This window comes from Anastrepha ludens, chromosome 3 (assembly GCF_028408465.1).
Source record: "Anastrepha ludens isolate Willacy chromosome 3, idAnaLude1.1, whole genome shotgun sequence".
Classification (NCBI taxonomy): domain Eukaryota; kingdom Metazoa; phylum Arthropoda; class Insecta; order Diptera; family Tephritidae; genus Anastrepha; species Anastrepha ludens.
In genome coordinates, this window is record NC_071499.1 from 106883736 (window position 1) to 106955824 (window position 72089).

The 72089-nt window shown below is 35.8% G+C and overlaps 3 protein-coding genes across 3 annotated transcripts; all 3 read left to right on the plus strand.

The window, feature by feature from the left end:
• The first annotated feature begins 11190 nt into the window (after positions 1-11190).
• On the plus strand, positions 11191-13711 carry LOC128858716 (glucose dehydrogenase [FAD, quinone]). The gene has a single exon (XM_054095194.1). The coding sequence runs from the start codon at positions 11326-11328 to the stop codon at positions 13216-13218; it is 1893 nt and encodes a 630-aa protein (XP_053951169.1). The 5' UTR covers positions 11191-11325; the 3' UTR covers positions 13219-13711.
• A 33205-nt stretch (positions 13712-46916) lies between these two features.
• Positions 46917-49028, plus strand: LOC128858718 (glucose dehydrogenase [FAD, quinone]-like). Its single transcript, XM_054095197.1, has one exon. The coding sequence runs from the start codon at positions 47175-47177 to the stop codon at positions 49026-49028; it is 1854 nt and encodes a 617-aa protein (XP_053951172.1). The 5' UTR covers positions 46917-47174.
• A 37-nt stretch (positions 49029-49065) lies between these two features.
• LOC128858717 (glucose dehydrogenase [FAD, quinone]) lies at positions 49066-53187 on the plus strand. Its single transcript, XM_054095196.1, has one exon. The coding sequence runs from the start codon at positions 50381-50383 to the stop codon at positions 52241-52243; it is 1863 nt and encodes a 620-aa protein (XP_053951171.1). The 5' UTR covers positions 49066-50380; the 3' UTR covers positions 52244-53187.
• Positions 53188-72089: the final 18902 nt, after the last annotated feature.

A 72089-nucleotide genomic window follows, 5' to 3' on the forward strand; every position in this document is an offset into this window, starting at 1 on the left:
TAGCAAGAGGGTAGTGGAACAAAGAACTTTTGTTTTTGAGATGAAAATGTCATTGCCCTCAGTCACCGCCTACAATCAACCTTGCAACTTGTCTTGCAATGGGCAAAAAGGTAATACAATTTTTCGAAATATTTTTACCACGACTCCACCCAACGTGTCTTCTTAAGTCATAATTATTCTAAATGTGAACCAAATCGCAACGTAAATGCAAATCTGCAAGGGCACGCGCAAAACAGCGCATCAAAATTTCAATATAAACCAACACACGCTTATTGCTTTGCATGTTAAAATATATCCGATTTATTTTTTATTGAATTATAAAATAACCAGCGAACATTTTAAAGTCTCAAGTTTGTTTTTTTTTATCGTTTTTCGTTAGTAAACGAAGAAGTGCGAAGGCGCGTAGATTGTTGATTTTCTGTTGACTCGTTACACGAATCGTTCGAGTTGCATGTCAAATGTCTAACAAAAATAGTTTTTCGATATTTATAAGCGCATAATTAAGTTTATTAACCTCACGGGATCATCGCATGCGTAACTAAGTAAAATATTATTGAATTTGCATATAAGCAGCGGCAATTGCTAATATACGAGTGCGAGCAATGGGTTTGTTGCTTAAGTCTTTCGTGTTTTTACGCGTGATTCGCTGTTTCATTTCCTATAGTTATTGACCCAGTTTCTAGAGCAGCAAAACTTGCGACAATAGCAAAGAAAAACAAACAAAAAAGAATAAAAAAGCGAGAAAAAAAAATTAAAAAAAAAACAAAAATAAAAAAAATAAAAAAATAAAACAAAATAAAAAAAAAACAAAAAAAAAAAATAAAAAAAAAAATAAACAAATAGAAATCATGAAGCGAGGGAGACTAGAAACAGTGAAGTTATGAAAATTCAGTAGAAAAAAAAGTACTATGTAGATTTATGCTGATCTTGCCGCCTACCCAACGCATACTATGAATGCACGAATTACTAACTTTTTTTCATTATTTGTTTTTCTTTTTGGTGTTATTTGTCAATTACCTAGCACTTTGGTGCCACCAACAAATATGTTTACTGCTAGTGTTTACTTAGTGGGTTACAAAAATTTGCAAAGTGCATGTAATCTCGACATCACTGCAACTCTTATAAATTATTTTCATTTTGAACGGATCTCACATTAATTTCTCTATCATCCCCTTCAACTTTTAGTAGTCATGCTTTAAGCATTTAATTGAATTTGGTTTTTTTTTTGCACGCGCAACACATCACGTAGTCGCGATTTTACGGCTATTCATAATCATTTATTTAAAAACACAAAGCACAAAAAAAATTGTATTTGATTTTTTGTCTCGCTTTGTACGGCTTCGCTTTGTTATTTGAATTTGTCCATTCGAAAAAGTTAATAGCAATGGCCAAGAGAATCCGCTTCAATAACTGTATGAAACTACCTGAGCAATGTTTGTATACTTTTTACTATCGTCGCAGAAATATCTAGAAATCAGTTTTTGGCCAATTAAAAAAGATTAGCCATTGGTTTTGGGCAATAGGCAGTGCAGTATTTAAAAAAAAAAAATGCGTGAATAGTAATGGAGGTTTCAGACACCGCAAATTTTGGGATTAGCTTGTATTCAACTCGAGATCCCAAAAATTTTTTTTAATATTGATTAGTGAAAATAGAATATTGTTTATTAAAAAATTTGATTATTTTCGCTATGTTGTCCACTTTTGTCGATAATTGCTCTTTTGTATTTTGCCTCTGCATTTTCGTTGGTTTGATTACTTCTTTGGTTTTGTTTGTTACTTTGCCTTCTAATTTCATTGTTGTTCATTTACTTCACAACTTCTTTTTGTGTTTTGTTCTACTGGCAACCCCGCCATCTCTACTGCGTACGCCGGTTGCAAAGCTTTTGCAATTTTTCTATTGTGCATTCTTTTCTTGTGTATTTATGTAATTTTTGTCATAGCTTTAGACTTGTTTTTCATATTTCTAATTGTTAGTGCATTTGTCAATTAGGCTTTTTCATGCAAAACAATCAAATGTGACATCATTTTGCTAAATTTGCGGAGCCTGAATGAATTGCACACGCATCTGATATTTTTAGAGTTTTGTAATGCATCAACATCAATACTTTTCTATGCAGGTAAGAAAAATACAAAACAGTGATTAGTTGGCTCATGACAGACTGTACGCGGAACATCAGCTTGACGCAGAAATTCTATTAAGATCTTTTATTTTATAGGAATGAAACACACAAACTAGAATAAAATATTTTTTGAGAGGGAAAAAAATAATTAAGCTCTACAAAATTGTTCGCATGTTTTAACATATAAAAAAATTTGCTTGGAAATTTGTAGAACGCCACACAGTGGGCATCATACATTTTTTGGCAAAAGTTAGAGGAATGAATGTATGATAGTAAAGAAAAATTATAACCAGCATGTAAAGAGAATGGGAGACATTAGGTTGGCAAAGATGGTAATGAAAGGGCAACGTAAAAAAAACGACCTCCATGAAGACCTCCAAAGCGTTGCAAAGCAAACGAGTGCTGGACGTCTAAAGTCCGATTCGAATGATGCAATAATTATATTTTTATTGATTGAAATAGATCAGCCTCTTTAAATTCCTAAAGAGGTTGACGCCTCATTCTACTTATGAATTAATCGGGCGATGCAAGCAGCAAATTCAAAACATCTTTTGATGAAAATCAAGTGTGTGATAAAGTGTTTAATATCACGTTCAATAAAAAGGTTTAAGCTTCTAATATGCAACATATTTTAAAAATTTGCATTAAAATTTGAAAATGTAATCTGAAAAAATGTGAGCCGTCATGGGACGCCTGGCAGATGTGAAACATCGTGTGTGTACAAGTAATATGCATAAAAGAAAATATTATTACAGGAATTAAATATAGCCTAATGAAAAAATGAAGTATTACTAATTTCTTATAGAAAATGGTAACTTTATTTAATAAACATTTATTTACATGTTCAAAATTCGAGTGCTGACATTTTTTGAATTTTCAGGTGGCGCAAAATTAATCATCCAGTTTTGTATTTGAAAATTATTAAATAAAATTTAAAAACATTAAATAAAAAATGACTTTGAGTGATGAAATTTTTTGAATTTTCAGGTGGCGCAAAATTAATCATCCAGTTTTGTATTTGAAAATTATTAAATAAAATTAAAAAAAAATAAATAAAAAATGACTTTGAGTGATGAAATTTTTTGAATTTTCATGTTGCGCAAAATTAATCATCCAGTTTTGTATTTGAAAATTATTAAATAAAATTAAAAAATATTAAATAAAAAAATGATTTTGAGTGATGGAGATTTTGAATTTTCATGTGGCGCAAAATTAATCATCCAGTTTTGTATTTGAAAATTATTAAATAAAATTAAAAAATATTAAATAAAAAAATGATTTTGAGTGATGGAGATTTTGATTTTTCAGGTGGCGCAAAATTAATCATCCAGTTTTGTATTTGAAAATTATTAAATAAAATTAAAAAAAATTAAATAAAAAAATAACTTTGAGTGATGAAATTTTTTGAATTTTCAGGTGGCGCAAAATTAATCATCCAGTTTTGTATTTGAAAATTATTAAATAAAATTTAAAAAAAATTAAATAAAAAAATGGCTTTCAAAGTGGGATTTGGAATCTTTTCCAATTCCCCTCACATCAATCTATCATTTAGATTACCCGACTACTGTAGCGTATTCCAAGCGGAAGTATGCGCTATCTGGTATGCTGCGAAAACTCTCTTAGAAAATAGAATATCACTAGAGGATATCCGCTTTTTCACCGACAGTCAAGCGGCCGTTCGAGCACTCAGCTCCTCTTATACCCACTCAGATGTGGTTCGATCCTGTCTCTTATCTCTTAACGAGATAAGTGTTCAGAATTCTGTCCAAGTTATCTGGATACCGGGTCACAGTGGATTCGAAGGTAACTGCAAAGCTGATGAGCTCGCAAGAGCCGGAGCTGCGCAATCAAATGTTAGTAACTTACCCACAATCCACATTCCGCTCTCAACATGTAAATTGCTCATTGATCGAGAATTTCACATCATTGCTGATCGGAGGTGGAGAGTGGAAACTACTTGCGTTACGACCAGACAAATCTGGCCATCCTACAATCTGAAACAGACGAAAACCCTTATAAGTCTTTCGAAACACGAACTAAGGCATATAATATCTCTTATCACCGGCCACTGCCTGTTGGGCACTCACGCACGTCGGCTCGGGGTTCCTCAGAACGACCTGTGCAGATACTGCGAGGACGAAGATGAAGAAGTATCGAGTAGACATTTGCTGTGCAGTTGTCCCGGTCTAGCCAGAAGTCGCCTCGCTCTTCTTGGCTCTCCAACAATTGACAATCTTTCAGTACTCTCGAGCCTGAAAATCGAATCTCTCATCAAATTCTCGAAACGAATTAATATCTTTGACCAAAATCCACAATAAAAATCTCGGTTAGGTGGGGAAATCATGTAACATAATGAGCTCTAGGGCAACACAACGGACCCAACTTGCGGTCTATGTGGCACTCCGATGCGGGGTCACCCTTAAACCAACCAACCAACCAAATAAAATTAAAAAAAAAATAAATAAAAAATGACTTTGAGTGATGAAATTTTTTGAATTTTCATGTTGCGCAAAATTAATCATCCAGTTTTGTATTTGAAAATTATTAAATAAAATTAAAAAATATTAAATAAAAAAATGATTTTGAGTGATGGAGATTTTGAATTTTCAGGTGGCGCAAAATTAATCATCCAGTTTTGTATTTGAAAATTATTAAATAAAATTTAAAAAAAATTAAATAAAAAAATGGCTTTGAGTGCTGAAATTGTTTGAATTTTCAGGTGGCGCAAAATTAATCATCCAGTTTTGTATTTGAAAATTAATAAATAAAATTTAAAAAAAAATTAAATAAAACAATGACTTTGAGTGATGAAATTGTTTTAATTTTCAGGTGGCGCAAAATTAATCATCCAGTTTTGTATTTGAAATTTATTAAATAAAATTAAAAAAAATTAAATAAAAAAATAACTTTGAGTGATGAAATTTTTTGAATTTTCAGGTGGCGCAAAATTAATCATCCAGTTTTGTATTTGAAAATTATTAAATAAAATTTAAAAAAATTAAATAAAAAAATGACTTTGAGTGATGAAATTTTTTGAATTTTCAGGTAGCGCAAAATTAATCATCCAGTTTTGTATTTGAAAATTATTAAATAAAATTTAAAAAAAAATTAAATAAAAAAATGAGTTCGAGTGATGAAATTTTTTGAATTTTCAGGTGGCGCAAAATTAATCATGCAGTTTTGTATTTGAAAATTATTAAATAAAATTAAAAAAAAATTAAATAAAAAAATGACTTTGAGTGATGAAATTTTTTGAATTTTCAGGTAGCGCAAAATTAATCATCCAGTTTTGTATTTGAAAATTATTTAATAAAATTTAAAAAAAAAATTAAATAAAAAAATGAGTTCGAGTGATGAAATTTTTTGAATTTTCAGGTGGCGCAAAATTAATCATCCAGTTTTGTATTTGAAAATTACTAAATAAAATTTAAAAAATATTACATAAAAAATGATTTGAGTGATGGAATTTTTGAATTTTCAGGTGGCGCAAAATTAATCATCCAGTTTTGTATTTGAAAATTATTAAATAAAATTGAATAAAAAAATTAAATAAAAAAATGACTTTGAGTGATGAAATTTTTTGACGTTTCTGGTGGCGCAAAATTAATTATCCAGTTTTGTATTTGAAAATTATTAAATAAAATATTAAATAAAAAAATGCTTTTTAAGTGATGGAATTTTTGAATTTTCAGGTGGCGCAAAATTAATCATCCAAATTTGTATTTGAAAATTATTAAATAAAATTAAAAAAATATTAAATAAAAAAATGATTTTGAGTGATGGGATTTTTGAATTTGAGGTGGCACAAAATTAATCATCCAGTTTCGTATTTGAAAATTATTAAATAAAAAAAAAAAAAAATTAAATTTAAAAATGGCTTTGAGTGATGAAATTTTTTGGATTTTCCGGTGGCGCAAAATTAATCATCCAGTTTTGTATTTGAAAATTATTAAATAAAATAAAAAAAATTAAAAAAAAAAATGGCTCTGAGTGATCCAATTTTTTTGAATTTTCGGGTGGCGCAAAATTAATCATCCAGATTTGTATTTGAAAATGTCTAAATAAAATTAAAAAAATAATAAATAAAGAAATTATATTGAGTGATGACTTTTGACCTTTACGTCAATATTTTTCAACTCAAACACTGACGTTCGTCATTTCTTCGCACAGAGAGCGCGCCTCAAAGGTGCTCACTCTAGCCAGCCTTCCAGCCTTTCCCATGAATTCTCTGTAATCGAATTCCTATTATCTACATAGCAAATTACCGAACACATTCAAAAACACATAACGCACCAACATTTATTAAGCAGTCACGAGCATCCAACTTGCCGCTCTTTAGCAACTCTACATTTGTCTCTCTAACATGGCACACATACTAACACACTTTAACCCAGATCATTTGTGAGTTGTTCCTTTGAAATTGGATAAAATATATATATGTATACCTTAGTATAGCGTGGCGACCCGTCGCCCCGGCAAGCGTCGCCACGCCAACGATTCGGTTTACAAGTGAGCCTATAGATGTTTCACATCAAAATTACATTCTGAAATAAAGTCTAAAAAAGTATCAGTTTATTTAACGATCGGTGGCAGACGGTAAGAAAATTTTTAAGAAAGAAAAGCACACGTGGATGGATTTACAACGAATGACTTAAACTTTATTTCCAGGTTTTGACAAGTACATGAAAGGTTTCCAGATTTGATAATTACATCAATAGTTTTAATACAAATATTTAGTACTGGATGATGTTAGAATTTACATTTTGATATACATTCTCAACAAAAATGTTCTTAAGTAATTAAAAAAAATATATTTGAAAATTTAACCAACTTATGTTTTTCGACGAAAAATTTTAACCGCTAACGTAAAAAAAATACTTTTGTCTTAAAATTTTTAAGAAACGACTATATTTTAATGAAAATACAATTACAATTTTAGCAAAATGTCTCAAATGTATATATACCCACAAAATTAACGCTTAGGGATCTTCAGTTCTATGCAGCCACCACCAACCAATTTTCTCTGCACAATCGTTTGGTAACTTCATCCAATTTTTTCTCAGATAAAACATCAACTTTTAGGAGACAAAAAATTTAGGTTTTACTTGGTAAAACATTTGTCTTTAAAACTGCATAATTAGATTTTCGGAAATCAATAATCGAAAATATAGTTTTTTGGCACCAAATTACCACTGTGCGCGGTATCACTTGAGTTTAGCAATGGTGTGAAAGATGCAACTCACAATTTTTGTCTGAAACAATCGAATCTGATTTTAATTGCTATGATTTTGACTGCTGAATGAACTAAAAAGCAATAAAAAAACTCAATAATTCAACAGTTTTGCGGTTTCAAATGACAAAGTTCAAATCGCAAAGAAAGAGAGCAAGCTATGATGTTTGTTTTTTGATTACTCATAGATTTTTTGATGCCATAAACAATTAAAGTCAAAAAAACTATTTTTAAAATATTTGGAAAGCACCGTAACTATTTAACGCTCGACTGCTTCTGGTTTTGTATCCGCAAATCGTTGAGAATTGAACTGAGTAACTTTATGTGTATATTCTCAAATATATTAGAAATCGATCAAAAAAAAAAAGGGCAAATACTAAAACTTATACCGGAAGTTGTGCTCAGAGAAATACTCTAAATCTATAAAGGAGGATTCAATCCTTCGATTGAACGAACAAAAATGTTTTTCGACTTCCGAGGGCAGGCTCCCCCATAAGTAGTTTTGTTTTTTACGCTAAATCAAATTAATGCTTACGTAAATTTTGGTATCGCTAGAACTTATGTAAGCACTTCCAAGTCTTCTTTTAGTAATTTTTACATCGACAGTCCAACAAAATTACATTTATTTATTTATGATCAACGAATGCACTGTTACTGACTACACAACTAACTAATTGCTCCTCCAGAATATGATATGTTAATGTCAATAATTCGATTAATTCTTAATCCGGATCTTTCCGATAACTTAGAAACAACTGCTGTGGGAACGTTGATTAAGTTCTCCAAGAGCTCGCCTGATAGGTGCATTGCAATAAGTAGAAAAAAAACAGTTTGACGAAAGGTCCGAGAAGACAGATTGGGAGGTATCTTAATTAGGACAATTCATAGCTCCAATGAAGTCTTTTACAGTATTTGAAAAGGCAGGATTCTTTTCTTCTAATCTTATGTGAATCCCAACTTAATTATAAGTATAACTATAATTAACTTACGAGTATTAATATATATAATTTGCGCTTACACCCTTTTTGTTTTTAGCCGAGCTCCCCCTCTGTTTTTGGTATGCGTTTTGATGTTTTTCCGAAAGTTTTCTGCCGCATCCGAACAACAGATGGTTTTTTATGAGGAGCTTTTTCATGGCAGAAATACACTCTGAGGTTTGCCATTGCCTGCCGAGGAGCGACCACTGTTAGAAGAAACTTTGTATCATTTTGGCGTTTCGTGCCCATAGCGGATTTCGAATGTTAGTTACGCACTAACCCATTCGGCCTCGGCGACCACCGGAGTACGAGATAACTACCATATGATTTATATGAGTTGCATACCTGAGTTTTGAGTGGAAATAAACTTCTACATCTTGAACCGTATCAACAAACATCAGCTGAGAACCGGAATTTTTATAAGTTGTACTTAAAGTATTGAGTTTTTTGGAAACAGTGTAATGAAAACATTTTCCAGTGTTAAGAAAAATTGAGATCAGACTGAAGTGGAAAGGAATCAGTTTCTCCTGCTACTAAGCAGTAGATCTTCAGGTTATCTGCATACAAGAGAAATCTTGAATGTAGGAAGCAAGACTAACATCATTTATAAAGCTGATAATTAGTAGTGGCACAAGTGAACATCCTTGGTTAACACCTGATTAATAGGAAAAGAGCGAGAGGATGTGCTCACTTAAATACGACTTAACTTACGCTAGAGAATTAGAGCGGAAGCCCCGACAAGCTAGTTTGTTGAGCACAATTTTATGTCAAAAGCCTTAGCAAAGTCAGTGTGAACTGCATCTATTTGATACCCAGTCGCAAAACTTGCAAGACTATCCTCGGTAAGAATGGCACGAAAGGACGCCGTGGATCTCTCTTCGATGAAGTCATGCTGATTATTCTCCTCTTGATTGGCACGATAACCGCTTAAACGATTTTGATCCAGTTAAACAAAGCTCGCTAGTCATTTTTTGCTGGTACCGCATTCTTTATTCGCTGCAAAGGTCCAAAAATCTTGCGCAGAAATTTCTCTCAAGCACTCCAAGCGTCGCTTAATCGGATGTTCTCATCGTCCACGCTTCTGCGCCATACGTTAGGACGGGCATGTTGAGAGTCTTGTAGAGTGTTAGTTTTAATCATGAAGAGAGTTCTTTACCACTCAGTTGCCTACTTAGTCCAAAGTAGTCTTGCTGGAAAGAGAGATTCTACGTTGGATTTCAAAACTTGCAGATAAACCATCGATCTGTTTGTGCGGAAAGTTTCAGGGATGCAATACCCTTTTCGACATTCACTTCAGATAAGGACAACGAGGCAGGAGTTGAAAAATGAAATTTGAAAAGGTCGAGCCTAGGAGCACCAGGAGATTTGGTGGCTCCTAAAACACTCAGGCTAAAGAGCTCATTGTATTTAAAGCTCTGGAAAGCGGGTAGATAGTCAAGGAGGGAAGGAGAAAAGTATCAGAGAAAGAGATAGGAAAGAATAGAGACAGAGATAGAGATAGTTAGTCCTGTGAGAATTTTCCAGATTCTTTGGCAAATCTGTAAATATCCTCCAGTTTCAGAGAACGAATATTACTCATTCTCATGACATCGGAACCCAATACTCGTAGCCGTGCTCTAGCAAAGGCAGGACACTCACAGAGAAAGTGCTCAGTGCTATCCGCCTCCTCCAAGCATGGCAGGCATACCGGGTCCTCGATGATTCCAATGGTGGTCATATGCTGACCCCATGGTGTGTGTCCTGTAATGATGCCGCCCATCAACTGAATGTCTTTCCTTCTAAGTTTTAGTAGAAAGTTTGACAGTTTTCTGTTCGGACTTGTCACAAAACACTTTGCAGTTCTGCAGCGTTCTAGACCGGACCATCGCTCTTTATGTAGATTGCCTACATAATCGTTGATCCAATTCTTGATTCCTGCGGGACTGATTCCGATTATTGGCTCTGGCCCCTGTGGGGGCACCGCTGATCCACGGTTGGCCAATTCGTCGGCAATTTCGTTTCCTTGAACACCGGAATGTCCCGGAACCCATATAAGTACAAGCCTGTTTTGTTTTTCGACAGAATTAAGCTTCTTTTTAAACTCTTGAACAATCTTTGAGGTTTGCTTCGCGTGCTCCAGGGCCTTCAATGCAGCCTGACTGTCACTGAAGACTCCAATCTGTTTCCCGCTTCATCCAGGAGTTAGTTAGGAGTAGTTATTTACCTACATGCCATCACTAGTAATACGCAAAATGGCACTAAACAAATCAGCAATCATCTGCCACTGCATCTGCATACTTATTTTTCTAAAACAGCGAAATTGGTATGTTAGATTTCAAGTAAACTATAATTTAAAGTAATTGCATATAATAAATATTTTAATTGTCACCTATGACATGGGTCAAAAATTGATGTGCACAAGTATCGACGCAGCTAAGAGTTCTTTCTAATCCGCATTCAAGCGAATCCAATCAAGTAGCAACTCCAGTTTTATCAGCCATAGTAATCGATTAAGTTATCTCACCTGAAAGAAAAACAAAAACAGCAATTATAGATTGAAAAATTAATTGTAAACACATTAATTACAATTTTACAGTTTCTATGCAAATAAAATTATTTCATATCAAACTCATTAAGATGCGATAATTAATTATCTATTATTTATTTTTAATGGCAATAAAAATATTATGTGTGATTCAATAACTACAAATAAATTATTTCCCAAGCCGTTTATTACCTACTTATTCTACTTTCAACGCTTGCCTGCTGCTCCAGGCTCTCCATTCGTAAGCTAATCAATTTTTATTTCTCTTTTTATTACTTCTTTACAGCTCTCCAGCCAGAAGCCATCTCGTCTGCCTTACAACACATATTTACAATGAGCAAGCGCAAAAAACTGCTGCAACGATTTACCGCGTGATATTCAAACAACAACAAAAAATCAACAGCTACATCATTAACACTAAGTTAAACCACAAAGTACTTTGCGCATTCGCATAACTCTCACAATCCAAAGAAAATGGTACTCAATCTACTCTTCATAACAACTGTGATAAAGTCCACTTTCGGCGTAGTCACCACCGGTCTCTGGCTCATACCACTGCTCCTCGCCGCCATCACCTACTACCGCTACGACAGTGTCGATCCGGAGTCCAGACCCATCGATCAATTGAATCTAAGTCCCGACTATGATTTCATTATAGTGGGCGCTGGTTCGGCTGGTGCAGTAGTGGCCAATCGTCTCACGGAAATACGCAAATGGCGCGTGCTACTCATCGAAGCGGGGCCAGATGAAAATGAAATCTCAGATGTGCCTTCTTTGGCGGCGTATCTGCAGTTGAGCAAACTCGATTGGCAGTACAAGACGCAGCCCTCAAACAAAGCCTGTCTGGGCATGAAGAATAATCAGTGCAATTGGCCGCGTGGTAAGGTGCTTGGCGGCTCCAGTGTGCTCAACTATATGCTCTATGTGCGTGGTAATCGCCATGACTATGATCACTGGGAATCGCTGGGGAATACCGGTTGGGGTTATGATAACGTGTTACATTATTTCAAAAAATCGGAGGATAATCGCAATCCCTATTTGGCGAATAGCCCTTATCATGGACGCGGTGGGTTATTGACTGTGCAGGAATCACCTTGGCACTCACCGCTGGTAGCGGCTTTTGTCGAGGGTGGTCGGGAGATTGGCTATGAAAACCGCGATATCAATGGCGAGAAACAGGCTGGGTTTATGATTGCACAGGGCACCATAAGACGCGGCTCACGTTGCAGCACCGCAAAGGCATTCTTGCGTCCCATTAGATTGCGCAAAAATTTCCATCTTTCCATGAACTCACATGTCACCAAAGTGGTAATAGAGCCAAGCACAATGCGCGCGCATACTGTGGAGTTTGTCAAAAATGGTAAAGTCTTTCGCATACGCGCCAAACGTGAGATCATTATGTCGGCTGGTGCCATCAATACCCCACAAATATTGATGCTCTCAGGCATTGGACCGCGGGCACAATTAGAGAAACACGGCATACGCGTGCTACAAGACCTCCCAGTTGGTGAGAATATGCAGGATCACGTTGGCATGGGCGGTCTTTCATTTCTGGTTGATAAACCGGTGGCTATCGTGCAAGATCGCTTCAATCCCACAGCGCTCACCATGCAGTATGTATTGCGTGAACGTGGTCCCATGACAACGCTTGGCGGCGTAGAAGGTTTGGCTTTTGTGCACACGCCCTACTCCAACAGATCCATCGATTGGCCCGATATACAGTTCCACATGGCACCAGCTTCCATTAATTCGGACAATGGCGCGCGCGTTAAGCAAGTACTCGGCCTCAAGGAGTCGATATATCAGGAGGTTTTCAAGCCCATCGCCAATAAAGATACTTGGACTATCATGCCCTTACTGCTGCGTCCCCGCTCACGTGGCTGGGTGCGTCTCGCCTCGGCGAATCCTTTCCATTATCCGCTCATTAATGCGAACTACTTTGATGATCCGTTGGATGTGAAAACAATTGTCGAAGGTGGAAAGATTGCGCTAAGGGTTGCCAATGCCAAAGTCTTCAAGCAGTTCGGTTCTCGCTTATATCAGCGACCTTTGCCGAATTGCAGTAAATATAAAATATACTCTGATGAATATTTGGAGTGTCAAGCGCGCACCATCTCTATGACGATTTATCATCCATGTGGTACCGCCAAAATGGGACCGGCTTGGGATCCCGAAGCAGTCGTCGATCCACGTTTACGCGTTTACGGCGTTAGAGGGTTGCGTGTTATCGACGCCAGTATTATGCCGACCATTAGTAGTGGCAATACAAATGCGCCGGTCATTATGATTGGCGAAAAGGGTGCCGATCTCATCAAGGAGGATTGGCAACGGAATCCGCAGTACCGAGCAGCGGCACCTAAGAGTTAGCACAACTATAGATGATGAATTCGGTCACAACTCGTAGTATTGTTGGGGGTTTTGGCTGTTATGCCGCCAGTGCATGTGGGACCAGAAATCAGGGGCGTACGTAAGCTTTACTATAAACCGCAAGCGGTGCCATCGAGGGGTGGTGTTTCTGGTTTGATGCCGAGAAATGCCATCTTACATAGAAAATATTTCACTACTACAGAAAAATGCACACAAAATGTTGTTTAATTAGTGTTTTTTTTAAATAGAAGATAGAACTATTCGAGTCATACACCTAACTCTTTAAATCATTTCTGTATTAGTGAGCTGCTTTAATATTCCTCAAAATGTTTCACTTAACGGTAATTTATAATTAATTTATAGTGCGTCATTATAATTTATTGCTGCACTCATTACATTTAAAATCATTTTTCGATTGCATCAATTTTTCTTTTCATAAAACTCTAATAAGTAAACTAAGCATGTAAATATTATTTTAAGTTATTTAAAATTATACTCTTGCATATTAAATGAAATTTTATGCTGAATAAACTAAATGTGGCAAGTTCTTGGAAGAGTTGTTTCATTTTTATGGGTGAGTAAAATGCAAAAAACAAACAAATGGTTTTCTACTTTCTGAATAATTCCTCCTGCCTTTTAAGATTCCCTTCTGAGAAAGCTGAAGTTTTTGGTGACCCGCAAGTTTCTAAATTTAAAAAGCAATTGGTTTACGAAGCTAAGTAAAATTCTTGTGAACCTAAAATTCAGCAGTGATTGAAGCCCAAATATGGGGTTTTTAAATCGTTGATAGAATGTCGAGCGCCTTTTTGTGTTTTTTTGTTTTTGTTGTGCTGAGATTTTAAAGATCAATAGAATTTTAAAGCTAATGATAAGGATGATTTTGTGACCTCAGAAGCTATTGTATTTAAAGAAGGATAGATCTCTGATGACTTAATTACAATGATCGTTACGACTTAATACCAAAAAATAAAAGAGTGCCTAAAACTACATCACTCTCAAATCGGTACGATGACCGATATATAGTAGAAAAAAGCTTTTCGTATCACTTTTATATGCCTACTGCCAAGAAGCCAGGCACAATAATATACGGCTCGTCATTCTGATAAATGCAAAGTTGAAATTTTTAGCGGCTGGATACAGAGACATACCTGGAAGGGAATTAATCTTAAATCAATCAATTCTGTCAATTCCTCATTCTCAAACAAGCCCTGGTTCAGGTCGGTCTACCTCGCGCAAGCCAACAGTAGATGACCCACAGAGCCTACTTATGAAGTAACTATAAAGATCTGGCATAGAAGGAACAGACGTGGTACTAGGTCCCTCATCAATCTAGGCCCGCTTTTCATTAGTAAAGTAGTTGGTATCATCACCGGGTGCTTATGGGAAACGTATGGGGTTTCCCTGTAATGACTTCTGTTGCAACTGCAAGCACGAGGAGCAGGTGGAGGGCATTGATCAGTTCCTCTGCCACTGTCTCTCTTCTAACCAGAACGTTACATCTACACTTTTTCACGTCTTTGGATGTCAGTAGTATACGCAACCATCTACAATATTCCATCAATTATTAGAGAGATGCATTGGGAATTAAAGAGGGAACTGAAATTCAAGTTGTGGATATCAAAATGGGTATCCAGGTCTAAGCGGGCCCCTTTACACTCCCTCCAACCTAGAACACATTTTCTAATGCAGTCAACAATGTTTGAGTATAAATTTTATTGCTCCCTAAAGGTTTTGCAGTTATGGTTTTATATCGGGTTGTTAATTAGTGTTTCCATGAACTGCTAGAGCCTGCCAGGATGTTCTAAAAAGAAATCCATAATTTTTGCGTAAAATTTTTGCGCAAATGGTTGAAGCATGTTTTGTGGTCCATCTTTAGCTCCAGTGCGCTGCTACGACTACTTACATGCTTCGGTTATTTCTGCGATTTTATCTTTAATATCAAAAATACCTGAACGGAATCGACGAAACCAAATTCGCATGTGATTAGCTGTTACAAAATCGGCACCATAAATACGAGTACTATTCACAATTTCAGCGACGTGGCTTGCATTTTCACCTTTATCAAAGAAAAACTGTAAAATGTACCGAATTTCCTCTTTGTTGACTTCCATTGTCAACACCCACGACTGAATGGAACAACCAAAAAAACAGCAAAAGAATTTTTTTAGTTTGAACTGCCACCTTGGCAACGGGCATAAACTTTAAATTATTTCATCGATACTTTACGAGATACAGCCATCTACCGAGAAAACAATTTATTTCTTTTTCCCGAAACTAATATAATCCTGCACCTATACGGCAGCCCAACTTGCAGCTATCAGTGTAGAAAAATAACCTAATTTTTGGCAGTTTCACCGCTCCTGTATTCTCCCTCCTATGGGTGAATAACGTACATAAAAACCTCTTTTGAAGTTCACGCTGATCCCCATATACTATGAAGTATCTTTGTTTCTAAACTTCGATCTCCACCAAGGACAAGAAATTGAGCGAGTAACTTCGGTTGCTACGTCATTGGGGATTCGGCAGCACTCGTCCATTCAATCGTTGTTCAGAAAGCAATGAAGCATAATGAGCGAAGATTTTATTTGTATAACAACAACACAGTTTTAGTTTTTTCATAAGCAAACCGCTGTCATCATTCTTTCAAATTCGCTGAGAGCCGATCCACACCTTCTGAATTTTATTTTATTTATTTATTTATTTTAAAAATTCACTTAAAGAGTAAATCTTATAAGCTAATTGTAAATAAAGCGATAGCGTCGAGGCCTTACGCTTAAACTGTGTATATGGAGTTCTTTTGTATTGTGGCTTAAATTCTATGGTATAGGTTGGTTATTTTAAGGCATTTGGTTATTAAAGATATTGAATCAGAGGTTGGGGAAGATAGATGCGTTATTGGGTCTGAGTTGCTGAAGATTTGTCTTCTGCGGGCGGTGTATAGTGGGCAATGAAGAAGGATATGGGGTATGGTACATATTACGTCCGGGTTGCACGCGCACGTAGTTGGGTTGGTGTTAGTCATGAAGTGTCCATGTGTAGTCTTTGTATGCCCTAGTCGAAGACGCCCGAACTTTATGACGTCTAGTCGGGTCACCCTATTTTTATTATTTTTTATAAAGTCCGTTATGTGGGTTTTTGTGTGGTTTACCTGTTGGTACCAGTCATTGGTTGAGGTCCATGTATGGTGCAAAATGTTTTTTAATGTCGTTTAAGTTGAAGTTATCTGCCATTAGCGTTGGTGTTTGATGTGCTTGTTTTGCGGTGTAGTCAGCGAATTCATTTCCGGTAATGTTGGCGTGTCCCGGCACCCAAATTAGTTTGATTTTAGGGTATTTCGCTATCATAATGTTTCTTATGGTGGTTGGGTAGTGATCGTAGTTGTATATGTTTGCTATTGAGTTGATGGCCGAGAGGGAATCGGAACATATTGCGAAGTTTTTGTTTTTGCTCTTTATTGTGTTTATAGCTTTACATATGGCTTTAATTTCTGCAGAGTATTTTGAGCTATAGCTTGGTAGGTTTGACATTTTTATAAACTCGTTTTGTGAGGTTATGCTGTATGAAGTATTGTTGTCGATCTTAGATCCGTCTGTGTAGATGAAGGTATAGTTGTGGTATTTCTCTTTAATTTCGTAGAACTTTGTTTGATACTGGATTGGGTTCGTGTTGTTTAAGTTACTTAAGGTAGTATTAATTGCTTTAGGGTTTAGTGTCCAGGAAGGCGAGTTGTGGATGGTAAGTTTTGGATGTTTTGTAGGTAGATTGAGTTTTGCACTGAGGTTTAATATTTTGCCTATGGCTGGCTCTTTTTTGGGTATGCATTTTCTTTTCTTGTTGTTTTGGGCGATGTTATGGAGAGGGTTGTGTTTTGACACAAAAATTGTTTTAAATAACCTTGCCGTGATCAAGTCTCTCTGATTTTCTACCGATCGTATATAGGCTTCGAAGTGTATGGCAGTTCTTATAGCTGAATTGAGTATTGTTTTGTGTTTTTTTTTTCAACTGTGAGTTTGAGGCGAACCCGTACAAAAATATGCCATCACTTATTTTCGGAATGAGTAGCGTTTTAACCAATGTGAGTAAAGTTTGGGTATCACAATTAAACTTTGGAGTGGCCAGGCACTTTATGACATTAAGTTGTGTTATCAGTGCTGTGCTCATTAAACCTATGTGAGAGTTCCACATGTATCTTTTGTTAAATATGACGCCTAGTACTCTTAATTCATTGCTTGGCTGGAGGTTTATTTCCTGCGATAAGATTGCGCCTTCTGAATTTCATTCACCATGATTCTCTACAGTTGGGACTAACTGAGTTTTATTTTCAAGCTCAGAACAGTGGGTATCCGTAAGACGATCTTGAACTAAGTAAAGTATTTAAGGGTTAAGCATCATTACTTTTAGCATATAAATATGTCAGAAAAATATTATATTAAAAAAGTAAACAAAGTGAATTTGAGTCTAAATTGTTATTGGAGATTTTCTAAACAACAAATCTCATATCCGACATTCATTTTTGTCGCTTTACATATGTATATAAGTATCTACTCGCATGCAGCTTGGACTTTGAATGGCAGAAAATATTTGTGTGGCTCAATTTGTGTGGTATAATTAAGGTCAAACTGCAAATGAAATAAACTATTGCATATACTTTTGAATTTGTAAATAAATATATGAATACAAAGTTAGTTTACTTTTTATTTTATTGTAATTAAAACAAGTGAGAGCATTATTTTTACTCTGAAAATTACTCTGAAAAATCAACATAGTAGATAAGTGAAGCAATTGGTGAACAAATCGGACATTCAGAGCATTTAATTGATATTGATAATTGATTCTGTCGAAGTGATCACAAACAATTGTTTTTCTATTTCTTTTCTTTTTTTTATTGCTTAATGAGATTTCAATATTCTCATACATTTGTGGCCACAATCAGTAACCGCCTGACTTGAGTTAAAAAGCATTTGAGTAGCTTATGCTCACGAGCAATAGGGGTCTGTATTTATATGATTTTTATATACATCTCTGAATTTTCTTTTTAATTATTAATAGAAAAATTTAAATTTCTTCTAAAATTTCAAATTAAACTTTGTACTTGGTGATTTTTTAGCACGAAGAACTTTTTTGTATTTAGTTATTTACTTATTTTTAAAGAACCTTATGATGGCTTTACAAAGTGAAATATGAATATGAATATAATTTTTCAGGCAGGCAATGGCAAACCTCCGAGTGTATTTCTGCCATGAAAAATCTTCTCATAAAAACCATTTGTCGTTCAGAGGCTGCTAAAAACTGTAGATACCCTTATTTGTGGAACAACAACAGGTCGCATGACACGAGTTGGAGGAGGAGCTCGGCCAATGATTTTTATATTTTTAATTTTACAATATAAAAATTTTGAATAAAAAATGACTGCAAGTAATTTTTGTGTGTGTAAATCAAACTAAACTTTTTAAAAAACCGTACACCATTAAAAATTTCCAAGTGAAAATATTTTCCACCAACACCAATTTTGGTTCAGAAGCGGGACAAAGCGTCCAATTTATGGAAAGCCATTTCTCACATTTCTCGCATTTATAATTAGTTTGGTTTTAGATCCGTTTCAGTTTCAACAGGAAGTGTATCTTTTTTACTTTCTATATTCATTGCCATGACTTCTTCTCAATTTTAATATTAATTGCGCTAAAAGAAAAACTGTTTTTAGAAGGGATAACCATAGAAATAATATGAAAAAATTATATATATTATTTATTAGTACTTAAACTTTATAAAAAAAAAATTATTTTAATTTTTCTTTACAAAATTAGTGTATAAAAAATCACGTGACCCAAAGTGCAATGAAAAAAAAGTTGCTCCACGGTTTGCATCATTTCTCCTTGAAATGTTCATGGATCTGTAAAAAGTTTGTAATTCTTGTAAAATAATGTTATAGTTATAGTCTGTCGAGCCGGATTTTTGAATTTCAAAAAATTTTGCAAACTATCAAAAATCAAATCTGTAGAGAAAACACTTTCGAATATTAAAAAACAAAAACCGCACCAAAAAGTATTAAAAACTTCGTGCAGGCCGTGTCGGAAAAAGTAGTTTCGAGAAAAACGAGCTTAAAGTTTTGAGGTACAGGAGCGCGCGGACCGCTCCAAACCTATTTAATGGGCTGTAGAAACTTTAATATTGGGCATTTACGCATGAAAATTTCACAGTATATTCTCAAGATACTATACTTTCGACACACACAGGTATATTGAGTTTCGGTGTGGCGAGAAGGCGCCAATGCCATTGCTCTCCAGAAACCCCAGGAAAACAGGCTGGCAGAAGTTTAGGGAGGCGTTGCGGGACTTTGACGTGACGCCACCAAGATTTTGGAAAGAACAGGGGATTGAGGTGGCAGTTGAGAAACTCCGCGCTGCCCTAGTTGATTGTTTTGAGTCAACCTGTCCAATTCGACCTCTCCTTGAGTTAACTAACAAAATACAAAGGAAAATCATTTTTTAATGTTATTTAACACCTTTTTTGAAAAAAAAAAAATAGCGAAAGCACTTGTTTTCAATAATTAATTGTGTGTTAATTTTTTTATATTTTTATACAAGAGTAGTCTATTATATGCGGGAAAGCCTTCTGAATAAGACAATATTTTTCTTTTGTGCTTCAGGTGAAAACTACGACCGCAATCTTACACGCCGTGTTACAACGCGCAACGAGAAGCTGTGCGAGATCCCTCATTTTTTTGTTTATGTTAAAAAAAATTTTATTGCTTTTCAATCTTGCCTTCAAATAAATGCAAAAGATTATTCCAGTGTGTCGCCTTTTTCGCCTCGAAAAAAAATTGAGATAAACCCCTTTTTTTAAGCCACTGATAAGAGGGCCCCCTTAAATTGTGTTGTTATTTTATTCTGAAGCCGGGAAATTGAGTTTGGATCGCCATATCATAAAAATAAATTAAACAATTAAAAAAATAATAATTTTAATTATTACCGCATAAAAAACTATGATAGTTACATCGTTCACGACCCTCCTACCCTCAAGGGAAGAGTGGGAACGGGACGATGTAAGACAGGGCGAGTCTATCCATGTATACACAGATGGCTCAAAGCTCGAGGGCAAGGTGGGCGGAGGTGTATATTCCGAGCATCTGGATATCTCCTTCAGTTTTAGGCTCCGCGACTACTGTAGTGTCTTTCAGGCCGAACTGATGGCAATAACGAAAGCCGCGACACTGGTACAGTATGATGCGATATCCGGAAATGACATCTACATTTTCACTGACAGCCAGGCGGCGATAAAATCCCTCACAAAGCAGTCGACAACCTCCAAGGTAGCCATGAAATGCCGCACATCTCTTAACGAGATGGCTGAGTCATTTCACCTAAGGATAATATGGGTTCCTGGCCATCGCGACATTGAGGGTAACTGTATAGCCGATGAACTAGCGAGACACGGCACCAAGTTGACCGATGAGTACATAGACAATGACATAGGCATTCCCTTACAAACATGTAAGCTACTTATCCTTGAAGAAATCGTAAGGAAAGCAAACGAAAGATGGCGCAATGTAGCCACCTGCAAAATCGCCAATCAACTGTGGCCGACTCTTAGTGCTAAACGCACAGAATCTTTGCTAAGCCAAAATAAACACAATCTTAGCACACTGATTTCAGTCATAACGGGACATTGTCTAATAGGTAGGCACGCCCAAAGGATGGGTGTGCAAGCACACGACTTCTATAGAAGTTGTCTTGATGAGGAAGAGGAGGAGACAATCTTGCACCTTCTGTGCCATTGTCCTGCTCTATCCAGACGGAGATTTGCTATTCTAGGCAAACAATTTTTGAACGAATTGGAAGATCTCAGTTCCGCAGAAATAGGAGATCTTCTAAAATTATTGAAAAGCGCACAATGGTTTTAGGAGAAATAGGGAAAGCTCCCCAACGCGGCATCACTATGGGCTATGAGCCTGAGTGTGTCCCACAAGACAACCGCTTCAACCTAACCTAACCTGCTTAGTGTATATGACGTGAACAGTTGGAAATGAGTTTTTTTTTGGAGGTGATTGGAGTACAAAGTTATATTTGACTTATGAAATGAGTGAGAACCCTATTTCCATTAATTTTGCTGCGACTACAACTGCTGAAGCGTGAGCTGGTGCGATGTCGTGATGAAATCGGAAACTCATTCGACTTCCTCGATTCAAACGAATACCAAACAGAATGAAATAGGCCGATCTGGCTGAAACTAACCTCTATACCCACCAGTGGTGCAATCTCGCTGACTTTGCATGGGCTTTTCAAACGGCCTTCTTACTAGACAAATTGAAAAGTGAAAAATCGCTCAGAAATGTTTACTTTACTTAAGGGAGGGGTCTAGGGTTTGAGCATTTTTTTTAATGAATTTTGGAGACTTTGCTTTAGAAATATGAATAGTGAAAATGTATTTAAACTTTTTGTACATTATAAAGCATCATTTCAACAACATTGTATATTACTAAATTTTTGTAAGAAAATATCGGCAAATAAGCCGGTGAGGTAACTTTTCCGAAAACGCCTTTTCCAAAAGGTGATTTGCGGTGACTATCGTATCTAGTTGTAGAATCACCTGAAATAAAAAAAAACAGAATTATTTGGTTAAATTATCACCAAAACCTCCCCCCCACTGGCTCCGATTTTTTTTTTTTCATTTTTACGTTGCCAGCGCGTTTTTGAAGCAAAAAGTGCGATTTTCACTGATTTTTTCGCTGTATAAGTGGAAACCGCCCTTAATGTAAAACAAAAAAGTGAAAAATCTCTCAGTGGGGGGGAGGTATTTTATATATAGAAGTTGTATACCAAATTTGAAAAGGATCGGTTAAATATTGTTGAAGTTCTAATAGTCACGGACTTTGAAAAAGTGGTTTCGAGAAAAACGTAACGCTCCGCTCCAAACGCTCGCAGCTGTCGCAGAGGAGTGGGGACAAAAACGTCTATAACTCCAAAAGTTTTTCTCCGATTGAGCTGAAATTTTGGGACAATATTTTTGAGATGATTTACTATAAGAAAAAGCTATTTCCAAAAAATCGATTTTTTGAAAGTCAAACCCTAGACCCCTCCCTTAATAGTTTAAAGGAAAAAGGCATAGCACAAGCGCATAGGTGGATATCCATGCCAAAATTATAATTAAATGCCGAAATCTTACTAAAGCTCATCCAGCACTTTTGTGCTCCAATTAGCCAATAGCGCAGCAGTAAGTAATCGCACTTTTGTTAGACCCCCCGCAAGTGTGCACATTTGTTTTTAAATTAAATACCAAAGTACAAAGTAAAAACGTAAGGTTCATGACTTTTGGCTGACATTAACAACACATTATGATTTCAGTTTGTATTCAAATTTTTATTGAACGCCAATTACAGTGTTTTTAATTGTAGGCTTAAATTGTTGAATTGTTTGAACGGATGATGTGTACTTAGTGTAATTATTTTAATTTGTAACTGTATAAATGCTCAGCAGTTTTATGGGTTTCTCTTTGCTTGGCTGATTACGCGGGAAATCACACACAATGGCAGCTCATCCGTCATAGCCCACCTCGTGTAAATAACTTTTATTTACCATCATTAAAGTTAAAAAGAATAAGAAATTTACATACACAATTGAAAAACAGCATTTGAAACCGGAAATGGAAATAATCACTTGCCAGTCAAGCAAACATTTCATAAATGGCATAGACTTAAGACAAATTAATATAAAGATTTTAAAACCATTATTTGACTGCAATCAGCGAGATACATTTGGCAGATAAAAGTAAGAAAAAAGGAGAACCAAAAAACGTATGAATCATGCATGCCTACTTCCTGGTACACGAGTATTGCGTATTGCATTTTTCTTGTTTAGAATGTACACCAAAAATAGTTCCAAAAATATTTAAGAAAAAAACTTTGCTTATGAAACCGGCGATTTGATTACAAACACTAGATTTGCTTGATTAATTAAATTTTTTTTTTGTGTTTCTTATTATTATTGTTATTACCACGCATGTTTTACTTCTATTTTCCGCCATTTATGCTTATTTGGCAAACACTCGCCAGCCACTCAAATTGTTTGAGCCTCTGTTGGCTTATAAAATCCAACGCTTTTAGTGTGAATGAACCGCCTTGCATCTTAAGCTTTTTTTACTAAATTTAACTCGGTCTTTTATTTTGTTTTTAGCTGATTGTATTCCTGATTTAATTAAATTACTTATTCATTGAGTGGCATTATTCGACAATGATGGCACAAAGACACCGCAACACTTGAAATGTCAATGCATTTTACGAATATGGAAACTTTTCAAATAAAGCTTTTACTTTAAGCTGCTGAAAAAACGACTTTTTATTTATTTCTGGAAAAACTATTTTTTTTATTATTTTTTTTGTATTATTTTTTATTGTTTCTTATTACTATTTTCGAAAAAACAAAAATTTAGACTAAGCAATTAACTACTGAATGCGACAAGAGCAAAGAAGGTGATGACTTGGTGACTGACATCCCGAACATACTTAAGTTATGAAGGCAACACTTCTCACATCGAAGAGAAGATGAAGGCACAAATCCCTCATTCATTGCGAACAGCGTTAAAGATCAATTAGGCCGCGAGAGCTGACAGTTTGCCAATAGCGCTGTTTTAAAATGACAGTGGGTAGCTGGTGAGGTGCATAAACTCCTTCGAAAATTGTGGTCGGATGAAAGCATGCCTGTCGATTAGAATTTAAAAGCGATCTGCTTACTCTACAAGAAAGGAAATTCTGCACATATCCGCCAACTACCGCGAAATTTCGTATATTTGAGGCTATTTCCGGCTTCGCTTCTCTACAGAATTTCTTGAAGTCAGGCATCTAGATAACGCTACGCTGCCTTGTATAACGCGGAGGGTCGGCTGATCGAAGGTCGGATGGACGACATTTCATTGTAAAAAGGGAGATTTATTCGACAAGTGAAGAGAAGCAGACATTTCACTGTACTACTGTAGAAGGTAAATGTCCACTTTACACTTTGCGGATATTCGACTCGAACCAATATTTTTTAAGCTGTATTACTGGAACTGATGTCTGTATCAAATTTTGTTTCATGGATGCTTGAATAACTAAAATTCGGGACTTCTACGATGCTTGATTCAACGAGAAATCATTAAAATATTGCTGTCCAAGCATTTTCGAAAGAAATCCGTCCAAACAATTCGAAAAGTATAAAGTAAAAAAAACTTTTGTAAACTACACCAAACTCGCTCATAAATCGAGGTCATGTAAAAAATTTTTTTGATTGGCGGGATGTGGTACGCTTTGCAGCAGCTATTGGTGTTTGCCCTACAGGTGCAGGTCTTAAATAAAGAACGCCTTTGAATACCTAGAGTGTATTTTTTGTATATAACTATTTGGTCAAAACTCAGCCCATATACAGTGGCGAGCAAAGCTGGCTACATGTTTGCCAAATCCATGCATTTCTGATTGCTGGAGAGTCATATTTCAAAATAATGCTATCAAATTTTCAGGTCAAATCATCATTTATTACCAAATTAAAAGTATTAATTTAATTATCACTAAATTCGTAATTTTCTCGGTGGAAATAATCGTCTGAATGAATCGACAAATCAAAAGTTGATGAAAAAATTTTACGAAATTGGTTCTATCGAGGATAGAAAAGGACTGGCATGTGAAATAAAAAATAGAATATACTGCCTATACACGTGGGTTTGCGCCGGACTCGAAGTGTAACCAACTACAGACCGCTAGCGCAGCTGATGCACGGCCATCAGCTGTCTGTTAGTTGACTAAGTGACAGTCCAGATTATTGTTTCTAAGCGCGCGAAAGTATTTTGCCGAGAGTAAACGCGAAAAAGAAAATCAGTAATAGATCTCAAGAGTAATTGTGTGATTGCATTATATTTGGCTGGAAAATTACAATCAGCGATTGTAGTGAGCTCGAGCACCTTAAAGTAAATAAAGCTTTTGTTTATCGCACCATTACTCGTTACAATGGTACTAGTAGCATCGCGAAACGTCATGGAGGTGGTCATCAAAAGACTGCAACGCCATGTGAAATGGTACAAAACGTGAAGAAGCTACTTGAACGAAATCCCCGACGAAGTGCTAATCAAGAGGCGAAAGAACTAAAAATATCTGACCGTAGCATCCGCCGCATACTGAAAAAGGCTCTTAAAGTCAAACCTTATAAGATCCAAAAGGCGCATGATCTCACACCAAAGTAGTAACAAGTCGGACTTGAGAGAGCGAAGGAGTTGCTTCGCTTAGCCGAAAGCAATCAATTTCCGAACATGTGCTTTCTGACGGCAAAATGTTCAAATTAATCAATTCATAAACTTCCAAAATGATAGGGTTTATTTGACCGACCATTCATACGAGAATTTGAGTCATCGATTAACCACCAGGAGACAGCACCCGCCACAGGTAATGGTTTGGGCCGCCGTAACCGCAACTCTCCAATCATTCTCTTAGAGCCTGCGGTCAAGGTAAATATGAAAATTATAGGGAAAGTATTCTGGAGGTTGCTTTGAAGCTGTGGGCAGACAAGCATTTCGGTGGTAGACGTTTCAACAGGACTTGGCACCGTCGCACAGAGAACCAAGTGATCCAGGAATGGCAAAAAACAACGTTCCGAACTTCAGAACGTCCACACAATGGCTCCCAAATTCACCAGACGCGAAACCGATGGATTATTTTCTTTGTGCCATTTCGGAGAGCAAAGTCCGAACTAAAAGATTCACGCTGAAAAAACCCATTGTCCGCAAGTGGGCCAAAATACCTGCAAGTCACATTCTGGCAGCTTGCGATTCGTTTCTGGACCGTTCAAGGCCATAGTCAAGGCAAAAAGTTGTCATGTCGAGCAAAAGTAAATTGATTCTTAATTTTGTATTTTCTTTCACACATTTTTGACTTTGAATTGAATAAAAGTAATTTTCCAAACTAAATTTATGACCTTTTTAATTGGTTACACTTTGAATGCCGGACCCTGTATACGCTATACTACATATTACTTTCTAAGGGAGCTGTTAAACTCTTTTATTTAATATTCTCAGCTAAGACTTAGTCACAAGCAGTACGAAAATTTCAGCTTGTATGTGAAGTGTCCTGCCCATTTTTTCAATAGCCACTGTTTTTCTCCATTAGTATGGGATTAAAAGCATATGTCTACACAACAAATTTCAAAAACCACAAATACTTATAGGCATAGGCGGTATGGAAATTTAAATTTGTAACATATGAAAACCTTAATAAATTAATTATTAATAAATAACATAAACAAAATTTTTTTTTGCCCAAGACCTTGAGAAATCTATGCAGAATTCATAACCTTAGGTTTTGTGGACAGAAGAAAACGACTTTCAAAATATATGTACATATATGTATGTATGTATGTACAAATTAGTATAGATGATGAGTTTATACAAATAACAGAAAAATACCGCATAAAAAGAATAAAAATGTAAATTAATCGTATTGGGAACTTTTATCTACATACATATGTAAGTATTTAGGTACGAGTGTGTGTAATAAAACGTGATATGATGCCTTTTTTTACGTCATGTGTGCTATTAATTTAATATATTCTAGCAATGCAAATACATACATACGTACATATGTAACTAATAACTAGTTATACTCGTATTTGCGCAGATCATTGATCTGCAGATAAGAATTACAATATTACAAAGTTGCAAATTACTTATTATATAATATTAAATTTTTCTATAAATTCATATTTTTATTATTTAGCAACAATTGGGGAGAGGAGCGAGCAACGCTTGCAATGAAAATCGTGCTTGTTGCCCCAGTGAGCAGTAAAGTGACACAACACATAATTTACCACTCAAAGGGGAAAAATGAGAAGCCTATTTACCGACAGAGACCGATCGACTTTGCGGCAGTGCGAAATACTCATATGATAATTGGGGAGAGGAGCGAGCAACGCTTGCAATGAAAATCGTGCTTGTTGCCCCAGTAAAGTGACAAAACAAATAATTTACCACTCAAAGGGGAAAAATGAGAAGCCTATTAACCGACAGAGACCGATCGACTTTGCTGCAGTGCGAAATACTCGTGTGATAATCTCTAACACGAGGCAACAATTATGTTATGATTTATGGCTAATATTCTTAATTTAGTGAATTTACATTTAGCCTGTAAGGTATTGCAAAATGACTGTGCTGATGTAAATATAATAAATAAACAAATAAACTAGAAGTGTGTGGACTGCATCTACAGTAATCTCGTTTCTTCACTGCCATATCTTATGCATATATGTATGTGTATTCCGCGTGCTCTCGAGTGGGGTTACCAAACAATTTATTTATTTTTGCACAGCGTGGCAATACAAAAACAAAAAATTGTGTATCCTGAAGTGTTAGAATAAATTATGCACGCAACTTATAACTTAGCATTAGTGGCAGAGCAAAGCGGGTCGGTTTTTTTTCTATTAATTTCAATTGAAGAATAAAATATATTTGCCGGAAAATCGAGTACAACTAATTCAACAATTTCGCAATTTTGTACAATTCAATTTTGTATTATTTAACTATTTTTCGTCGGTTAACACATGTTTGAATTCTTGAGTGGCCTTGAATTCGCATTTGGCTACAATCGCTGCATTTTGCCTTTTTACGAAATTAGTCTCACTGGTGTTAAATTCTTACAAATGTATGTGTGGTCAATACAAAAAAAAAATATAAAATATAAACAAACTGAAAGGAGAATGACTTGTAACTTAAATTCATTTCAGAAAATGTATTCAACGTACCGATTTTTTTATAGTAAAAAATAAATCTTGTCATTCACTGCAAGCGGGCAAGACGGTTGAAAATATCGTTTTTTTTGTTTTTGTTTGTTGCATAAATGATTAGTATAACCATTCAAGATTTTGGTGAACAAAATTTAAAGCGGAATTCAAAACATTTAATTTTTTGCTGTGAGTGTTGCACGGAGCTATTGACGGTTTAGCCGAGGAGCTCATCTAGCAGATGGGGAAGAGCGTTGCTCCGATGATTTCTTTCTTATGTGCCTTATTTTGTATTTGTGTATGCATAACCGTTTTTAGGGAGATGAAAGAATTATTTCAAAAATATTGTAGTTTGTAATGTGTTTTTTTTTAACTTTGCAACAATTCGGCTATCGGCTCCAGGGACATTCCCTACTCAAAATGATACCAGGTTTCACTATTTTGAGCTATTTGAGTTTTATTCGACGAAAAAAATGTAGCTCTCTTAAAAATTATGAAAGAGTGGCAAAACGTAATTGGTTTACGCAGGTTTCCAGAACAAAATATGGGAAACGCATCAAACGGTAATATAAGGGTTTTATTCTAGACACAATGGAAGGCAAAACCAAAGAAAAGAGGAGATATGCAGTTCATTAACGCCTACGTGGTGGAAAAGCAGACTGAAATGTAAGTAAGTAAATGTAAGGGGCAGACTACTCCGACCGCATGAAAATAAGACGTTTACAAATAATTGTTGTTTTGTCACAAAACTTTTTGCCGTAGAACTTTTGCAATTTTTCTATTTACTTTTAGGACATATGATGAGAAATATTTAAAGATATAATATTTCTAATAATATGTACCTAAAAATTAAGCAAAAAAGTAAATAAATTGATATTGTAGAAATTTCAGGAAGGTTTAAAGGTAAGACCACAAAAAGTTTACCACTGCCCACGATTTATAATTTTTGAACTTTTTTTCAAATTCGTTTTTCTACAAATTTTTCTTTTTAATTGTCCTGGAATGTAGTTCCAAAACTTATTCAGCGGTTTGAAAAATTAAAAATAAAAAGTGTTACTTATTATTTTATTACTTATTAAGAGAAATTAAGAAAGAATAAAATAACTTTGACTAAATTGGTTAATTCACTGAACAATTAGGACGAAAATTCGGCCAGTTTATATTTTTATTTAAGCTTCTGATTTTTTTATTTTTAAAGACCTTTTTTTAATTAACTGAAACATTAGGACGTCGAATTTTTGTTTTAAACTTCTAAAATTTTTTTTAAACATTTTCTGCTAAATGTTAGTTTAGCTCCACAACCATGACGGGTAACGATCAATGTGATACTGAAACCAATGTATTGAATGTAAGCATCCAGATAATCCGAAACTGAAGTAATCGCGCTTGGAAAATTAAAAGTGAAGTAAAAGTTGATTTGAGTTTGCAATTCTAAGAAGTATTCATTCTAGTGGCCCAAAAGGTTAATGCTATATTCCATCTCCGGACTGTGAAGTGTTTGTTTGACCCCGAAAACCGTGGAAAGTGGAAGTTGGCGGTTGGTACACGGAACTGTGCCGACTTATTAACGAGCTTTTTGTCAAAAAAAGAGGTTGTCTGTAAAGTCGGTTTACTGACGATAGTTTAACGTGACAACGTCATAAGAAAATACTGATGTAAGGCTTGCAATTTTCAAAATAAAATTTCAACTTTATTTGTTTGATAGATATTTTGTATGGATATAGAGGAGGTAAATGGAATCGCAATGGAACAGTTCAAGTTACATTTATACAAACGTGAAAAATGACGAAACATTTATCAAATTCATGAAAGATATGTTCAATTCCGATTGTGCATCAGACGTTAATAAGTCAACAACACTAAGAGACAACATCTTCGATTTGCCTTTTTCAAGACGCATTACACTCGAAACACCCCCTTTCATTTCCTACTTTTCCTATCATCTCCTATTCTCAACAGGGAAATGGTTCATTACCATGCACACAGGAAGAAGGCATATGCAAATACAAATATGTGAATTTATATACACATGCGCATATACATACACAAGTAGGAGAGAGCCAGATGTCGAACGTTGCCGAACGCGGGGGCCGATTGTGCCTCTTTGTCGTTCTTACCGCGCTCTCGCTTGCAGTTCAAGCAAGGTAACGACGATTGAGCACGATAACGACGATTGAGCACGATAACGACGATTGAGCAAGATAACGACACATTATTTCGTGCGTGCAGCCAGCTAAATCGATTTATAAGACGTTATCACGTCAAAAATAGCACACTGTGTATTGATCGCTCTCCGTATTAGCTAGATTTTGCTTCGCGTAACTTTTTTCTGTTTGGAAACTAAAACATTTGACGAAAAACAAAATGCGTACTGCAGACGTTGAAGACATTGAAGGTCGAAGAAAGCCTGCCTGCATAATATTTTCAAAAATGAGTTAAATAAGTGCTTTGGTATGCCGCTCGACTGTGCAAAGCGATGTGTAGATTCCAAATATTTTGAATAAAATAAATCAACTTTAAAAAATGTTTTTTTTTTACTTTTTTCTTCATTTTGTACCAGTCCGAGAACTTTTGCGACAAATCTTCTATGCAAATAATACAATAAAATTTGTTTTCTAGTTTTTAAACGAAATTTGAGCATTCATGAACTTCGATAATAGAGCTTGGTGAGCAATAGCTCATAGCGTTAATGGATTAAATTAAAAATATTTATTTCTTTACAATAATTTATACAATAAAACTTGGGCAAAACGGCCTAGTAGCGCCCTTCATATATCTTATTTTTCATATAAATGAATTTGAAAAATATAACTATAAATAAATAAATATTTGTTACATAAATGCATAAAACTCAGTCTAGCGTCGAGGGCTTTAACCGAGACTAAAAATACTCAAAAAAGCATAACACAACAAAAAATAGTATGAGTTGTGTCAGAAAAATAATATACTCAAAAAACAAAAAAAAAGCACTTTAATAAAATAATCTCGAAATCGCAAATCTTAAGGGGTTACATGGGTTTCGTGTCTTGAAAAAATCGATTTTTTTGCTTATTAACTTATTTTTACAATATCTCAAGAATATCATCCTAAATTTTCAAGTCGATCCGAATAATAGTTTCGGAGATACATCCTCTGAAAGGTGTGCGCCCCAAGTCACTTTTATTATTACTGAAACATTTAAACGCGTTTTTTCGGAACCGTGTTTTCGTCGGTTGTCAAATGTTCTCGAAGACTACTCAACCGATCTTGATGAAATTTTACACAGGTGTTCGAGATACTTGGACGAAGGATTTTTTTTCTTTCAATTACAACTATTTAAAAAAAAACAAAATGTCAAGCAAATTTTACCGAAATTTTCATTTTTTTTGGAAAAATGTCTGCCAAAATTCCAATTATGCTGACAACGCGGACGCACCTTTTTTTCGACGGGTCACCGGAAACGACGTCACAATGGAGGAGTTTTAATTTTTGTTTTTTTGGAAATTTCAGAAATTATTCTTCAAATATGTATCTATAAGACAGAAAAAAGTTTGAATTAAATAAATAATTTTTTACATAGAAAAAAAAATATTGAAAATTTGCCTTTTTTTACTCGACAAAACCCATGTAACCCCTTAAGGGCAGTGTATTACTAAATTATTTAAAATTTTTAAATAAATAAAGAAAACCCCAATATTTCAAGCAATTTAAATCGATTCGTTACTTTAAATTACAAATTTAAATTTAAAAAATCAGCCTCCTAATTTAATTGCGTTTCAACTGACAGACAATTCGTTAGTGTTCATGCATTAACCAATTTTTGATTTCAATTAAATTAAAAGGAAAAAAGGTTATTCTTGAAATAGAACCAAAAAATCGCTTCTGACAATTTCCATTTCATTTACCTTTGCAACTACAACTAAATCCGGTCAAACTCAACTGTTGACTAAGAAAATCACCCGGCTTTAGCGTACAACAAGTGTCAATAACTCCATTAAACGAATGAGCCATAATTTAACAAACCGTGAAGTTGGTGATCCAAGGCAAAGAAAAAATAACAACAATAATAAAACACAAAACAAATTATTTACTGCCAACTCGCAATTCGAGAAACGCGCACGTAGCAGTTAGAAGCTGAAGCAGTAGCAGCAGCAGACACCTAAGCGGCGCTTCTGTTCTGCCCTGCTTCGGTACCCGCTACTGCAACTGCTTTAGCTTTAGCTTCGTACTGCTACAGCAACGAGCGACTCAAACGCGTGCCTCCGCACAGAAAATGCTGAAAGAAGAAAATGGAAAAGAAGTCGGTCAAAGCCAACTACTTGAACGAAAATGTGACCAACAAGATTCTTAGCACAAATTCACAAAACACACACGCATACACACGCACATATATGTACATGCATACATATACACACATAGAACCGCTAAACTTGTGCGCACTTGTTCTCAACTTAGAACTGAATCGCTATTTTGGGTTATCTGTTTTTCACTTTCAATACTGGCACAACAAACTCCACAACAAGAACTGCCATGTTGTTACAACAACAACAATAATTTCAACTACCGCAATTTGAAAGCTTGAAAAGTTGCTTATAGACCGGTAAATTATCGGCACGAAGGTGTCGGCAGGCAGCAAGTGCAGCTACGAGTTTAACAAGTTTCGAATTTTTTTCGTCTCCATTTGTGGCACCGTTAGTTGTTGCCTTGACTATTGCGCTTGCTCACTGCTGCATGAATGCCAGATTGCTTAAAGCCACCACGGTTGCCTCGGCCAAGAACAAAATGAAATAATGTCGCAATACTGATTTCATTGACGGAAAACTCGAAGTTTAATTATTTACCAAAGTACCATATTTCTATTATTCTTTTATAGTAGAGAATGACATTAAGGGCCCGCAGCAAACATCCATTAGCACGAGCACATCCGGTCACATTAACTGCAACTGTGACCAGTTACGAATTAGTGAATGGTTTTGTACGTGCACTTAGACATCTGAAAGAGTCACAAGCTCTCCGAGTCACAAAAGTAATGAAATAAAGGGTGGTTAAGTTTCAAGGGCCGGTGTTGATTTTGAATAAAATACAATTTTGTAAAAAATTATTCTCATTTCTCTTTATTATGATAATATTGGTATGGCTCAATTACGCATAGAACCAAATATCGGCCTTTTCCTGCAAATAATCCCAAAGAAAGAAGTCCAACGGTGTTAAATCACGTGATCTTGGCGGCCAATTGACATCGCCGCGACGTGAGATTATTCGGCCATCAAATTTTTCGCGCAAAAGAGCCATTGTTTCGTTAGCTGTGTGACAAGTGGCACCGTCCTCTTGAACCCACATATCGTCCACATCCATATCTTCCAATTAGGGCCATAAAAAGTTCGTTATCATCTCACGATAGCGAACACTATTATAACACAGTAATTGCCTGACCGACCTCATTTTGGAAAAAATACGGCCCAATGATGCCGTCGGCCTATAAACCGCACAAAACAGTCACTCTTTGTGGGTGCATTGGTTTTTCGGCAATCACTCTTGTATCATCATTCGCCCAAATGCGGCAATTCTGCTTATTGACGAATCCACTGAGGTGAAAATGTGCCTCATCACTGAAGATGAAGTGCGCGATATGCATTTTGATTTGAACGCCCGTTTTCATAATAAGCCTGAATAACTTTAACAAGTTGCTCGATTATCTATCTTTCTATAATTCAAATTAAGTTAGTTTGGAATTGAAAAATGTTAAATGAAATGCAGAAAAAAGCTTGACGTTCAGGTGTGGTTCACATTCAACATGGGCCCTTGAAATTTAACCACCCTTTACTAGTAAACATTTCAAAGTAAAGGCAAACTTTCTTACGGATGAGCGACTCCATGTCAAATTATGCAAGTATTTTGGACATTGCGTAAATTTTTCTCAAAATTAATTTATTTGTAGGCTTGAGTAGAATAAGAAGTACATTGAAAAAAATATTAAATTTATAACTTTCAGATTTATTCAATATTGGTAATTTTGGTATTTATTAATTTTGAGTTTTATTTCATGTTGAAAATTGGGGTGTAGGGTTTTAAAGTGAAATATCTTCGATTGTTTTTTAACATTTTTTAGACTAAAATATCATGTGTCTGCTTACAAACGTACTTAGCGTACAGAGCAGTATTCTGCACTGATTTTTGCGATAGAACTCTTTCTTCTCTACAAAACTATGTTAATTGAATTTTTGAGTTAATATATTTAATTTTTTATTAATTTTGAGGTTTAGAAATGCGATATCCAGGAGGCAAGAAGTTGCGAATTGACGGAAAAAATGAACTGCGATCATGAAACCATTTGCCGAAAAATTGGTGCCTCATGAACTCATCAAAAAAACAAAGAAAGTCGCCTTCAAATTGTTTCTTAGCATCTCACACGCCATAGAGCAATACGCGGTCATAAACAGTGCTTTTTGTATCGAATCGTCACGAGAGATGTGAAATGGTGCCTATCATCAATATGAAGCAAAGGAAGTAGTGAGTGGCTTCAGCAGACGCACCAAAGCAGAGAGTCAAGCCGGATTTTCAACCAAAGAAGATCAAGATATGTGTTTGGTGGTACTGCGAGGGCGTGATTCACTGGGAAATGCTCGAAAAGAATGCATCGGTCAACAAAGAGCTCTATATTGCCCAGCTACACCGCCGCGTCAATGATGCTATTCGACTGCATGGTAAAAATAATACTTCTTCGCGACAATTCCAGGCCCCATGTTGTACAATTTATGAAAGCCGCACTCCAAGAGCTCGAATGGGAGGTCCCCTTGCATGCGCCGTATTCTCCGGACCTTGCACCAACCGATTACCATCTTTTCCGCTCCATGTCAAAAGAGTTCCTTAAAAACTGGCTCAACAACTGCTTTGACATCAGAACAGGCGATTTTTGACGGAAAGGCATCAACAAATTGGTAGAGAGGTGGGAAGAGGTTGTAAACAGCAACGGCGAATATATAATTGATCAACTTATTGATGTAATTAGTGTTTTTTGTTTGAATAAAAGTCTTCGGTAAAAACGCTACGAACTTATTCCAATAATAAACCAATATTATGTTTGTTTTCTCGAAAATCCTAATATAACATTTAAAATTTTTTTTAATGTTTAGAAAACACTTTCGACTAAGTAGTGGATACGCGAATGAGCTAAAAGTTTTTTATGTTTGATTGTTCGCTGCATCGGTACAAAGTTATGAGAATCGCAGTAAAACACTGCTTGTGAAAGAGGCGGCCAACAATGTTTTTTTTGTTTTTTGGGCAGGTCGAGTTTAAACATATTTTTATAATTATTTGCTATTGGCTTTATAAAAGAAACTGACTGATGTCCGCGTCTTCGCTTGCGTATAAAATAAAATACCACAAATTGGTTTGCTGCGATTCTCCCAACTTTGTACTGACACAGCTAAAATCAATCGAGCAAGCAAAAAAGATCTTTGTTTGTTAAATGGAAAGGCGAAACATGTCCATTATAAGTAGCATTTTTTTTATTTTTTTTTTTTTGTATTGTTATTTAGCATTTACACCTCAAGAGTTAGGTGGCAAAGTCATATACAAATAATTTTAACTAAAGCTTTATTAAGTCTTTTCAACGCGTATCCTTTTAATTAAATTTTGTTATACAATTAAAATGGTTCTCTAAATTAGATGCCAACGCCATGTAAAAAATATTGAATTGAAGTTATCTTTACCTTTATGTATATTTTAATTATATGGTATGTACATATAATTTTTTACAATATTTTTCTTTTTTCATGAAACACAAAATGCCCACCTGCCAACTTTTTAATTGAAAGAAAATATAGTTGGCAGCACCAGTTAAAATTTGATGACCACGCAACCCGAAGTTTCCGAAAGGGCTCTCGAATATAGAATAGAATGCAAATCTTGTTTCCTAGAAAGGATTGATGCGCCTTTGCGGAAGGTTTTGACTGCAAAACTCCACACAAATCGTGGTAAATCTTTCTGCCGTAAATGTGGCAGTCCAAATATAAGTATATTTTAAAAAATTAAAAAAAACAGTACTCCGATCGTTTGAGTTATTTCTGATTTGTTGGTGTTTAAAAATAAATTTTATAATTTTTTAACATATTTGGGCTTTAACACAGCGCGTTTCGTAAAAAACCCCCTTCCAAATACAAAAATATTTTGGATCTTCATTTCATTAGACGAAGAGATGAAATTTCTCAAATTAATCGAAATATATCACAACTTCCTTTTCATATTTTTAGCGCTCCATTGCGCACGTTTTTTTTAAAACCTTCGGTTGGGTACCCGTGCCAGGCCTTTTTTCGACCTGTTCCAGGATTCTTTTTAAAAGGCTGCATCCATAAATCGATAGAAAATTAATTTATAGGAAGCTACCTGGAACTTAGTTGGTAGCTATAATACAGTAGGTTCTGTTTTTATGCGGTAGATACGTTCCGCAAGAAACAGCATAAAAAAAGCTACTAGTTCTATAGTAAAACTATAGATACGTTTCAAATGCTAAAACCGCATAAATCTGAAATAATGTAATAAAATCGCATAAAAAAGGGCACTAGTCCCATATTATAACTATAGATACGTTCCATAGACCGCATGAATCTGTGATGAGTTTTTGCTTAGCTGGTTTAGAATCTTGTTTATATGTACAATTCCCGATAGGTCGACATGCATTTTGTAATTTAAAAAAAACCGCACTATTTCAAAATCGCATAAAAAAAAGCCGCATAAAAACAGAACCTACTGTATATAGCTATATATAGCTGCCTGAGCTCGAACACTTCTACTCTGGTAAAAAAAAAAAAACAATGCATGTAAAAGTTTTATAAAAAAATTTCAACGCTGTTACAATTACAGAAGCACCCAGCGCGTACTTCTAATGTTTCCATAGAAAATTTTCCGACTCTCCCAAAGGTAGGTGGCTTAATCAATAATTCCATGCATGCATGCATACTGCACATTAGTAGTTGTTTGTTTTTGCCTTTGAAAATGATAGATGTCTAACTATTGTACATTTTTAGCTACCACACGCCCAATTGCGTTATTAGTCCCACACAACATTAGTGAGAAATTTGTGGTATTAAAATTAACTCCATACAAACACACCCAAGTGAATCTTGAATATTTTTAGATGTATGTAAATATATCTAATACATGCGTTTGCATGTATTTGTAGCTGTGTATATATGCGCTGGTCGAACCACAAAGTAACTATTTATTATCTACGTGCACAATCACCGTTGTTTTGTCATTTCTATGTGTTTCAGTGCGAATATGGCGGTGCGGTATGATTTGACAGATTATTGTAATTGTAAAATTCTGCAAGTTGGTCACGAACAACCATTTCGATCGCCCAACTCACTGACCGCATGGACTTCGTCTCGGCTATGTCATTAAAGCGCGCAAATGACATACAAAGCAATTAAGAAATTCACAACAAGGTTTAGTTTAAGCATCATTTATATTCGCTGTGTTTCGCCTAAGTCGACGAAACATGCGAGATTTGCCAAAAACCAACAAATCATCAAAAACAAACATAAAAACCAAATGGGATAAAGAATTAAATTAATGCAAACGCCGCTAGAAATTATTTGGTATTCTATGTATAAAGCTTGAAATACTCGTATTCGAAAATGCTTATGAATTTTTTGGTAGTAAAAATGTCATTTTTATGGCGCAAAAGCTTCCAATAATTTAGGGAATAAACTGGGAGTGCCGGGAGAGAGCTCTTAAATATAGTCGCTCTACACTTTGTTTTATTATGGGTGTATATGAGCCGGTCACAAAAAAACTTTACAAAAGCTTGTTGATTCTTATGTGTTACGCGGTCGTACTTTTCCATTATAGAATAAATTTAAAAAAATAATTTTTAAAATAATTTGTTTACGATCGTATTTATGAGCCAATTTGGTTCTAAAAATAAACTAACAAAGGGTGATCTGTTTATAAAGGGTGATAAGATTGGTGGTACTTTTTCCAATATTTTTGATGTGAAACATCTATAGGCTCACTTGTAAACCGAATCGTTGGCGTGGCGATCCCTATACTAAGGTATACATATATACATTTTATGTGTAGTAGTATGAGAAGTGCTAAGCCAATTTCAAAGGAACAACTCACAACTGATGTGGGTTAAAGTGTGTTAGTATGTGTGCCATGTTAGAGAGACAAATGTAGAGTTGCTAAAGAGCGGCAAGTTGGATGCTCGTGAGTGCTTAGTAAATGTTGGTGCGTTATGTGTTTTTGAATGTGTTCGGTAATTTGCTATGTAGATAATAGGAATTCGATTACAGAGAATTCATGGGAAACTGGAAGGCTGGCTAGAGTGGGCACCTTTGAGGCGCCCTCTCTGTGCGAAGAAATGACGAAGGTTGAGTTGAAAAATATCAAAAGGTCACAGAAAGCAGAGCCACAGCAGAAAGAAGTTTCATTACTCAATTATTTAAACCAAGTGGAACTATTTTGCAATGCCAAATTTATTGCTTTATTAATTCGAAATGAAAAGTGCAAACTAATTTAATAGCAAATTCGAGATATGCCATAATGAGCAAAAGTTGAAATTGAATAAAAAGTTTAAGCCTATGGAGGAAGACATATTTTTAAGACACATTTTGATTATCATACAAAGTGACACAAAATTAATCATGCTATCGGATTATTTATATTTTTTACAAATAGTCCAGTACGTCAATCATAATTGAAATTTGTGTGGTGTAGAGCTGCTGTATAAAAACAGACAAGCAATGGCGGGCGTAAAGGTCAAGTGTCAGCACTCAATATAATTTCTTTATTTATTATTTTTTTAATTTTATTTAATAATTTTCAAATCAAAACTGGATGATTAATTTTGCGCCACCTGAAAATTCAAAAATTCCATCACTCAAAATCATTTTTTTATTTAATATTTTTTAATTGTATTTAATAATTTTCAAATACAAAACTGGATAATTAATTTGGCGCCGCCTGAAAATTCAAAAATTTCATCACTCAAAGTAATTTTTTTTTTTAATTTTATTTAATAATTTTGAAATACAAAACTGGATGATTAATTTTGCGCCACCTGAAAATTTATTTTTTCATTAGGCTATATTTAATTCCTGTAATAATATTATCTTTTATGCATATTACTTGTACACACACGATGTTTCACATCTGCCAGGCGTCCCATGACGCCTCACATTTTGTTTTTTTTAAACAGATCACCGTGACCACTGTCAAACTAAAACACAATTTTTTCAGTACTCATTGGCATTTCATCTTGGAAAAACTTACGTCTCAACAACGTTTACAAATCGTACGGATGTATTTCGGAAATCGACGTTCGGTGAAAAGTTCTCATCGCGCGCTCATGCCAACTTATGGTGTTCAGCGATGCGGCCCATTTTTGGCTTAATGGCTATGTCAATAAGAAAAATTACATATTTGCGCTGAAGCGCAACCCGAAGCCATTCAATAACAACCATTACATCCATTGAAAAGAACCCTTTGGTGTGGCCTATGGGATGGAGGAATCATCGGCCCATATTTCTTCAAAAACGAGGCTGGTGCGAATGTAACAGTGAATGGCGAATTCTATCGTGCCAAGAAAAACAACTTTTTGATGGCAGAAATTGAAGCCCGTGATCTCCACAACATTTGGTTCCAACAAGACGCCGCTACTTGCCATACAGTCCGCGAAACAATGGATTTACTGCGTCCTCAATTCAGTGAGCAATTTTTCTCTCGTTTCGAACCTGATCGTGGCCACCAAACCAAGATCGTGTAATATCACACTTTTGGATTTTTATTTGTGGCGGTAGGTAAAGTTTAAATGCTTTGTGGATAAACCAGTTCGATTGAGGAATTAGAAGCCAACACTACAAAAGTTATTCACGAGATACAGACCGAAGTTCTCCAGCGAGTAATTCAAAACTGGTGTTTAGAAATGGCCGAATTTCGGCGTAGTTGCGGCCAACATTTGAAAGAGGTTATCTTTAAAAAATAAATGTCATGAACGGAAATGATATACCTAAAGCAAAGAATCAAAAATGTATACAAAAATTAGCTAAGTTAGCTGTGAGTTTACCAGTTGCGCCCCTCACCAAAATTTGTGTTTAAGTAACCGTAAAGATTCTTCTCATTTTGTAATTAATTATAATCAAAGTATAATATTGTCAGTTTTTATTTACTCAAACATGAGTTCTAATGCTATTTGACAATAAAGGTTAAGAATCAAGGTAATAATCTCACAGATATGCTTGTAAATATAATATAAATGTATGTATCTATTTATGGTTGGGCGGATTCGTTAGCATGAAAAAAATGTATTACACACATGCACACATATATATTTACTCATCTGCATCCAAAAATTCTAAGCTCTTATTAATATTAGAAGTTGATTTCAAATTCTATGCTGGTTTTATACCCAGCGCAGTTGTGCCATGGGGTATTTCAACTGCATCGAAATAATGATTGTTTTGTAACAGGCGATTGAGTATTTAAAAAAATAGATCTAATTAAAAAATTGGAAATACTATAGGTTATAAGAAGATCTAAATAAAGTCCATAAGTGACCGTGGCATTAGTCTTCTAAATATCGCCTATAAGGTTCTAGCGAGCGTATTGTGAGAAAGGCTGAAGCCCACCGTCAACCAACTGATTGGACCTTATCAGTGTGGCTTTAGAGCTGGAGAGTCTACCATCGACCAAATATTTACAATACGACAAATCTTGGAAAAGACCCATGAAAGGAGAATCGACACACACCATCTTTTTGTCGACTTCAAAGCTGCATTCGACAGTACGGAAAGGAGTTACCTGTATGCCGCGATGTCTGAATTTGGTATCCCCGCAAAACTAATACGGCTATGTAAGATGACGTTGCTCAACACCAGCAGCGCCGTCAGAATTGGGAAGGACCTCTCCGAGCCGTTTGATACCAAACGAGGTTTCAGATAGAGTGACTCGCTGTCGTGTGACTTCTTTAACCTGATGTTGGAGAGGATCGTACGAGCCGCAGAACTTAATCGCTCAGGCACAATATTTTATAAGAGCGTACAATTGTTGGCGTATGCCGAAGATATCGATATCATCGGCCTTAACAACCGCGCTGTTTGTTCTGCCTTCTCCACACTGGATGAAGAGGCAAAGCGAATGGGTTTGGTGGTGAACGAGGACAAAACGAAGTACCTCCTGTCTTCAAACAAACAGTCGGCGCACTCGCGTATCAGCACCCACGTCACTGTTGACAGTTATAATTTCGAGGTTGTAAAGACTTCGTTTATTTAGGAACCAGCATTAACACCGATAACAATGTCAACCTTGAAATCCAACGTAGAATCTCTCTTGCCAATAAATGCTACTTTGGACTAAGTAAGCAACTGAGCAGTGAAGTCCTCTCTCGTCGAACAAAACTAACAGTCTAGAAGGCTCTCATCATGCCCGTCTTAATGTATGGCGCAGAAGCGTGGACGATGACAACATCCGATGAAGCGACGCTTGGAATGTTTGAGAGAAAGATTCTGCATAAGATTTTTGGACCTTTGCATGTTGGCAACGGCGCATATCGCAGACGATGGAACGATGAGCTGTATGAGCTTTACGACGCCATAGACAAAGCGCAGCGAATAAAGATCCAGCGGCTACGTTGGCTGGGTCATGTCGCCCGAATGGATACAAACGCTCCGGCTTGGAAAGTATTCGATGCGGTACCAGCTGCGTTGGAAAGATCAGGTGGAGAAGGACTTGGATTCACTTGCTGTGCCCAATTGGCGCCGGTTAGCACGAGAACGAAATCGCGTAAGCGGTTATCACGCCAATTAAGAAGAAGAAGAAGTGACCGCATATTACAAATGCGTGCTGCACTCGTTCTAAAACTGAGGATCGAGAGCAGCAATGAGGTATTCAATGTGAATCGAGTTCTCCGGAAGACAAGACATCTATGAACCAACTGAAATTCAGAGTTATGAAAGACAAAAAGTTTAAATTTATTTGGGTGGATCTTGAAGGTGGGGAGAAGTTGTCTTTTGTATTTAAGTAGAACTTCAAAAAAAAGAAAAATGATGCAATGGGTCGTCATTATATTATTCATTTTAAAGAGATTTATATGATTAAACTGCCTTCAAAGGAGCATACGACTACCTCCGAAGTTTATCTACATTATGGCAACGCTACGAGCTCTGCAATCTTACCTGACTACACACTTACGACGGTGTACTTAGACTAGATATGCTTCCCAGATAGAAAGTCATTGGATTCGCGAATGATATCGCAGCGGTAATAGTGGCAAAGCGCCTCCAAGAAATTGAGAGGATCGCCAGCGAATCAATAACTAAGATCAAGGGTTGGTAGACGTCCATGTACCTGGAATTAGCTGAGCACAAAACTGATGTGTTTTTAGTAAGCAGTGGGAAGGCAGTAGAATCCAATGATGGTAAAAATTGGGACTCTAACTAGCAATTTAAAGCCCGCCATTAAATACCTAAGGGTACTAAGTGATAGTCGTCTTAACTTAAAACGCACCTAGAATACGCTGTGAAGAAGGTATCGAGTGTGCAGTTCTGTCTGGCACGAATAATGCCAAACAACCGTGGCCCAAGTCATAGCAAAAAATATAGTAGGGTTGTCAGTTCGATACATTTGTTTACGGCACCGATCTGTTTCACTAACCAATTCCAGGTACATTTTGACAGAATATACGGGACGAATAGTTGAGTCTCACTTTGATCACTTTGATCTACTATGTATATGTATGTATATGATTGGCTCTTACACATTTTGTTGGGTGTTTGGCCGAACTCCTCCTCCTATTTGCGGTATGCGTCTTGATGTTGTTCCACAAATGGAGGGACCTACAATTTTAAGCCGACTCCGAACGGCAAAAGGTTTTATTCATGGGGAGCTTTCGCATAGCGGAACTGACAGAGTCAAGTACTATGACCCCATAAAATTATATATTAATTATTGATTATAAACTTGTAGCTGTGAAAACAAATTTTGCATTAAAACATATAAAAAAATGGTTTTTATGAGGAGCTTTTTCATGGCAAAAATACACTCGGAGGTTTGCCATTGCCCACCTAGGGGCGACCGCTATTCGAAAACACTTTTTTTATAATTTTGTTGTTTCGTGCAAGGAAATTTGAATCTACGCACTCCTGAATAGGAGTCAGGCACCAACTCATTCGGTTACGGCGACCGAATTAATACCCAATAATTTATGATTGCCGGTAAAAAGTGCTACGTGGATTTTGTTGTCGAAGTTGCTATATCCAATCCAGCAGTTTTGAGAGAAAATTTGAGCTTTTGATTTTTAAAATTAATTTTTTCTGTTTGTTTCCTTTCTTATTTTTAGTTTTCGTTTATTTCATTTTTTTTTTTTTTTTTTTGTGATAAAATAAATGAACGTCGTTTAACTCACAAACACGAGTGCTGGGTATAAAAAATCCTAAAATTCGCTTGGAGACATCTACCCATGCAGATTTGATATGTTGTTGTTCCAACTTTAAGTTTCAACTGTGATGCGTATTCACTAATAAATAATTCATGCTTGGGAACGTTCTCAAACGTTTTCATGTATTTCAGTTTCATTAAATTCTACCCATATTTTTTTCATACGCTATCAGTTCTTCTACCTCGTCTTTTGGCTGCCTCACCAACTACATATGCACGCATACAACTTCAGTAATTTGTCAGCGGTTAACTGTCCAATATGTTGACATTATCTTTTATGATAATGGCAAATTGCTAACAAGGAAATGGTTTTTAGGTTGGTCGCAAGAATGATGAGATGCTATTCGAAATGCTATGTGTGTGTATATGTTTACGACTGCAGAAAGATTACTATAACAGAATATTAACTTTTTGACATAAGTGGAAAATATATACGAACATTCAAAAGCAGTGGACTATGCACGAGGAATACAATAAAAAATATTTAAGACGCGAACAATCACAGCTCTTGTCATACACTTGAGTACTAAGACATTCTTCTTATTAACAGCACTTCAATCAAGGCCAACCCACAATGGCCAATCAAAAGTTCTTAACGAGTGATACATAGGTTCACCACTTCATGGAGTGCAATGAGCAAGAGTTTCAATTTTTATAAACAAAAAGGAAAAAAAAAATAGACATAGAATGAGCGCCCATAATTTACAAATACAAATAAGAATCCATATGAAATTCATTTTCAAGCCGTGCATACAAATTAAGCGATTAAACAGATATACATTTAAGTTATTAATAAAAAAACACGTCTCTAGCAGAGCAGCTATAACAACAATGCATGGCAGCAGTAGCAGCAGCAGCAGCAGTGATCTGAGTGCTGGCCGTGACATTGACACTCGTGAAAATAAAAGTAAAACAAAGCTCAAGTTAATGTTTTTTTTTTGATATTGAGAATAAATTAAGGAGAGCATGTAAAGGAGAGAATTAAGTGTGTAGATTTGTATGAATGTGAATAAGTAAATAGACTAAAATGTAAGAGCTTTCTTTACGTTGCACAGTGGTTTAGAGGGGAAAAAATTGAATACCATTAAAATTCGTACTCGAAAGGAAATTAATACTGATAAGTGGTAAGACAGATTCGGATTAACATAAAAGACGTGACTAAGGAATTAAAGCGAAGGAAAAACAAAACGTAATGACGCTGGTTTGAAAAGTTTAAATGCTATTGCCTCATTGACTTCACAGGCCTATCTATGCTAAAAAAGAAAAAAATCGGATTTGAAAAAAAATTTGAATAATTAAAACAAAAAAAATAAAGAAACAAATAAAGAAATATGTGCACAAAAAAACACTACAAAACACATAAAAGCGCATAGAAATAAAACAAAGTGAAAACAAAATTAAAAAAAGTGCAAAAAAATACAAAAACAAAAAACAACACAAAAGTCCAGCGAATCAAACAAAAATGCAAAAAACAAACATAAAAGTGCATAGAAATATAACAAAGTGCAAAAAAACACACAAAACAACAAAAAACAGTCCAACAAAAAAAAAAACAAAATACTCAAAATAAGAATAAACAAAAAAGTGTACAAAATTTGAAGGTACATTAAAATTAAAAAAATGCAAACAAATTGAAAAATACAAAAAACAAAAAACAAAAGTGAATAAAAAAGTGCAAAAGAAAAAAACTACAAAGAGCAAAAATATACAAAAGAAAGTGCAGCAAACAATATACAAACAACAAAAATAAACCAAAAAGTGATTAAATATAAAAAAGTTGAAAAAAATATTTAAAGAAGTATAAAAAAATACAAAAAATATAAAATATAATATAAAAAAATATAACAAAGTACAAAAAGTATAAAAAAATAAAAAAAATATAAAAAAATATATTACAAAAAATGTAAAACCGAAGAAAAAAATATAAAAAATACCAAAAAATAGAGAAACAAAAAACTTCAAGCGAAGAGAGCCTAACACATTTGCATTAAGGCGACTTAATTTTTTTTCTTTTTTGTTTCGACGACTTAAGTATTTCGCTGACGATTCTGAATAAAAAAGCCCAAGGAAGAAAAAAAATATAACAAAATACAAAAAGTATAAAAAATACAACAAATATAAAAAAATACAAAAAATATAAAAAAATACAAAAAATATAAAAAAACACAAAAAATGTAAAACCGAAGAAAAAAAATATAAAAAAATAGCAAAAAATAGAGCAACAAAAAACTTCAAGCGAAGAAAGCCTGACACATTTGCATTAAGGCGAATTATTTTTTTTTTCTTTTTTGTTTCGGCGACTTAAGTATTTTGCTGACGATTCTGAATAAAAAATCCCAAGGAAGAAAAAAAATATAACAAAATACAAAAAGTATAAAAAAATACAAAAAATATAAAAAAACACAAAAAATGTAAAACCGAAGATAAAAAATATAAAAAATAGCAAAAAATAGAGCCACAAAAAACTTCAAGCGAAGAGAGCCTGACACATTTGCATTAAGGCGAATTAATTTTTTTTTTTCTTTTTTGTTTCGGCGACTTAAGTATTTTGCTGACGATTCTGAATAAAAAAGCCCAAGGAAGAAAATATAAAAAAATATAGAAAAACACAAAAAATGTAAAACCGAAGAAAAAAAATATAAAAAATAGCAAAAAATAGAGCCACAAAAAACTTCAAGCGAAGAGAGCCTAACACATTTGCATTAAGGCGACTTAATTTTTTTTCTTTTTTGTTTCGGCGACTTAAGTATTTTGCTGACGATTCTGAATAAAAAAGCCCAAGGAAGCATTAAAATGGATTTCGAGTCTCCTTATTTTCATTTTATTAATGCCGTATACATTTTTTTGTTAAACTGTTTTGGAAGTCATCCAATTTTGTTTTTGAATTACTTTTTTACTAAATAAAAAAAAGAAATTTTTTGGTTCAGAATTGCCAGTAGAATACTTCAGTCGCCGAAACCAATTCGGTTATATTTTTGAAGAACCAATTGAACCGCCCTACAGCGGCGTGCTCTTAATTATCACTCGATATTTTGACCAGTTTTGGATAACTCTCTTTCGCTTTTATTTTTCATTAATTTTCTATAAAAATATGTTTCGCTCTGCAACAAATATTATATAAATTTGTTTAAAACTTTGCACAAGATATATAAAAATTCTTAAGATGTTCATAAAAATTTCAAACTATGGGTATCTTTGGGAATGGAGTGCACGTTTAAAGTAGTTTGCAATTCTGGTTGATTTTAGATCATTTTTTCCCCTGACGGGTTTTCGCATTTTCTTTAAATAAAAAACGAATCGTGCATGCGTATGAAAATAGAAAAAAAAATTGCATGTGCATTTATTACTTTTACACCACTGTGCACAGCTGATCCCTTAAAAATTTAGTATTTGAAAGCTTAGTATTTCACAATTAAAAATTCGTTAGAGAGTAAGTATTATGACGTTCAATGAACCATGGCTCGGCCAGAGCGCTGTAATCGACGTACGTAAGATGACGACCGAGACAGTACAGTAGTATTTATTAGTACATATTCTTCCTAGCTACTGTCACATACCGTAGCGGTGCTATTGTTTTCTCCGCGGATATTCCAATCAACTCTATAACATTAGAATCTTTATATGGATTTACCGGCCGGCTGGGTGGCACAGAACTTCGCGAATCGGTGGCGAAATCACACACGCCTTACGGACCGCTTGAAAACGCGTGTGTACTCGTAATATTTATACTGAAGTCAGTGCGGCCCATATTAATTGCTCTTAATGAATTGAATTTATTGTGAAATTAATTGCACTGTACAAATAATAGAAATGTCAACGCGTTTATGGTCCGCATTTGCGATAGTCGTGCTTTTACTTGCCAGCGTCTTCCATGACGCGCATGCCCAACGCGGTAATATTATAACGAATTTCTTTGAGTTTTTGCGACGTGGTCAACATGATTTGAATATCGAGCATGTGGACGATGGTGTGCGGTTGTTAAAAGAGTATGATTTCATAGTGGTCGGTGCGGGCACGGCGGGCTGTACGCTAGCGGCGCGCCTATCGGAGAATCCCGCCTGGAAGGTGTTGCTCATCGAGGCGGGCGGCCCGGAAAATGCAGCCATGGATATACCCATACTCGCGCATTTCCTACAACTCACCGAAATTAATTGGAATTACCGCACGCAGCCTTCGAACAAATATTGCCTTGCAATGAATAATCGCCGCTGTAATTGGCCGCGTGGCAAAGTGATGGGTGGCTCGTCGGTGCTCAATTATATGATGTACACGCGCGGCAACCGACGTGACTATGATCGGTGGGCCGCGAATGGTAATGAGGGCTGGAGTTATCGCGATGTTTTGCCATACTTTAAGAAATTCGAAGGCTCTGAAATACCGAATGCCGAAAGCGACTATGTAGGCCGGAATGGACCGGTCAAAATTTCACATGCTGACTGGCGCTCCGAAATTTCAAATGCTTTTGTGCAAGCGGCGCAACAAGATGGCTTGAAATATCGTGACTACAATGGACGCATACAAACGGGTGTGTCCTACCTGCAAGCCACTATATACAAGGGCATGCGTTGGAGCTCTAATCGCGCCTATCTCTACCCCATTAAAGGCAAACGTGCGAACTTGCATGTGAAAAAAAATGCTCTAGTAACCAAAGTGCTCATCGATCCCACAACGAATGCGGCGTACGGCGTGGTGCTAAGCACTGGCGGTCAATCCTTTCAAGTGCGAGCCAGGCGTGAAGTGATACTCTCTGCAGGCGCCATCAATACGCCGCAGTTGCTCATGCTCTCCGGCATTGGACCAGCGCAACATCTGCGCGATGTGGGCATCAAGCCAATTGTGGATTTAGCCGTAGGTTTCAACTTACAAGATCACATCGCACCAGCGGTCTCATTTACTACGAACGTCAGCTCAATCAGAACCAGTAACTACTTCGAAGCCAGCAACATAGGGCAGTATATCGACGGGAAAGGACTTTTTGGTTTGCCGGGGGCTGTGGAAACCATTGCCTTTTGGGATCTGAGTCATCCCGAATTGGAAGACGGTTGGGCTGATATAGAATTGTTTCAGATAGCCGGCTCATTCGATGAGAATCCTGCAACGTTACGTGCTTTCGGCCTACAACTGGACACCTATAATGCCATGTTCGCGAATGTTAAAACAGACGGCTTCGAGATATTTCCAATGATATTGCGTCCGAAAAGCCGTGGACGTGTAATGCTCAAAAGTAATGATCCCTTCAAATATCCGCTTTTGCATGCAAACTACTTTGCACATCCAGATGATTTGGATATAGCAGTGCGCGGTGTGCTTAAGGCCATCAGCTTGGTGAAACAACCAGCTTTTAAGGCGATCAATGCGAAGGTTTTGGAGCGCGTCATGCCCGGGTGTGCTAAGCTGGCGTATAAGTCGCGCGCCTACTGGGAGTGCTACGTACGACATTTCACATTCACCATCTATCACTACTCGGGCACGGCGAAAATGGGGCCGGCCAGTGATCCAGCTGCTGTAGTTGATCCACGGCTGAGGGTGTACGGTGTAAGGAATTTGCGTGTGGTCGACGCAAGTATAATGCCGCAACTCATTGCAGGGCACCCGAATGGGCCTGTGTTTATGATCGCCGAGAAGGCGGCGGATATGATAAAACAGGATCACAACTATATTTAAGGGGAAAGCTTAAAGGAGCTTTCAGCTAATGAAGGGGCTACTTTGAAGGAAAAAGCTTGTGATATTTTTATGAGTTAGGAATATAAAGAATAACTGGAGCTATAAAGTACAACAGCATTGATTTTAAAAATACGACTAATGGGTTTAGCTAAGGACGCCTGCCATCTACTAACATATACAATATAAATACTTGTAACTACTTAGGAAACGAAACGTTTACTTTGGAGCTCCTGTACATTTCACGACCTTTGCTTGAAATCGTTTGAATAGTTCAATACAGCCCGACAGCCATTTTTTAAGCATTCAATTTCAACCTTTGTGACATTGTTAGTTCGTAAATTCTTGGCGCCGTTGAGGTCGTTCAATCGTCTGCTTGCAAAATCGTGTGCTCTGCAAGTTCAACAACCAATTAAAATGCCGATTGACGCGCAACGCCACAGCGGACGTGAAGGTGCGCATTGCGCTGCAAACATGTCGCCGGACATGTAGTGACGAAACAGTGGCCCGAAAGGAAAACCAAGAAAGAATAAAATTTGCTACGCGATACGCGCCGCCAACGGCACCAGCATAGACAATCAAAAAAGTCTGTTTCACTTTCTGTTTCACACCAGCGCACAAACACACGCTTGCGCGAGCACCTTGGGACGCAGCCAAAAACGACATAGCCAGCGTGCAAGTTCAACAGCGTTGTCACTGCTGCGCAACTTAATTTGCTGCTTAACTCTTCGCCATCAACGACGCCAACTTTACCGTCTAGTTTTAGCCATCGACGCTGCAGCTTAAATCGGTGGACAACCTGTTCGAAGTTGGCGCGAATTCGCATTGAACTATTCAGTTTTCTGCTATTTATAGTTATGAAAAACTAATCGAAGAAGAAGTTGACGAAGAATAGACGCTCGCCGTTGCTTTATTCATTACGAATATTAAAACCACATACGCCAGCCGAACGGCGAGCATTCAAAGTTACGTTTTCTCGGCGTTAAGACGCGCGTTTCCGAATATACGGTTCACTGCATACGGCGCAAGCAACGGGCACGCGATTCTAAAGCAAAAATAGCAAAGTGGCTAGAACGCGGTAGCAGCGTTAGGAAGTTGAAAAGGAATAAAACGAGTGAACAAATTCTGCCAAGCAAGAAAAATTAGTGCAAAGTGCGCATAAAACATAAATTGAAAATAAGAACTGTGGGACTTTGAGACTAGTGATTGAAAAGACTTTGCCACAGCGCATTCGTAAAAGTGAAACTGATATCTTAATCAACGCCATCGGTGATATCAGAGGCATTTTAAAATGCAAAATTCTTAAATTTTCATACCAAATATTATAAAACAAAAAATAAAACGTGTCTACCAAAATGTTCTTTCTACTCCAACCACGTCTCCTCCTTCCAACGCTAGTATGCATTTTGGGCGCTCTCACATGGGCGCAAGAACGCAATGTTATCCTGGAGGCCTTCGACTTTTTGCGCCGCGGCCAAATGGACGCCGATCTAGAGAATTACGACAACACAATACAAATGGAAAATGAATACGATTTTATTGTGGTGGGCGCAGGTACGGCTGGTTGTGCGATTGCGGCGCGCCTCTCGGAAAACCCCAAATGGAAAGTGTTGCTGCTGGAGGCAGGCGGTCCAGAGAGTCTCATTATGGATGTGCCGATCGTCGCGCATTTTCTGCAATTGGGTGAAATGAATTGGAAGTATCGCACGCAGCCTTCGGATCGCGCTTGCTTGGCCATGAATAATAATCGTTGCAATTGGCCGCGCGGCAAAGTGATGGGCGGTTCGTCGGTGCTCAACTACATGATGTACACGCGCGGCAATCGACGTGACTACGACCGCTGGGCAGAGCTGGGCAATGTGGGCTGGAGCTGGCGTGACGTGTTGCCCTACTTTAAGAAATATGAAGGCTCCAGTGTGCCCGATGCCGATGAGGATTTAGTGGGCCGTGATGGTCCCGTGAAAGTCTCCTATGTCAATTGGCATTCGCAGATCGCCGATGCGTTCTTAGAAGCGGTACAGCAAGATGGATTGGACCGCCGTGACTACAACGGACATATACAAAATGGCGTTAGCTACTTGCACACAACAACGCGCAATTCAACGCGCTGGAGCTCGAATCGCGCTTATCTGTATCCGCTTAAGGGCAAGCGACGCAATTTGCACGTAAAGAAATTCGCATTAGTTACAAAAGTACTCATCGATCCAACAACGAAGACGGCTTATGGCATAATTGTGCGCACCGATGGACATGAACAAAAAATTCTGGCACGCCGCGAGGTGATTGTCAGCGCTGGCGCTATTAATACGCCACAACTGCTTATGCTCTCCGGCATTGGACCAGCGCAACATTTGCGTGAAATAGGCATCAAACCGATTGTAGATTTGGCTGTCGGCTTTAATCTGCAGGATCACACAGCGCCAGCAGTTACCTTTACAACCAATGCCACATCGTTGCATTTCGAAGATTTTGCCGATCCCACGTTAGTGAACCGTTTCAATCGGCAAGAAGGCCCCTATGGCTCGCCCGGTGGTTGCGAGGCTATAGCTTTCTGGGACTTGGATCATCCGCATCTAAAAGATGGCTGGCCAGATATCGAATTGTTTTTGGTAGGTGGCTCAATGTCCTCCAATCCAGCCATATCGCGCGCTTTCGGCCTCAAGAAAATTATATACGATTCCATGTTTGCGGAAATAGAAGATAGAGATCTTAATGCCTTCATGATCTTCCCCATGATACTGCGACCCAAGAGCCGTGGGCGCATCATGCTAAAGAGCAGCGATCCGCAAAAATATCCATTTATCTATTCCAACTACTACGCACATCCCTATGATGTGGACATTTCGGTGCGTGGCGTACAAAAAGCAGTCAGTCTGGTTAATTATCCAGCCTTCAAGAAGATCAACGCAAAGGTGTGGAATCGCAGAATACCAACATGTAAGGGTCTTGAATTCGGCACGCGTGACTACTGGGAATGCCATGTGCGCCATTTCACATTCACCATCTACCACTACTCGGGAACAGCAAAGATGGGTCCGGCATCAGACCCAGCGGCCGTGGTGGATCCAAGATTGCGCGTATATGGCATAAAGAATCTGCGTGTGGCGGATGCAAGCATCGTGCCAGAGATCATGTCGGGACATCCGAATGGACCGGTCTTCATGATTGCCGAGAAGGCGGCGGATATGATCAAAGAGGATCATGGGTTCAAGCAGTGACCAAGGGGAACTACAACATTAGAATGTATTAAATGCCAAGCTTTCCAAAGGGGGGATATCACTAGCTTGTAAGCGTGGGTGGATTCATTAGTTTAAGGCAAATATGGAATTGAAGTAATTTAATTTAAGCGTAAGTGAACCAAGCGTTGCCAAGTGGAAACTTTGCATTAGTTGTGAAGTTAATTTAAGCGGAAAATGTGTACATATTTAAAAAGATAATTTAGATTTTACACTTTAATGTACAATAGAAACTTATTTAGAGCGTTACTGAAGAATTCTAAGTCTAAATATTTACATTTACTTTTAGAAAAAAATAGCAGTGTACAGAAAAGTATTTCTAAGTTTTAAAGTCGAAATAAAATGCACTTGTAAAAATGTCAGTTATGTATGTATGTATATGTGTATGTATTTGTAAACTTGACATTGACTACCGAAGTGCGTTGCTTTCGGCTTCACTTGTGCTATTATTTGTTGTTGAGCTTTGTATTGGTCTTCGGCACCTTTGTGACTCAGTTTCAGATGAATTCAATTCAAAATGAGATTTCGGTCATTCACTCGCTTTGGCTTCTGCCATATCTTTCATTCAACTACAGCGCTCGGTTGGTCGATCACAAACTGTGGTCATTTAGATTTCGCGGCTTTTCGCCAACTTCATTCAGCGATTACGAAATTGTATAGTAAATTTATGCGTAATTTTAGCTGATTGAAATGTATGTGTTGAACGAGTTTTTTTCGAGGGTGTTTGCATAAAATATCGAACATTAACAACTGGCATATGATGAAGGCGCAAAAATACGTACATATGCAGAGAAAAAGGTGAGAAAAAAAGAGGTTATAATTATAAAAAAAATAATACTAGTTTAATATATTAAAATATCTTTTGTGGACTGTAAAATTTGTTTTAGTTTCTTATTATTATAGAAATTCCATATTAGACGGTTTTATAGACCGCCGAAATTATTAGAAAGGCACAATATATTGACTATGTACTTATCTAGTTTTAATTTCAATTATTTTTTCCATAAAAAATTTAAAATATTTTTTTATAAAAATAACTTTTTTGTAAAAAAATAATTTTTTTTTATAAAAATAACTTTTTTGTAAAAATATTTTTTTATATAAATAACTTTTTTTGTAAAAATAATGTTTTTATAAAAAATTATAAAAATAATTTTTTTTATAAAAATAATACCTAATTATTTTATCTTTCTATAAATATGTGGTTAATTCTTTAACAAGCCAAATTTAAAATTTTGTACAACAAAAACAAAATGTTCAAAAACTTTCAACAAAATATTGTTTTTTTTTTTATAAAAATAATTTGCTTTACAAATATGTCGTTAATTCTTTAATAAACCAAATTTAAAATTTTGTACACCAAAAAAAAAGTAATTTTTTTTATAAAAATAATATTTATTTTACCTTTTAGAAATAAGTCGTTAATTCTTTAATAAACCAAATTTAAAATTTTGTACAACAAAAAAATGATAAAAAATTTTCAACAAAATATTTTTTTTTTTTTTTATAAAAATAATTTGCTTTACAAAAATGTCGTTAATTCTTTAATTCATTTAAAATATTTTTTTATAAAAATAACTTTTTTTGTAAAAATATTTTTTTTTATAAAAATAATTTTTTTTATATATATTAAATAATTTTTTTTTGTTTTATAAAAATAATTTTTTTTTTATAAAAATAGTAATTATTTTATCTTTTTTTAAATATGTCGCTAATTCTTTAATAAGCCAAATTTAAAATTTTGTACAACAAAAAAAAAGTTGAAAAATTTTCAACAAAATATTTTTATTTTTTTTTTTTATAAAAATAATTTGCTTTACAAAAATGTCGTTAATTCTTTAATTAGCCAAGTTTCAAATTTTTTACAACAAGAAAACAAAAAACAAGGTCAGAAATTTTCAACAAACGATGTTTCGTGAGAAAAAAAGAGGTTATAATTATAAAAAAAATAATAATAATTTAATATATTAAAATATGTTTTGTGGAACGACAAATTTGTTTTAGTTTCTTATTATTATAGAAATTCCATATTAGACGGTTTTATAGACCACCGAAAGGCACAATATATTGACTATGTACTTATTTATTTTTAATTTCAATTATTTTTTTCATAAAAAAATTAAAATATCTTTTATAAAAATAACTTTTTTTGTAAAAATATTTTTTTTTTTGTAAAAATAATATTTTTTTATAAAAATAATTTCTTTTTATAAAAATAGTAATTATTTTATCTTTTTATAAATATGTCGTTAATTCTTTAATAAGCCAAATTTAAAATTTTGTACAACAAAAAAAAGTTCAAAAATTTTCTAAAAAAAAATTTTTTTTTTTTAATAAAAATAATTTGCTTTACAAAAATGTCGTTAATTCTTTAATTTATTTAAAATATTTTTTATAAAAATAACTTTTTTTGTAAAAATATTTTTTTTTTTTTAAATAATTTTTTTTTTATAAAAATAATTTTTTTTTTTATAAAAATAATTTTGTTTTATAAAAATAATTTTTTTTTTATAAAAATATTTTTTTTTTTATATAATTTTTTTTTATAAAAATAATTTTTTTTTTATAAAAATAATAATTACTTTATCTTTTTATAAATATGCCGTTAATTCTTTAATAAGCCAACTTAAAAATTTTCTACAACAAAAAGAAAGCTCAAAAATTTTCAACAAAATATTTTTATTTTTTATAAAAATAATTTGCTTTACAAAAATGTCGTTAATTCTTTAATTAGCCAAGTTTCAAATTTTGTACAACAAAAAAAACAAAAAAAAGGTGAGAAATTTTCAACAAACAATGTCTCGTATTTTCTTACCAGAATTACGAGTAGCAAAAAAAATTTAGAAACAGTTTAATAGCTCATTAAATTCTAATAAAAAAAACCAGTGCAAGTTTGATGTCCATCAAAATTTTTGTTGATTTTTGATACAATTTTTCCTGACAATGCTTCGCATTTTCTCCGCATAAAACAAAACCGTCATGGAATCAGCGAGAATTTTGAGCTTTCATTTCATTACATGTCCTAATGTTTAATGCGCTCTAAAACTGCATACTCAAGTTGCACTTTTTTTTTTTTTTAATTCTGCTTAAAAAGTTTGAGATTTTCGAACTTGTCGATGTTTTATAAAACCAGCACAAAGTTAGAAACTTGGATTTATTCTATAAAATTTATTACAGATTCGACTACATATATTTTCATTGTTTTTTTACTTTTTATATTATTGTATTTTTATTTAATTTTTTTTTGTATTGTTTTATTGCAGGAGTTTTTATATTAAATATTTGCTCTATAATTAGAGCTTGCATGCTTTGCTAACTATTTGGCTCAGTTTCTGCTCTAAAGCCATGTCAATTCTTAGAGCAACCGTCTGAGAACGGCAGCTGGCTCCTAAGATTTTCAACAGAAATGCACTTGGAACTTGTTTAATGCCTGCCGGGGAGCAGAATAAACTTTTTCTATTATTTAGCCATTTTTGTAGTCAACAAACTACCTTTTTTTGAACTGCCTTGAGTGTTTTAAGGGGTTAGGTGGGTTTCAGAGGTTGAAAAAAAGAAGATTTTGACTATTTTTTTTTTAGTATATAAAGTCATATATTTCATTTAAACAATTCACTATATCTAAGATACATATATAAAGAATATTTTGTGAAATTTTTATTTAAAAATTTCGAAAACTCAGCCGTTGGTACCTCATCTTCCTCGACGTCTCAAAAAAAAATCCTCTTGCCGTGGACAGCATAACTCATTATTGGTTCATCTAAAATCAAAAAGCCAAACGGATTTCGTTAGAGCATGGATAAATCTCGTTGTTGTACGAAGGAAACAAAAAAAAAAATTAAAATTTGAATTTTTGACAGACTTTGAACCAGAAAACACATTTTTTAGTGAAATTTTCGACATACATTGGCTCAAAAAAAATAGTTGTAATTAATGAAAAAAAAAATCCTTCGTTCAATAACTAGATAATGTCATTTCAAAGATTTGTACAAAATTTGAACTAAATCGCTTCATAACTTTTCGAGATATCGTGTCCACCGACTTAAAAAATGAAGTTTTGAGATAAACACGTATACCTGCGAAGCGCTCAACTGACGTGGCCTAATGGGCGAAACTTCTGAAGGGTCTATCTCTTAGAATTTTACTCGGATCGACTTAAAATTTTAGGAGAGTATTTTAAACATACTGTACTATTTAAAGAGACAAAAAAACAAAAATCAATTTTTTGAAATTTTCAAACCCACCTAACCCCTTAACGCATTTTGTCAGTGTACAAAAATTTATGAAAATTAGGAATATTTTTACACCAGTAAGCTCCTCATATTTGGGTTAATGTTTCATACCCACTGTGCGCATGAAACGTGCGACCAACCCAGGAATAGACACGCAAAAATCCATTCACGCATATCGACCGCAAAATCCGTATGTATTTTGGTGAATCTGAAACTAACGCATTATTTTATTTATTTTAATTTTTTCATTAAATTTTTTATTCATTGTTCTTTTAATTTTTTTATTTTCCAAATCCGTTATAATCTTAGGTTAAGCCACGCAAAATGCTAAAAAAAAAAATAAGTTTATTAAAAAACAAAAACACTTCCGTCGCATAACAGCACTGGCCAGTCATTGCTGCGATCTGCATTAATTTTGCACACATTGGCACTCAAACTGTTGTACATAGCGTGCTGCCACTAATTACCAACTGCAAACGTGAATGCTCGCTGCTAACACTTTCGATTACCCACAGACAGTTGCCATGAAAATAAAGCAAATAACTGTGAACAAAAAACATTTCTATTGGATTTCAATTGAAAGATTACCAACAGCAATCAATAAAATAACAAATAAATAAGTAAACAACTTGAGCAAACCAAACAATTTTGTCGGCACTTCGTTTACACTAACTGATCCACACACGAATCATTTACAGTCATGCTTTTAATATAATATTAATCGAATCGAATGAATCGCTTTGATTGGGTTTACTTAATACCTACTTGCAATCATTCTCTCATTGTGAGGAGTACTTTGAAGGCGATAATATAGCTTTTGAAGAACAAAATTGTATTTTAAATTTTCTGAATACATTCCGGGAACTTTTTGTTCGAGGTGGCATGTCTGGCGTTTTCTTTGATTTCTGGCATTTCACTGATAATAACTTCGGAATTTTCGTTATTAGCTCAAATTGATTTTGCTTCGTTGGTTTGCCTGAGTGTTGATTTTGCCTGTGGTTCAGTCTTTACTTAAAGCCCACTATCACCTCTCAGTTGATTCATTTTGGACTCTTGAATTACTTCAATCACATTTGACGTGACTCTAAAATCGGCTCCTATGATGAATATTTTATGAAGTTAAGAAAGTAAAATTAACCTTGAGAGTTCTATAGGCAAACGGAAATTGGTTCAAAAGTCACAATCTAAGGAGAGCAGCATGAACTTTCCCTATAAACCAAAGTATGAGTTAATATTAGAGAACTGCCAAACTTTGGTTTCAGCTGCGGACATTGCGGCCTAGGTTAGGTTAGGTTAGGTTGGTATGGTTGCTCAGGGAGTGAGCACACTTGGACGAAGAGAGATTCGTCCTTTGTGATACCATTGTGAGGTGAGGTGAAAGGGAAAGGCCGATGGGATGCAGGGAGAGGGCGGGGAGAGGTGGTGATGGGATGGTTAGGAGCGGGCGGATTACGAACGATGACTATGTTTGCGTCGACCGCTTTATGCTGCTGATGAAATTCATCAGATTTTTAATGTCAGCGCCAGCTATATCAGCAGGTGTGGCAAAAAAGTAAGAGCCAAGATGCCTGGATCTTAGCCACGCCAGAGCAGGGCAGCTAAGGAGAAGGTGCTGAGATGATTCCTCCTCATCCTCCATACATCCAGCGCAAAAAGGACTCGAGGTGATTCCAAGTCTCACAGCATGCATTCCTCGCGCATTGTGTCCTGTGAGAGAACCCACTAGATTGGAGAGCTGATATTTTGTCAGCCTCAGAAGCTCGCCCGAGCGCCTCCGGTCCACACGTGGCCAGAAGGATTTCGCGACCTTACACGTTTGTGTATTTGCCCAGCGCTTGCTGAGTTGGTGCGATGCCCATCTTTCCAGGGGCAGACCGCAGGTAGTCAGGGGAATCCCAATTTTCTCCCTTCGCAGGGAAATCACCTCACATGTTCCTTGTCTGGCCCGCTCATCTGCCTCACAGTTTCCCACAATGTCGCTGTGACCGGGAACCCAGATGAGGCTGATGTGAAAGAATTCGGACGTAGTCGAAAGTGAGGTCAAGCATTCCTTGACGAATTCCGAATGCACCGTCATTGACCCGAGAGCCCTTATTGCCGCTTGGCTGTCGGAGTAAATATTTACTTTCTTGACTGCTAGTACGCATTTGAGTAGCCAATCAGCTGCCTCCTTGATTGCAGCTACCTCCGCCTGGAACACACTGCAGTGATCCGGTGACCTGAATTTGAGTCTGATGGGGAGCCCCTCGCAAAAGACTCCTCCGCCAACCTTTCCTTCCAACTTCGATCCAGCCGTGAACAAGTTCACCAGGCCCTGCCCCCAAGTGTAGCCCTCCGTCCACTCTTCCCTTGACGGGATGTGAGTGGGGAATGTTCCGGTTGGACTAAACGGGTCTATACACTGGTCTGTTGACAGAGGGAGTCGTTCGAAGCGCCCCACTGAATCCAATGAGTACCGACCTCTGAAAAGTCAATTCAAATATGTTAAACGCCTTGAAGATATTTTTCTGACCTTTGCTGAATACAAAATGCCGCCGAAAAAATGGATGTATCAACAGAGCAACGAACTTAAATAATAAACCCATCCTGTAAAATGTGAGCACCAGAAGGATTTTCGTCTACTGAAATTATTAAAATAAACATTTTAGGGCAGTTTTTAAATTACGTAACATCGAAATTTTTTTTTTGTTTTTGGCTAAATCACCTTCATTGCACCTTCATTTAGATTGATATTCAAATTCAACTTTCAAATGCATATCACACGTTTTTGTCCAAGTAATGGTACAGTGTTCCCGCCAGAGTAACATTAGTCCTCCATTGGACCAGACTTTTTCGACTTTGAACGTGAAATATTTCTGTTATAGCTAACACCTTGAGATTTTAGGTGGCTTTCTAAAATTTAGTTTTCTAACGATTTATGGATATAACCTTTTAAAAAGAATGCTCAAACAGGAAAAAAAGATCAGACCCGGGTATCCAACCGAAAGTTTTAAAAAAGGTGTCAAACGGAGGGTTCAAAAATTTAGAGGCTCTTCGAATGATTCAAAGAGTGATTGTTTGGGTAACACTCAAATCGAAAAAATTGCATTACGATTCTGCGATACGCATTAAAAATGGAGACAAATCCTAAATGAATGCATTAATGTTTTTTTTTATGTTATTATTATTTTTAATTTATGTGACTACTGCTATTAATATGCACGCAACTGTACATTCACGCTTATAATTTAACTCAAGTATGTCTGCGCACTCGCTTGTGTGTAGGTGTGCGGCAACATTTTGTTCCACATGACATTGACTTTGAAACAATATTATCCAGTAGCCAACATTGGCTTTAATAACTTCATTTTACTTATTTCTTATTTCGCTGTTTTACGTTCCTTTGCCCTTTTTCGTATTAACATAAAAATACTTGCACTACCTTTAGCGTTTATTTTTGTTTTTACTTTTCCTGCCTCAGTTTAATGTCCAATTAATTTGTTTTGACTTTTGTATGCCTAAATGACTATGCCAGACTGTGTTTTGTTAACGGTATGCCCAGCAGCCAGGTTATTCCAAAAAATTTGTTTTTCGCTTAAGTCTCTTGTAGTGGCACGCGGAAACGAATTTTACCATTCTCATTGAAAAATAATAATACAAAATTAGTTCAGAAGCAGCGCGATTACCCAGAAAAAAAAGTAAGATGTCCATGATCAGAAAATTTTAAAATAGTGAGCAGCTAAAATCGGTGTTTACGTTGTGAAAAGACGGTGATGGATTTCATGGAGAGTAAATAAGAACTACACCATTTTGCCGTTCACAAGCGGCATAAAACTGAAGGTCCATCCATTGATGGAAAAACATTAAGACGCACAGCACAAATTGGTGGAGCAGCTCAGCCAAACACCCAACTAAAACACGATAATTAAATAATATATATATATAATTGGCGCGTACACCCTTTTCGGGTGTTTGACCGAGCTCCTTCTCCTATTTGTGGTGTGCGTCTTGATGTTGTTCCACAAATGGAGGGACCTACAGTTTCAAGCCGACTCCGAACGGCAGATATTTTTGTTTATGAAGAGCTTTTTCATGGCAGAAATACACTCGGAGGTTTGCCATTGCCTGTCGAGGGGCGACCGCTATTAGAAAAATGTTTTTCTTCATTTAGGTGTCTCACCGAGATTCGCACCTAAGATCTCTCTGTGAATTCCGACTGGTAGTCACGCACCAACCCATTTGACTACGGCGGCCGAATAATAATAATAATAATATTTTAGGCAGCTTTATGTACGGTAAAGTTTTGAGGGAACGATTTTATAGATGCAATTAAAGATTTTTGAGATCAATATTTTTGGACTATTTTTTTACCCATTTTTTATACACCTCAAACGAAAACTTCTTATTAAGGACTATGAATAAGTTCGTGCGGTTTTACAACAGATGGCGTAACTTGATTATTATTCCATCGATCCACATTTCCAAACATTCATTGGAGAGCTACTGTCGTAAGGCACAAACGTCAGTATAAGTTTTTTATTTGAAGCGTAAACAACAATATTTTTACCACACTTGAAAATGTCGAATTTCGTGCCAAATAATGTGTTTTTGCGGGGAATTCTTCTTCATTATTTTAATATGAAGAAAAAAGCAGCCGAAAGTCATCGTATCTTGGTGGAAGTTTATGGTGAGCATGCTCTATCTGAGCGAACGTGCCAGAAGTGGTTTGCACGCTTTAAAAGTGGTGATTTTGGCTTGGAAGACGAAGAACGCGAGGGTGCGCCGCCAAAGTTCATGGATACCGAATTGGAGGAATTGCTCGATCAAGATCCGGCTCAAACGCAAGAAGAGGTTGCAAAAACTTTGGGAGTTGATCAATCAACCATTTCCAAACGTTTAAAAGCCATGGGAATGATCCGAAAGGTAGGCCATTGGGTGCCGTATGAATTGAAGCCAAGAGACGTTGAACGCCGTTTTATGGCATGCGAACAACTGCTTCAACGGCACAAAAGAAAGGGTTTTTTGCATCGAATTGTGACTGGCGATGAAAAGTGGGTCCATTACGACAATCCAAAACGTCGGGCAACGTATGGATACCCTGGCCATGCTTCAACATCGACGTCGGCGCAGAATATTCATGGCCTGAAGGTTATGCTGTGTATCTGGTGGGACCAGCTGGGTGTTGTGTATTATGAGCTACTGAAACCGAATGAAACGATTACGGGGGATGTCTACCGACGACAATTGATGCGTTTGAGCCGAGCACTGCGAGAAAAACGGCCGCAATACGCCGATAGACACGACAAAGTTATTTTGCAACATGACAATGCTCGGCCACATGTTGCACAAGTGGTCAAAACATACTTAGAAACGCTCAAATGGGATGTCCTACCCCACCCGCCGTATAGTCCAGACCTTGCGCCATCCGATTACTATCTCTTCCGATCGATGCAACATGGCCTGGCTGACCAGCACTTCCGTAATTACGATGAAGTCAAAAAATGGATCGATTCGTGGATTGCGGCAAAACCGACCGAATTTTTCACAAAGGGAATCCGTGAATTGCCAGAAAGATGGGAAAAAGTAGTAGTAAGCGATGGACAATATTTTGAATATTAAATTTGTAACCATTTTACGTCAATAAAGTTTCAAATTTCGAAAAACAACCGCACGAACTTATTCATAGCCCTATTAGAAAATTTTATTATTGGACAAATTTATGCAACAATTGGCTTGAAAAATGTACTAGGCTGGATTGATCAGTCTTTAGAATTGCGACATCTATCGGTCATTAATTTACTTAATTATTGTGATCGTTAAAAGTGAACTGTCAAAAGCGAGCTGCCAAAATTTCCTAACATATTGTCAAACGGTACTTTTTTGAGAATTATTTTTGCAAAACACTATTGTATTTTTATTAAAAATGGAAAAAAGTGAACTTCGTACTGTTATAAAGTACTTTCATTTGAATGGTTTAAACCAGAAACAAATTATTGAGGAGTTGCAGACAGTATTAGGGGAACATGCACCCTCAAATGCAGCAGTTTACAATTGGGTAAACGAGTTTAAACGTGGACGGATAAGCACCAAAGATGAGCCACGCTCTGGGAGGCCAAAAGAGGTAACGACTCCAGAAACGGTGGAAAAAGTGTACAAAATTGTTACACAAGATCGAATAATGAAATTGAGAGAGATTGCTGACATTGTGAACATTAGTTACAAAGGTCGTTGCATCAGCTGGTAAGGTTATGGCATCTATTTTTTGGGATGCACAAGGTATAATTTTCATAGATTATCTTGGAAAGGGTAAAACCCTTAAGCAAAAACGGCCACATTTGAAGAAGAAAAAAAATCCTATTTCATCATGATAACGCACCTTCACATTCATCTTGGAAAACGCAGGAAAAAATAAATGAGTTAGGCTATGAATTGCTCCCTCATCCGCCATATTCGCCAGATTTAGCTCCCAGTGACTATTTCCTTTTTCCAAATATGAAAAAATGGCTCGGCGGAAAAAGATTTGTGTCAAATAGTGAAGTTATAGCTGAAACAAATGCTTATTTTGACGGTTTTGAAAAAACTTATTTTAGAGAAGGAATAAATATGTTAGAAAAGCGTTGGAAAAAATGTATTGACTTAAAAGGAGATTATGTTGAAAAATAAATCATATTTTTGTTAAAAAACCAATGTCTAGTTTTTCATTCTAAAGACTTATCAATCCATCCTCGTATAATGCCTTTTTTAAATAAAAAAATTTACAACCTCGGCTGAAGTCGGCTACAACTCTATATAATAGTAATTCCCCAATTTTATGCACATCCAGCACATGTAGGTATGCTAGATAGATGTAAACAAAAACATATCATGGGAGAAATTTCTCACACACCCACAAAATTTAATTTTATAGTTATAGAACCATTTTCAATGCTTCATAATTTCGCTAATTCCCAACCGATTTACAATTTAAAATTTTTTTCTTTGTGTTTTGTAAGAGTAAAAGCGCGTTTTCCGAGTGCGAATGGCTCAGTTTGTGAAAATTAAAACAGGCGCGAATACAATTTCTAATTTGTTCAACTCTGACTCTTTTTTTTATTCGCTCTGGAGGATTTCTTTTAAATATTTTAAAACTAATTTTAATGTCGTTAAATCCGAAAGGCTTTGTTTTTGTAAGATTGTATAAAAATTGAGAAATTTATGGGAAGGTGTGCGAAGGAGTCTCCATAAAAGTGTCTGCAGTTCATTTTTGTCACACCGTAAAATATATATATTTTTCTGTTTTTAATTTTTTCTTTGTTTTCTGTCCACGATTCCAGTTAAATCTACAATTGGATGTTGTGATGCGAATCGTGTGCTCAATAAGGGATTCACCCGACTATAAGTATGCATACATATGTATGCATATAAATATGTATTTAGTCTTTTATTTATTCAATGGAATTTCCGATCTGTTTATTGTGTCGAAAACCTGTCATTAATTATATATATGATAAGTAGAATGTATGCATGTATGTATGTGTGCATCTTCATATTCTACTTTAACCCGGATAGTGATATTAAAATCGACGTGGATTTAGTTTTAAAGAATATCTGCGAGTTTCAACAGAATATCTGCAAATCGCTGTACGAGTATGCATGTGTAGGTGTTTTCTCGTATTCGTTATTTGATTTTCGCAACAACAAAATTATTTTTATTGATATGATATTATTGATATCAATTAATTGTTAGGCGATTCTGTAATAGAAAGTCTTGAAAATGACATAAAAAGTAAAGTTAAGTGAACTATGCGCTCAAAAGCGCGTTATTCATACCAAATTAAATTGTATTTGTTGGTGAGCCATCGCTAAATGAGCATGAAAACACTTGTCATTTAGTAAACAACAACTAAAAATTTAAAATTTGTTGCTAGAACAGTGATGCGCACGGGTCTCTCTTCGGCTTTCCCGCACAAATCGCGTGTGTGCAAAGCTAACGACCACAGCGAATCCGATTGCGCGTGTAAATAAAGCGGGGTAAATATCGCATGCGCTAATTAGTTTTATGAGGGCGATCAAAACACGATGTACAAACGATTGTTTGAAATATTGGCGTATAGTTATAGTCCAACACAAAAGCCGACTTTTACTTAGCAAACGACTACAAGAAAACAGCCGACTGACTTTATTTTTAGTACAGTCGAACTTCCATATAGTGAATTCGCACGGGACCTGAAAATCACTTCACTATATAGAAACTTCATTATAAAGAAACATTGATTTTTTATGTAACTTTATTTAAAATAATCAGTGAGTTTGGTTTGAATTACAGTCTTCCATTTTTCATTTTCAATAAAAGCTTCCAAATCATGTAGAGAGTTGAAAACATTAATCGGCACGTCACTCCTCATTTCCACAAAGGTTCTAATTACGCTAATGGATGAAGCAGCTTGTATCAACGTAGGTAATGCCTCCTCAGTTTCTGCCAATTCTTCAACGGTCAAATCGTGTTCATCGTTATCTGAAATAATATTTACACATTAAATTTTTATTTGACTATAAAAAGATAAATGCTTACCAGGTTCAGCTGGACTTTCAAAAATGCTGTTGAGAATATCTTTTTCGGATGGGTTGTCCCAAGTCTGCACACCATTATCAACATTTACGTAGTCATCAAACGATGCTTCGATATTTGCTACTTTTTTAAATGAAGACTGTAAAGCAGCCAAATCCGATATTGAAAGAAGGTCCTTTTCATCCCAATGCTCAAATGGAATCTGCATAGCATCTTTTGAAAATCCAGCCTTTTTAAAACAGTTGGCAATTGTTTCTGGTTTAACATAGACATTCCATACATTGCTAAGATTTCGAACTGCTTGCAGCAAGTCTATGGCCATAACAGAATTTCCCTCATCCACTTGAGTCAATATATTCGTTAAAATTCGTTTTCTGTAATGTGGTTTCATGTTGTAGATAATGCCTTGGTCTATTAGTTGCAGTAACGAAGTCATGTTGGGAGGAAAATAAGCGAGATGAATGTTTCTCAACTTGTCTCTTACATCTTTAGGGTGGACAGTGCAGTTATCAACAAAAAACAACACCTTTCTGTTTTGATCACAAAATTTTTTGTCGAGTTTTACAATCCATTTCGTAAAAATCTCACTGGTCATCCATGCTTTTTTGTTAAACTCATAATCGACACCTAAAGATTTTATCCCCTTGAAGTACCTCGGATTTTTGGCCTTTCCGATTACCAGCAATTTTATCTTTTCTGATCCTGTCATATTGCTTCCCACCAGGACAGTTATTCTCTCCTTGCTTTGCTTCCCACCAAAGCATTTTTCATTTTTGAATGCCAGTGTTTTAGTTGGCAAGCATTTGAAAAACAAAGCAGTCTCGTCGGCATTAAAAATGTCGTTAATGTTGTAATTTTTAATTAATTTCGGTAAGACGCTCGTTACCCATTCATCATGGTTTTATATGTTGTGTCCTAGTGCTTCCGCAAAATCTTTGGCCTTTTGCTTCAATAATGGTCCAGATAAAGGGAGATTCTTACCACGTGCAACGAGTAACCATTTCAGCATTGCTTTGTCAATATCCTCAAAATGACAAGGTCGAAGTCTTTTGCGTTTGGTATTTACTGCCAAATCCTCCGCATTTTTTAAAATCACTTCCTTATTTTTTAAAATATTTGATAAAGTGCTGGGAAGAACTCCGAATTCATTGGCAATATCTTTTTTTTTTTTCTTTCCTTCATTAACTTTGTTAATCATTAAAAACTTTTTTTCAAGCGAAATGCTGCTTCGATGCGTCATTTTAACTTCAATCACTGAATAAAACTGTAATATATTAGCTCAGCTCTTTCTGTTTTAATTTTGGGATTCCCCTCATTACAGATTGTCCACATCTAACCGTAATTTTTTTCAACAGAAAACTTTTGAAAAAATTCACTATATGGAGACAAAAACTTAGGACGCTTGAATTTCCAGCTGTAAAATTTGTTCATTATATAGAAAACTTCACTATATAGAAATTCATTATAAGGAGACAAAAATACACCGAAAGTAGAACGAAAAAGCAGTGTCTTCGAAACCAGTTCATTATAAGGAGAGCTTCATTATATGGAAGTTCACTGTAGAGAAGTTCGACTGTATTAACAGAACCAGTTTAATATAATTACAGTGGAGTGGTCACGCTATGAAAATAGCGAGATCCTTTTGGGTGGAATAATGGTAATTCAGCTGATAAATAAATTTCAACGAAGGACTTTTCTCTAAAAGAATTGAATGGTGTAAGCTAATACACACAAAATGTGTGTTTAGTAACACGTATGTACATATGTATGTAAGTGCCTTCAAACCACTTCTGTCTAAGAAAAATATTTCGAAACGGCTACCTTTCGCCAGAACCAATGAAGGGAAAAGTCTAAATTTTTGGAAAAACGTGCTGTGGAGTGACGAAACCAAAATCAACAGGATAGGACCAGATGGGAGAGTATTTGTACACCGACCGATATGCCAAGAATACAATCCTAGGTTCACCCAGAAGACGGTCAAACACGGTGGCGGAAATATCATGGTATGGGGTGCATTTTCTTGGCACGGAATAGGTCCACTCGTTCGAATTGATAGTAAAATGGACAAGTTTCAGTACTTAAATATTTTAAAAAACCACATTAAATGGTTTTATGCAAGACAATGACCCCAAACACTCCTCCAAACTTGTAAAGAGTTGGTTTAGTACGGAAAAAATTGATGTTTTGGACTGGCCTGCTCAAAGCCTTGACTTAAATCCAATCGAAAATCTGTGGAATGAATTTAAGATGGAAGTGGCAAGGAAAAACTATAAAAATTTAGATGATCTTTGGTCTGCCGTTCAGGAATCATGGTACTCCATACTTAACAACAAGTGCCAAGAACTCGTAGAAAGTATGAGTCGCCGTTGTGAAGCGGTAATTAAAAACAAAGGCTACAGCACAAAATATTAATAACAAGAAAAAAATATTCTTTTAACTAGATTTTCTTTAATTTTTTAAGGTTGTGCCATTTATGTGTCCAACAAATTCTGTTACCTTTTCAGAATTTTTAAATTTTTTTGGTGTTCAAATGGAATTCAATATTTGTTTTGTGTTATCGTTGGATGTAAGAAATAAATCTTTATAAAGAAGCAAATACTTGTTCGTTTTTTTTTTTAATTGACGTTAATATAATAGGACTATCAATAAGTTCGTGCGGTTTTACAACAGATGGCGTAACTTGATTATTATTCCATCGATCCACATTTCCAAACATTCATTGGAGAGCTACTGTCGTAAGGCACAAACGTCAGTATAAGTTTTTTATTTGAAGCGTAAACAACAATATTTTTACCACACTTGAAAATGTCGAATTTCGTGCCAAATAATGTGTTTTTGCGGGGAATTCTTCTTCATTATTTTAATATGAAGAAAAAAGCAGCCGAAAGTCATCGTATCTTGGTGGAAGTTTATGGTGAGCATGCTCTATCTGAGCGAACGTGCCAGAAGTGGTTTGCACGCTTTAAAAGTGGTGATTTTGGCTTGGAAGACGAAGAACGCGAGGGTGCGCCGCCAAAGTTCATGGATACCGAATTGGAGGAATTGCTCGATCAAGATCCGGCTCAAACGCAAGAAGAGGTTGCAAAAACTTTGGGAGTTGATCAATCAACCATTTCCAAACGTTTAAAAGCCATGGGAATGATCCGAAAGGTAGGCCATTGGGTGCCGTATGAATTGAAGCCAAGAGACGTTGAACGCCGTTTTATGGCATGCGAACAACTGCTTCAACGGCACAAAAGAAAGGGTTTTTTGCATCGAATTGTGACTGGCGATGAAAAGTGGGTCCATTACGACAATCCAAAACGTCGGGCAACGTATGGATACCCTGGCCATGCTTCAACATCGACGTCGGCGCAGAATATTCATGGCCTGAAGGTTATGCTGTGTATCTGGTGGGACCAGCTGGGTGTTGTGTATTATGAGCTACTGAAACCGAATGAAACGATTACGGGGGATGTCTACCGACGACAATTGATGCGTTTGAGCCGAGCACTGCGAGAAAAACGGCCGCAATACGCCGATAGACACGACAAAGTTATTTTGCAACATGACAATGCTCGGCCACATGTTGCACAAGTGGTCAAAACATACTTAGAAACGCTCAAATGGGATGTCCTACCCCACCCGCTGTATAGTCCAGACCTTGCGCCATCCGATTACTATCTCTTCCGATCGATGCAACATGGCCTGGCTGACCAGCACTTCCGTAATTACGATGAAGTCAAAAAATGGATCGATTCGTGGATTGCGGCAAAACCGACCGAATTTTTCACAAAGGGAATCCGTGAATTGCCAGAAAGATGGGAAAAAGTAGTAGTAAGCGATGGACAATATTTTGAATATTAAATTTGTAACCATTTTACGTCAATAAAGTTTCAAATTTCGAAAAAACCCGCACGAACTTATTCATAGTCCTATTAGCATATCAAAGTTGGCTTTAAAAAATGTGCCATTTACATGTCCATAGCTGTATGTAATGAATATTTACTAGAAAGAAGCATTCGAGTGAGCGATACCGTTCCTACGGTGGTCGGTTCTTAGTTGTCAGAGCGACCCGAATTCATATTCGGCCAACAGCATTCCCCGTAATTGTATGGGGAATGTTTATATTGATACAACAACAATGAGCTGTCGCGCTATATGTTTTATTTATGGACAAAATCTATAGGTGGGAGAAGCTGCAAAATCACACGCATACCAACGTCTTTACCCATTTAGCATTGAGAATGGAATATCAACTTTGCAGTGAGCATTGCCGAAAATTTGCATGAACATTTAATATCAGCCAAATGACTATCATTTTTCTTGCAGGTTTTTGGAAATTAAGAATTTTTGAAGAAAAGGTTATTTTTACATTACTAAAAAATAGTCGATGATTGGTTCAGAATATTTTACTTGAAATTCCATATGTCTCTTAATCGAGTAAAATACACGTAGAAAAGCTGTTTTTGCTTATTCAGCGAAAATAAATAAATCAGATGTCTAGGGTGTATACATTTAGTAAATTAAGGGCTGAAATATGATGGAGAAAGGAAAAAGAAATAATTTTGAAATATTTTCATAGATTTTCATGCTAATTATGAACTCAAAAGCGGCTTTTTCGCATCTTATTTTTATAGATTTTTGGACGTCTAATGCAACAGCGTCAACAATTTCGCGTTGAATATTTGGGCATGAAAGTACTCAGATAAAAACACTTATTTTATGAACCCCAAGAATGCGCAAAGTTTCAAATTTTATTTTATTTTTTCAGTTGGCTAACTAATTCAGGAGTGGGCTAACTACTTTTGAGTTTAAAGTCGACTTTTACTGGTTGCGGAAATTATAAAGACGAACAGCGCAATTACTTAGAAAAAATTTACGCTTTTATTGGTAGCTTTGACAGGCATAGGAACGCACAGACGATACTGAGGCACTTGCAGGATCTTACAACTGCTTTGAGATAACCCAGGAAGAATTGTAACAGTGCATTTGAAGTAATTTTGGGCAAATTATGTTCAAAATGGAAACTTATTTGAGGGTTTCCCAGCGCGCATTGGGCAAACTCCTCTTCTTATTTGTGGTATGCGTCTTAATGTTGTTAAACAAAAATGGAGGGAACTGCAGTTTAAAGTTGATTCAAAACGGCAGATATTTCTTATGAGGAACTTTTTCATGGCAGAAATACACTCGGAGATTTGTCATTGCCTGCCGCGGGGCGCCCGCTATTAAAAACAACTTTTTCTATCACATCGTGTTTCAAGTACGACGTTTCGAACCTACCCACTCCCGAATGTTAGTCACCCACAATACTATCGGTTTTCTCCTTCTTCATTAATTACACAAATTTTGTATATATCAAATTTGTAAAAATTAGATAAACTCACACAAATTGTTCAACCAAGTCTACAATTTTCCGAAGGTTTTGATGAGGTGAATCCGAATCAGACCGTAGAGTAGATCGGAATTTGTGGGCTTAGAAGTGGAAAAAAGTACTTTTTGTTATATTTTAGTATATAGATGGGGATCATTCATGTTTTGTTTTTTTAATTTTTTATTTTTTTTTGAAAATGGAGTCAACTACTCCTCCTCAGCCTTGTTTCATGATTCTGGGCTCGATCGAGTATATTGAAAAGCAATTAAATGAGATGCTTCACGCGCAAAGCCTTCGGAAAAGTGTATTTTAGGTTCTGGTTCTGAAGGTCAATCGTAATTTTTATCGTAATTGCTATGTGTGTACACACACCTGTGTGCAAAATAATAGGAGCGTGACGAATTACCAAGTTTTAGCCCTCTTTTGTAATGTTTTTATAAAAGTATATTTCAGACCATTATTTTTATTTTTTTATATTTCAGACCATAAGAAAAGTCATATAACTCAAAGCTCCAAAATTGTAGGAAATTTAAAAAAATTTAACGTTTGTTAAAAAAATTTAACGAATTAAAAAAAATTTCCAAATTCTTTTCCTTGTAGCAATAAAGTCAATTTCGAGTTCAAATTCCAAACGTTCTGAAAAATTTACAATTTAACAAATTTCAAAAAAAAATGTCTTCAAAATATAGTTTTTTTTAAATCGGAAACTTTATAAAACTTCAGGGTATGTAGTTTTATAGGTCATGCAATTTCAATACGAATATAATAAAGTAGAAAGAAATGTCAAGCCGATTAAAAATGATGATGACTTTTGAAAAAAAAATTCTTTCCATAGCTGCTGAAAATTTTCGAAAGTATTTTATATAGAAGAGAGTCCCCAACAACTCAGGGGGAAAAAATTCGTCAAAAATTAATAAGAATTTTGAGCCATAAACTGCGCTATGAAACTGCATGTTCAGAATTGTTGCTAAAATTTTGAATAAAAAGTGAGTAATTTTAAATATCGTCCAAGGTTTGGAGCTTAAGTTATATGGTTTTTGTTTTAGCAGAAACTATGCTTCTATAAAAACATAAAAAAATATTTACAAGAGACAAAAAATATATAAAAAAAAAAAAATAGTTCGTGGCGCTCCTATTATTTTGAACATCAAGAGAAACCAAAAAGGCATTGTCAACACATAAAAATTTGTTTCAAAATCTATTATCTACAGCGATGGCAGCTCCTTAAAATCTAGAATTTTTGCTGTAAACTTACTATGATTCCTCATGCTAAAAGCTGTTAATTTTTTTTGTTTTTTTCACTTTTCATTTTCTTTACTTCTCTTGAAGCATATGTACAACCAGAGCTACTGTTAAGTCGAGCTTTCCCCGCCCTAACTTGAACTTGGGTATCAGTTCCCACTAAACTCCTACTGCCAGTAGCTGCCATCAGTTCCTTGACTAACCTCTCTTTTCTTTCTAACTCCAGTTCTTGTTGAAAGCATTTCGAACTGACTACGACTTTAGTATTTATTTACGAAAAATGTTTATTGTTCCCAATTCTGATAAATGTGCCGCTTTTTGAAATGAAAATTCATAATACTCCTTAATTTTGTTATTCAAACTCATGACACAATTTTATACCCGAGAGAAGTGCAAAAGATGGGACGCCTAAAGATATGCAACGTTTTCTTGCCTATTAACTGGTAGTAGATGAATACAGTGGCACTCAAACTATAA

What these genes read in the sequence shown, in the direction of transcription:
- LOC128858718 (XM_054095197.1), top strand. Translation starts at nt 47,175, where the DNA reads ATGTCAACGCGTTTATGGTCCGCATTTGCGATAGTCGTGCTTTTACTT.
- LOC128858717 (XM_054095196.1), top strand. Translation starts at nt 50,381, where the DNA reads ATGTTCTTTCTACTCCAACCACGTCTCCTCCTTCCAACGCTAGTATGC.
- LOC128858716 (XM_054095194.1), top strand. Translation starts at nt 11,326, where the DNA reads ATGGTACTCAATCTACTCTTCATAACAACTGTGATAAAGTCCACTTTC.